Genomic DNA, 72089 nt, shown 5'->3' with positions numbered 1-72089 from the left:
ACGGTGGAAGCTGGCAGTCCCAGGAGCTAGGGGTCCCTTGCCTGGGCCTAAAGCGAAGCCCATGATCGTGGCGCCCCCCGCTGCCACTGCAGGTCTCCGCTGCCCGGGCCGGACGCCTAGGCCAGAGGCGTTAGGCTTGGGCAGGAGCGGAGCCTGCAACCACGGGGAGCTGGGGGTCCCCTGCCTAGGCCTGACACCTCTGCCGGAGGCCTCAGGCCTGGTCAAGGGGCCGATCCGGTGATTGGTGATTGGAGGGTGATGAGGGTCAACTCCTCTGGCCGAGGCATCAGGCCTGGGTGGGGGGCAGAGCCAGGGATTGGGGTGATATGATGGTCCCCTTGCCCAGGCCTGAAGCCTGGGTCAGCGGCGTCAGGCTTGGGTGGGGGGTGGAGCAAGCGATCAGAGGGAGATGGGGGTCCCCTGCCCAGGCATGATTCCTGGGCCAGAGGCCTCAGTCCTGGGCGGGGGCCAGAGCCAGTGATCGGGGGGGAGATGGGGGTCCCCTGTCCAAGCCTGACACCTCTGGCGGAGGCGTCAGGCCTGGGCAAGGGGCCGATCAGACGATCGGAGGGCGATGGGGGTCTACGCCTGAGGGCTCCCAGTATGTGAGAGGGGGCAGGCTGGGCTGAGGGACTCCCCCCCCCCCCACCCAGTGCACGAATTTCGTGCACCGGGCCTCTAGTGTATATATATATATATATATATATATAAAGCCACCAAGTGAAGTTCATCTGGAGAGCTTATGATGTCTGGGGCTCACTGTTTTGTATGCTGATTTCAGGCCTCCTGGGAGGCACTTTTGTGTCAGCCAATATCAGGAGCTGTCCAAGTTTGGCTCTCCTTGTCCTTTTGTAGCTGGCTGGTCTGAGGCTCTCTGCAGACCACCTCTACCTGTCAGCCACTCCACCTCCCCCTGTAGTTACTTGCTCTTTCTCCAGTGTCTTCAGAAGAGGGTCTTTAGGAAGAAGGCAGATTAGTATGGTCAGGGCTAGCAGGCCACTTAGAGATTTTTCCACCAGATGCTCACTGAGGGGAAATTAATCTCTGTTTCAAAGCCAACTCCTCATTTCTACCATGCCCTCCTACTCTTGTTCCCCCTTAAATGGCCTGATGTCAGTTCAGACTGGATACAGCCTGTTGCCTTTTCTGTATGGGCAGTTTCAGCTGCCCTGGGCTCAGTGTGATTGATCAAAAGAGTCTCCTGTGAGCGCGTTGCCTGCCCCGACCCAAAGAGAGGTGTTAAGCATTTATTCCTGGTCCCAAACAACAGTTCCTGAGAGTCTTATTCTTGGAATATCCTCTTCTGAGCTGCTCTCCCCTCCTCCACTGAACTGTGCCCAGTGGGGATATCTGGGGCTTCAGAGAACTGATCCAACCCCTTTCTTGTGGGGGAGGTGCTCCTAGCCTACAGGAGAGGTAGACATACTCCACTCCTTTTCCAGTTCTGCCTGGCTGAACTCTCAGGGCACTCAGGTCAGCCTCTCCACAATGCAGACACAAAGCCCACTCTCACTGGTCTGTCTTCCCGATATAAACTTTCCTGATGGATGCCACGGGATGTCGTCCAAAAAATCAAAGACATGTAGAGGAACAAACAAGCAGAAAACCGGCTTTGTGAGGACCTGGCATCTTTGCACCGCTGGTCCAAGCAGGAGGGATCACAAAGTCAGCCCTCAGGTCTCCCACACAGCAGATCTTAGTAAATCTGGGGCCCAGATTCCCAGCTCTGCTTGAGATCCCAACTCTCTTCACTGCGGGTCAAAAATCCCTGCCCTGCCAGCAGCTCCCGTCTCTCTCTGGTGGCTGGAGGGCCCGCTTCCCCTTCCTTGTGCCATGCAGTTTAGATGCTTTCTGGAGCTCTGTACAATTTCACCTCCTTCAATATTAATTCATAATACAAATAACCCTTGATGGATTAGGAAACTAATATTATCTTCTGGCCAACTGGCTTCTGTATCCTAAAAGAGTCAATAGCAATCACAGCTCCCTGGGCTCCTGGCTTCTACTTTGCACAGTTGCCTGCAGTGGTATTGCCCCTTTATCTTAACACCTGCATTCTTTTAGTCAAGTGGGATTGCCTGGTATTTAGGCAAACGTTGCATCAAGCAGTGTTTATTTTCTCCCCAGAAAGAGAAAAGAATGCCTCTCTCCCAGAACATGGGATTAGATCTTTATTTGAAGGAAGTCAACAGACAAATATGTAGCAAGATCTTTGAACCCATTTGACACCATCTGAAAGACAAACTCAGCTGAAAGTTTCTTGGAAAAAGAATTAAAAATTAAGTTTGGTACTAACTAAATTTGACTGTTACCCATGACAACCATGAATTTAGCAAAACAGAAGACCCTCAAAGAGGTGCCTGTCAATATCTAAGCATGTGACTCCTAGAAGGGTGTTAGACAGAAATGTGATTCAACGTGTTAGACAGAAATGTGGGCTGATATTTCCTGACCTTGCACTCTAGCATTCAGGTAAAAACACAGATCCACAATCTGGTAAATTTCTTCTCTTAAATTCAAGCCACATGTAGTGACTTATTAAATAAGCATCTGTTATAACATATTTAGGTAATTATTGGGCAAGCTAAAAAGTTAGCAAAAGATTTTAAAAATTACTCAGTTGTCCAGTAAGGCAACGCAACTTTTTGATAACGCTGTGACTTGGTCATTTCTTTAAGCCCTTGATGTAACAGCTATAGGACTAATGAAGACTGAAAAAGTTGCTCTTCCTTTTTTTTTTGTTTTAAGCTCTTAAAGCCAGAATTTATTTTTATTTAAAAATGCTCAAGAGACTTTAAAAAGTTCCAAAGATTCAATGATGTCCAGGGTTAGGATAATACTGAGGTGGTGTCTGTCGGTTTCTCCATTACTAAGGTATCCACTTGATCCTTGTTAATGAAACACCCTGATAATTCTTCTAGATGGGTCATTGTGATTTCCTTGGACTTCCGGTATCTTTCATAAATGGCCATCAGCCTACGAATGATGAAAAATGTAATACCAGAAATAATCATGAAAGACCTGCAGATTCTACTTGAGTATTCTTTCTGCATTATTTTTCAAAATCAGGTCCAATTGTTATCAATTTGAGTAGCAAAGATCATGATGAGTGTCATCTGCAAAGACTGGTATTAAATGTAGCTCTTTCAGGACAGAAATCAGCAAACACCTTTCAAGATGAACCACCAAAAGTTGCTCTTCTTACATGAGCAGGGTGAAGTGGGGGTCTGGAGATCAAGCCAGAGATGTGTGTCTGCACTGCATCTAAGGAGAATGAAACCCAGCCAACTCCTACCCTTTGCACCAGATTTGTTGGAGTGATGGCTTCAAAGCCGGACTTCTCATCCAGGCAACTGGGTGTCAACTCCTTACCTCTCAGCTGTTATGAGGGGCACATTGGAAGGCTGCTGGATTAATTGGGAGCTGGTTCTTGGAATCTTTTGTCTTTCCTTTATTCCATGTTTTATAGGGTAGTCATTTATACATGATAAAAAAAATGCCAAATATCTCCCAAGTGTAACCAGACAATCAGTAGATCCATGCTACCTGTCACTACTTGAGCCAATTAAGCAGAGACAGGGCTGAATAATATATGAGTGTTTATTCCAGTACTGCTGGCAGTACGGGAGAGCAGCAGGTCATCCACAAAAATTTTCCACCTGTTTATATTGGGTAGAAGGACAAAGATTACATGGGGAAGTAGCCAAAGGGTATGCCAAAAAGGCAGTTAACAAGTAAGTAGAGGGCTGGGGATTTGCAATGCCTGCCGATATGCAAAGGACTGAGGGCTCTGGTGTCTAGCTCTGGTTTCTGCAACAAGATTGTTAAACTTTCCATGATAATAGGCAGTTCCAAATGGGGAGGATGGGCTGCATTTCCAAGTGAGATCCCAGGTCTCGTGTGTTTTCTTTAATCAGAACAAAACAATCATGGTTAACATAGCATGACTAACATTTCTTACAATTAGCTGGTCCCCAATATTCTATTTCTGTCCCTATCACAAACACATTACCTATCCCTGATCTGGTGTCATAGCAGCCAGGAAATAGAAAAGTATTTATTGAATACAGAAGCATTTATTTGGATTTGCAAGTTGTTTAGAACTCTTCCTGTTTTTTCTGTGATTATAGTGGCTGCTCAAGATAATAGATCTATCTGCCCCAAAATCAACAGGCCTAAATTCTAATCTCATCTCTAGAGCTAATGCTATAGCCTCTTACTGTATGCATGCATGTTATGGCAGGAAGAGATTAGGGGAGTGATGTCCTGAAACCCTGGGAAGAATAGCATTCCAAAGAGGAGAAATTGTCAGCTTTCTCAATACTATAGATAAATATAGGTATATGCAAGGGACTTTTAAAAAGAACTTCATTTCTTTAATATGACTTTTCCTGCCCTGGCCAAAGTGGTTTAGTTGGTTGAGTATCATCCTGTGCACCGCTTCAATTCCCTGTCAGGGCACATACCTGGGTTGTTGTTTCAAACCCTGGTTGGTACGGAAGGCAACTGATTAATATTTCTTTCTCACATTGATCTCTCTCTCTCTCTCTCTCTCTCTCTCTCTCTCTCTCTCTTTCTCTCCCCTCCTCTATCTAAGCATGTCCTCAGGTGAGGATTAAAAAAAACACACCAAAAGAATATGACTTTTCCCTTAATTCCAGCTAGCTTTGTCCAGTCTAATAGCACCATCCTTTCAACCAGATCCTTCCACACCTGCACATGTTGCACTTTCATTCCCTTAATCAGTAAGCCCTTAGGTCCACAGTGATGGCGAACCTATGACACTCATTTCTTTGGTTGATTTTTCTTTGTTAAATGGCGTTTAAATATATAAAATAAATATCAAAAATATAAGTCTTTGTTTTACTATGGTTGCAAATATCAAAAAATTTCTATATGTGACACGGCACCGGAGTTAAGTTAGGGTTTTTCAAAATGCTGACATGCCGAGCTCAAAAGGTTCGCCATCACTGCCTTAGGACATCTGGTTCTGGTCAGTTCAAAGGTCTTAAAAATAAAGCCTTAAGTCAATTGGTCAAGGGAACAGAGTTCCCTGCAAACTAAGATAACATCTTGTTGTGTTTCACCCCAGGTTCTTAGAAGCTGAAGGACCCTACTGACCACACCATCATGAAACCTGACAGAATGACAACATGGCTGATGCCAGGACCTGATACAATAATCAACCACTCTCTACCCATGACCCTGACTTTCTTAGTCACCATGACCAATAATTTTTCCCCTATATAGTGTATTCCCTAGAGATTGACCACTGATACATGCAGGCAAACAAACTCCTTTAGTTTGGTAACAGTTTATTGAGGTATAATTTACGTACAATAAGCTACACATATTAAAAGCATATATAGTTTGATAAGTTTTGGCATTGGTACATAGCCTAAAACCATCACCACAATCAAAATAATAAACCCATCTATTACCCAAATAGTGTCCTCCTGCTCTTTTGTAACCCCTCCTCACCATCTTTCTTATTCCTTTCTTCCTAGGTAACCACTGATTCATACCCATAGATTAGTTTGAATTTGTTAGAATTATATATAAATGAAACCATATAGCATGTTTAACTTTTTAAGAAACTTCTGGAATTTTCTGGTTAAGGTGGTAGAGTAGGTAAACTCTGAGCTTGCCTCCTCCCACAACCACATCAAAAATGCAATCAAACTACAAAATAATTGTCATTGAGAACTGCCTGATATGTAGCTGAACAGAAGTCCTATAATGAAGAATATATAGAAGAAGCCACCGGGAGCCTGGTAAGAGGGTGGAAATGTGGAATCCACATGTGGTAGTTAAACAGAAACCATCCCCATTTTTTCCATATGCGCTGAAATATCAATGACTTTAAGTTACCATAATTTTCTTTACAAACCCAGAGATGTCACTAACAAGTCTGATTTTAAAATTGGGTGACCAGAGTTGATATGTGAGGTTTGCGGCTATAGACGTTTATGGCATACAAAAGGTTAAAAATAGGGAGGAAACTTTGGTTATGGAGATCTCCCCTGAGGGTTGCAGGATTGCAGCCCAATACCAGGTTCCCCAGCCCAGGGTTCCAGTGTCAGGAAGAGAAGTTTTATAACTTCTGGCTGTGGAAACCAGTGGGGATGGTGGCTGAGTGAGACTGAGGGCTGCTGGAGTCTCACCCAGACATTCTTCTTGAAGAGTCGTGGTGCATGGATTTACTTGCTGATGGATTCACTTGCTCTGAGCTTTTGTACTGGGGCAGAAGCTCAAAGAGCACCAGGAACATATGGGGAGGAATTAAATGTCTGGCTTCAGGGAGAAGACTGCAGTGGCAGCTTTCTCACAGACTAAAGTGCTTGCAGAAGTCATTGTTCCTTTGCTTAGCCCTCTCCCTACAGGTGCAGATGCCATATTTGAGTCTCCATCAACCTGGCTAACACCATTCACCCCACCCTGGTGATTCCCAGAGGATCCATCCCACCCAATTGGCAGGCCCACCCAAATTGCTTTTAGTGGCTTTTCCATACAGATGACTTTCATAAAAATCTATCAAAGGCTCACAAACCACAAATAAACAGCATCTGTCCCCAGTGTGGCCTGTATCTCTTGCTAAGCAGTCTCAAGCCAGACACTAGTAGTAGTCAGTCACAGTTCACAGCTTAGCTTCTCCCAGGCACTTCACAGCATAGCACACGTGGCAATCATCTACAGATCACTTATAACTCATAAGAGGTGGCTTGGGACTGGGCACAGGTAGCAGCTAACCTGAGCCAGCACCAGAGACCCTCCCAAGAGGCCTCAGAACCAACATACCTATTAGCCAGCTCAGACTACAACAAAGCACCACACAACCATCTTAATAAACAACACACCCAAAGAACAGACTCTGCAGGGACCAGAGGCCTAGAAAACAAATCCTGCTCCATATGGTCACCTCCAGCACAACAGCTCCTCCACTGTAGTCATAGCCAGTTGTCACTACCAATAAACCTGAAGGTCAATCTTTTCCATTGAAGTGCCAAAAGCAATCAAGGCTCAACTACAATAGAAGCAGCAGTTCTCAATCTGTGGGTCACGAACAATGCAAATACATCCTGCATATCAGATATTTACATTACGATTCATAACAGTAGCAAAATTACAGTTATGAAGTAGCAACGAAAATAATTTTATGGTTGGGGTAACCACACATGAGGAACTGTATTAAAGGGTCGCAGCATTAGGAAGGTTGAGAACCACTGATAGAAGGGAACATGCATCCCACACAAGAAACAAACCTGGAGCATCCAACTCAAGTGATAAGGGACACTGTGTCATTGGGCCCCACAGGACACCTACTACATTAAGCCACTCTATAAGACTGGGAGACATGACATCTCTAGCTGATACATAGAAACAAAGGAGGACAGTCAAAATGAGGATACAAAGAAACATGTCCAAAATGAAAGAATGAGACAAAACTCCAAGAAAAAGAATTAAACAAAATAGAGACTAACAATCAACCAGATGCAGAGTTCAGAACACTGGATATAAGGATGCTGAATGATCTCAGAACATCGACAAAGAGATAGAAAACATAAAAAAGAACCAGTCAGAAATGAAAAATATAAGAACTGAAATGAATAATACAGTACAGGGAATCAACAGTAAATTATATAAAGCAGAGAATCAAATCAATGATTTGGAAGTTAAGGTAGCAGAAAATACCCAATAAGAACAGCCAAAAGAAAAAAGAATAAAGAAAATGAGGACAGTTTAAGGGACCCCTGAGACAATATCATATGTACTAACTTTCACATCAAAGGAGTAGCAGAAGGAGAAAAGAGAGAACTGAAAAGAAATAATAACCAAAAACTTTCCTAACCTGATGAAGGAAATAGACACACAAGTCCAGGAAGCAAAAAAGATGAACCCAAAGAGGCCACACCAAACCTCGCAATTAAAATGCAAAAGCTTAGACAGCCCTGGCTGGTGTGGTTCAATAGTTGGAGTGTCCACTGCTTGTGCACAGAAGAGTCGTGGGTTCAATTCCCAGTCAAAGGCACATACCTGTGTTTCAGGTTCATCTCCATCCCTGGTCAGGAGGCTTGCAGGAAGCAACCAATTGATGTGTTGCTCTCACATTGATGTTCCTCTCTCTCTCTCTCTTTCTCTCTCCCACTCCCTCCCTCCCTCCCCTCCACTCTCTCTAAAAATCAATGAAAAAAAAATCCTCAGGTGAGGATTAACAAAAAAATTACAGTAAAGGAGATACTTAATAAAAAATTTAAAAGGCTAAAGACAAAGAGAGAATTGTAAAGCATCAAGAAAAAGACAGTTGTCTACAAGGAAGCTCCCATAAGACTCAGTCGATTTCTCAACAGAAACTGTGTAGGCCAGAAAGAATTGGCACAAGATATTCAAAGTGATGAAAAACAAGGACCTACACCCAAGACTACTCTACCTAGCAAAGCTATAATTGAGAATCAAAGGATAGGTAAAGAGCTTCCCAGACAAGAAAAAAAAAATCTAAATCTAAATTTTATCACCACCAAACCAGTATTATGAGAAATGTTAAAGGGACTTCTTTAATAATAATAATAAAAGCAACATATGAATAATAAAATGGCAACAACTATGTATCCATCAACAATTACTTTAAATGAAAATACTTTAAATGCTCCAATAAAAAGACAGAAATTGGGTGAGTGAATAAGAAAACAAGACCCTAATATATGCTGCCTACAAGACTCTCACTTCAGAAATAAAGACACACACATATAAAATAAAGGGATAGGAAAAGATAGTTCATGAAAATGAAAACAAACAAAAAATGCTGGGACAGCAATACTTACATTAAACAAAATAGATTTTAAAACAAAGGCTATATCAAGAGACAAAGAAGGGCCTCGAAAATCCACTTCTGGGTATTTATCCAAAGAAACCTAAACACTAATTCTTTATTTTAACTTTATTTTTTAATTCAATTGGGGTGACACTGGTTTAAAAAACGATAAAGGTTTCAAGTATACAACTCAATAAAACATCATCTTCTGGAAGGTATCCATTGTCTACACTATTATGAAAGTGTAAACAGGGAATCCAGAAGGCTGATGGACCTTGAACTTTGGTAAGGGCTAAAAGCTATGCACCAATTGTTCTGTAGAGACAATGGTGGCTCAAGCAATTTCCTGACCTAATAGTCTCAAAGTGAATCTTTACTAATATTTACTGACCTTTAAGATTGTCTGCTACCTGAATTGCCTGCCTAACTAAGGGCAAGATGTATATTCTAATATTGAAAAAAGCTAACAGGGCCTGGGCCCCAGTGAAGCCTTTCCACTAGAGAAAGACTCTGCCTGGCCCCCCATGATTTCCAAATTCATATTTTTTGTCTAGTGTATTCATTTGTGCATGGCCCTTCTCCGGGTCCTGAACCCTAGCCATGCAGGTTGCGGCTTTCACAATCATCTGCACATTGCATTGTGCAAGCAAAGCCTCTGTCCATCCCATTTTCCATCAATTTGCCCACCCTCCTTAGCCAGCACCCCCCCCTTTCCTCAGACTATCACCACATTGTTGTCTGTGTGTTCTGTATATAAGTTATTTGGCTAATGCCTTTGTCATCTTTCATCCAGTCCCACAGCCCACCTCCCAACTGGAAGCTGTCAATCTGATCCATGTATCTATGACTCTGTTACTATTTTGTTCATCAGTTTATTTTGTTCATTAAATTCCACATATAAGTGAGATAATATGCTATTTTTCTTTCTCTGACTGGCTTATTTCACTTAGCTTAATAATCCCCTGGTTCATCCAGGCTCTCACAAGAGGTAAGATTTTCTTCTTTTTTGTGAGGTTTTGGTATTCCACTGAGTAAATGAATATAGTTTTTTGTTTTGTTTTTGTTTTTAATTTTGTTTTATTGCTTAAAGTATTACAAAGAGTATTACATACGTCTCCTTTTTTCCCCCCTTGACATTCCCCAGGCCTCCCCTAGCCCCCAGTGTCTTATGTCCATTGGTTATGATTATATGCATGCATACAAGTCCTTCGATTGATCTTTTACCCCCACCCCCAAATACTCCCTGGGGTTCCGCTGTAGTTTGACAGTCTATTCAGTGCTGCTCTGCCTCTGTATCTATTTTTGTTCATCAGTTTATAGTGGTCTTTATTATCCATAAATAAGTGAGATAATGTGGTATTTTTCTTTCATTGACTGGCTTATTTCACTTAGCATAATGCTTCCCAGTTCCATCCATACTGTTACAAAAGAATTCCTTCTTTTTTACAGCAGCATAGTATTCCATTGTGTAGATGTACCACGGTTTTCTAATCCATTTATCTGCTGATGGGACCTTAGGCTGTTTCCAAATCTTTGCTATGGTAAATTGTGCTGCTATGAACATAGGGATGCATATATCCTTTCTGACTGGTGTTTCTGGTTTCTTGGGATATATTTCTAGAAGTGGGATTACTGGGTTGAATAGGAGTTCCATTTTTAACTTTTTGAGGAAACTCCATACTGTCTTCCATAGTGGCTGCACCAGTCTGCATTCCTACCAGCAGTGCATGAGTGTTCCCTTTTCTCCACATCCTCTCCAGCACTTGTCGTTTGTTGATTTGTTGATGATAGCCATTCTGACAGGTGTGAGATGATACCTCATTGTTGTTTTGATTTGCATCTCTCAGATGATTAGTGACTTTGAGCATGTTTTCATATGTCTCTTGGCTTTCTGAATGTCCTCTTTTTAAAAGTGTCTATTTAGGTCCTTTGCCCATGTTTTGATTGGATTGTTTATCTTTCTTTTCTTAAGTTGTATGATTTCCCTATAAATGGTGGATATTAAACCCTTATTAGTGATAACCTTGGCAAATATGTTCTCCCATGCAGTAGGCTTTCTTGTTGTTTTGTTGATGGTTTCTTTTGCTGTGCAGAAGCTTTTAATTTTGATGTATTTGTTTATTTTATCTTTAGTTTCTATGCCCTAGGAGCTGTATCGGTGAAGAAATTGTTTCGGCATATGTCTGAGATTTAGTTGCCTTTGGATTCCTCTAGTATTTTTATGGCTTCCCATTGTACATTTAAGTCCTTTATCCATTTTGAGTTTATTTTTGTGTATGGTGTAAGTTGGTGGTCTAGTTTCATTTTTCTGCATGTATCTCTCCAATCTTCCCAACACCATTTATTGAAGAGACTGCCTTGACTCCATTGTATGCTCTTGCCTCCTTTGTCAAATATTAATTGAGCATATTGGTTTGGGTCATTTTCTGGGCTCTCTATTCTATTCCATTGATTTATATGTCTATTCTTGTGCCAGTACCAGGCAGTTTTGAGAACAGTGGCTTTGTAATATAGCTTGCTATCTGGTATTGAGATCCCACCTACTTTGTTATTCTTTCTCAGGATTGCGGCAGCTATTCGGTGTTTTTGTTTTTTTTTTCCCAGATGAATTTTTGGAGAGTTCGTTCTAGGTCTGTGAAATATGCCGCTGGTATTTTAATGGGAAGTGAGTGGAATTTATAGATTGCTTTGGGTAGTATGGACATTTTAATGATGTTGATTCTACAAACCCATGAACATGGTATGTTCTTCCATCTGTTTATGTCTTCCTCTATCTCTTTTTTCAATGTCCTTTAGTTTTCTGAGTAGAGGTCTTTTCCCTCTTTAGTTAAGTTTATTCCCAGGTAGCTTAATTTTTTTGGTGTGATGGTAAATGGGATTGCTTTTTTAGTCTCTCTTTCTGTATGTTCACTATTGGTGTATAGAAATGCCATAGATTTCTTGGCGTTAATTTTGTATCCTGGTACATTGCCAAATTCATTTATTAAGTCTAATAGTTTTTTTGATGGAGTCTTTAGGGTTTTTTATGTACAATATCATGTCATCTGCAAATAAGGACAGTTTTACTTTTTCTTTTCCAATTTGGATGCCTTTAATTTCTTCTTCTTGTCTAATTGCAATGGCTAATACTTCCAGTACTATGTTGAACAGGAGTGGTGAGAGTGGGCATCCTTGTCTTGTTCCTGTTCTTAGGGGAAATGGTTTTAGTTTTTGTCCATTGAGTGTGATGTTGGCTGTGGGTTTGTCATATATGGCTTTTATTATGTTGAGGTATGATCCTTCTATTCCCAACGTGCTGAGAGTTTTTATCAAAAATGGGTGTTGGATTTTGTCAAATGCTTTTTCTGCATCAATCAATATGACCATGTGGTTTTTTTCTCTCAATTTGTTTATGTGATGTATCACGTTTATTGATTTGTGGATATTGCGCCATGTTTGCATCCCTGGGATGAATCCTACTTGGTCATGGTGTATGATCTTTATGATGTACTGCTGGATTTGATTTGCTAAGATTTTGTTGAGGATTTTGGCATCTATGTTCATGAGGAATATTGGCCTGTAATTCTCTTTCATTGTGTTGTCTTTATCTGATTTTGGTATTAGGGTGATGCTGGCTTCATAGAATGAGCTTGGAAGTGTTCCTTCCTCTTGAATTTTTTGGAATAGTCTGAGGAGGATAGGTTTTTGTTCTTCCTTGAATGTTTGGTAAAACTTCCCTGTGAAGCCATCTGGCCCCGGGCTTTTGTTTGCTGGAAGCTTTTTGATGACTACTTCAATTTCTTCCATAGTTATTGGCCTGTTGAGGTTTTTAGAATCTTCCTGATTGAGTTTTAGAAAGTTGTATTTTTCTAGGAATTTGTCCATTTCCTCCAGGTTGTCTAGTTTGTTGGAGTAGAGTTGTCCATAGTATTTTTAACAATCATTTGTATTTCTGTGGGGTCTGCTGTTATTTCGCCTCTATCGTTTCTGATTTTGTTTATTTGGGTCCTCTCTCTTTGTTTCTTTGTGAGGCTGTCTAGAGGTCCATAAGACTGTTTATCCTTTCAAAGAACAAGCTCTTGTTTTCATTGATCTTTTGTATTGTTTTTTTGTTCTCTATGTCATTTATTTCTGCTGACTCTGGGCTTTTCTTGTTGCTCTCTTTCTAATTCTTTGAGTTGTAGAGTTAGATGATTTACTACCATTTTTTCTTGTTTTTTGAGGTAGGCCTGTAGAGCTATAAACTTGTCTCTCAGGACTGCTTTCATTGTGTCCCATAGGTTTTGGATTGTTGTGTTTTCATTGTCATTAGTTTCCAGGATGTGTTTAATTTCTTCCTTGATCTCATTGGTAACCCAATCAATATTTAATAACATGCTATTCAGCTTCCAAGTGTTTGAGTATTTTGGGTTGTTTTTATTGTAGCTTATTTCTACTATTATGCCATTGTGGTCTAAGAAGATGCTTGGTATGATTTCAATGTTCTTGAATTTGGGGAGACTTTGTTTGTGACCCAATATGTGGTCTATTTTTGAAAATGTCCCATGTGCACTTGAGATGAACGTATATTCCATGGCTTTGGGGTGAAGTGTTCTGAAGAAGTCAATTAAGTCCATCTGATCTAGTGAGTCTTTTAGGATTGCTGTTTCTTAGCTGATTTTTTGTCTAGAGGATTTATCCAGTGATGCCAGTGGTATATTAAAGTCCTCTACTATGATTGTATTGTTGTCGATCTCTCCCTTGATATCTTTCAGGAGTTTTTTTTTAATGTATTTGGATGCTCCTGCATTGGGTGCATAAATGTTTATCAGGGTTATATCCTCTTGTTGTATCGACCCCTTAAGTATTATGAAGTGGCCTTCCTTATCTCTTGTTATGTCCTTCACTTTGTGGTCTATTTTGTCTGATATAAGTATTGCTACCCCAGCTTTTTTTTCATTTGCATTGCCTGAAAGATATTTTTCCATCCCTTCACTTTCAGTCTGTGTGAGTCCCTTATTCTGAGGTGGGTCTCTTGTAGACAGCAAATATATGGGTCATGTTTTTTTATCCATTCAGCCAATGTCTTTTGATTGGAGCATTTAGTACATTTACATTGAAAGTTATTATTGAAAGGTACTTGTTTGTAGCCATTTTTATTTTTTGTGCCTGTTTTCTTTCTTAGCTTTTTATTTCTTCTTTTTATACCAGTCTCTTTAGCATTTCTTGCATTGCTGGCTTGGTGTTGATAAACTCCCTTAGCCTTTTTGTGTCTGTGAAGCTTCTTATTTCCCCTTCAATTTTGAATGATAGCCGTGCTGGATAGAGTATTCTTGGATTCAGTCCCTTGCTTTGCATCACTTTGTAAATTTCCATCCATTCTCTTCTGGCCTGATGTGTTTCTGTTGAGAAATCATTTGATAATCTAATGGGAGATCCCTTGTATGTAACTTTCCGTCTCTCTCTTGCAGCCTTTAAGATTCTCTCTTTGTCAGCTTCACAGATAAGAAAAAGCTAAAGGAGTTCATTACCACCAAACCAGCATTATATGAAATGCTGAAAGATATTCTTTAAGAAGAGGAAGAAGAAAAAGGAACTCTTACCATCTGACACAACATGGATGGAACTGGAGAGCAGATAAATACCACATGATCTCACTCATTTGTGGAATATAATGAACAACATAAACTGATGAACAAGGAGTGATCCAGAGACGGAGAGGCATTGATTGGACTGTCGGGCCTTGGAGGGAAGGTAGGGGAGGGTGGGGGTAAGGGGGAAAGATCAACCAAAGGACTTATATGCAAGCATGTAGGCCTAACCAATGGACATGGATACCGGGGTGGGGCGGGGTGAGGGCATGAGCGGGGGAGGGGGGGTGGGTTGGGGGTAACGTGGGGATAAGGACACATATGTAATATCTTAATCAATAAAAAATATATTTAAAAAAAAAAGATTCTCTCTTTGTCCTGAACATTTGCCATGGTAATTATGATGTGTCTTGGTGTGGGTCTTTTTGGGTTCATCTTGTTTGGGACTCTCTGTGCTTGTGTGACTTTTTTCTTCCCCACCTCAGGGAAGTTTTCTGACATTATTTCTTCAAATAGGTTTTCTAACCCTTGTTCCTCTTCCTGTCATTCTGGCATCCTTATTATTGGTATGTTCCTTCATTTCATGTTGTCCCATAGATCCCTTAGACTCTCCTCCTGTCTTTTAATTTTTTTCTCCAATTGCAGTTCAGTTTGGATGTGTTTTGCTTCCCTGTCTTTTAATTCGCTAATTCGGCCCTCTGCTTCTCCTAGTCTACTGTTGAAACTCTCCATGGTGCTTTTTCTTGAAGCTATATCACTCTTTATTTCTTCTTGATTCTTACATGTTATTGATTTTTTTCATCCATTTCTTCTTGATTCTTACATAAGTTGTTGATTTTTTCCTCCATCCGGTTTATGCACTCTAGGACCCTTATTCTGAATTCTTTTTCTGACATATTGCATGCCTCTGTTTCACTTAGCTGATGTTCTGGCAACTCCTCCTTTTCTTTCCTTTGGGGGTTTCTTTGTCTACCCATGTTTGATCTCACCAACAGATCTAGATGTTGAGTCATTCAGGGGCTGCTCCTTGGGTGGCTGTGGTTTCTCGGGCTCTAGTTGCTCCTCAAGTGGTCGCAGTTTTGGCTGCTCCTCAGTTGGCAGTGGCTCCTCTTGTGGGTGCTGTTCGCAGCAGTGGTGTCTCCTCTGGCTGGTAGGTGAGGCTGCTCGCACAGCCGCTGTTCCTTGGACAGGGGTGGGCTGATCACGGGGCTGCTGCTCTTCAGGTGGGGGTGGGCTGAGCGCGGCTGCTGCTCCTTGGACTGGAGCGGGCTGTTCACGTGGCTTCTGCTCCTCAGATGGGCACGGACTGCTCACGTGGCTGCTGCTCCTTGGATCGGGGCTAGCTGCACACTGCTGCTGTTCCTCAGATGGGGCGGGCTGCTCATGAGGCTGCTGCTCTTTGGACAGGGGCAGGTTGCTTGCAGGGCTACTGCTCCTCGTACGGGTGTGGGCTGCTCCTCAGATGGGGGATGGGCTGCCTGTGTGGCTGCTGCTACTTGGGCAGGAGTGAGCTGCACGTGTGGCTGCTGCTTCTTGGATGGGGGCGGGATGCTCACCCAGCTGCTGCTCGTTGGACAGGTGCAGACTGCATGTGGCTGCTGCTCCTTGAACCAGTGTGGGCAATGCAGGGCTGCCGCTCCTCAGATGTGGTCGGTCTGTCTGTGTGGCTGCTGCTCCTTGGGCAGGGGTGAGCTGCTCGGGTGGCTGCTGCTCCTCAGACTGGAGTGAGCTGCATGTGCAGCTGCTGTTCTTCATACGGGGGCTGTCTGCTTGTGTGGCTGCTTCTCTTCAGGTGGGAGCAAGCTGCATGTATGTCTGCTGTTCCTCAGATGGGGGCAGGACACTCACCCAGCTGCTGCTCGTCAGACAGGTGCAGGGTGCATGTGTCTGCTGCTCCTGGACCAGTGTGGACTGCACAGGGCTGCTGCTCCTCTGACGTGGGCTGTCTGCTTGTGTGCCTGCTGCTGCTCGGACTAGGGCAGGCTGCTCATGGGGCTACTGCTCCTTGAATTGGAGCGGGCTGCTCACGGTGATGCTGTTCCTCTTACGGGTATGGGCTGCTCACACCGCTGCTGCTCCTCATATGGGGGCAGGCTTCTCGTGCAACTGCTGCTCCTTGGATGGCGGCAGGTTTCTCGCACACCTACTGCTCCTCAGACAGGAGGAGGGTGTGGGCTGCGCAGCTGCTTCTCTTCGGATGGGGGCGGGCTGTGTGGGGCTGCCACTCCTCAATTGTGGGCAGGCTGCTTGTGGGGCTGCTGCTCTTCAGACGTGGCAGGCTGCTCACGTGGTTGCTGCTCTTTGGCCGAGGGAACGGGCTGCTCACACAGCTGACAGCTGCTGCTCGTTGGACAGGGGCAGGCCACATGAGGCTTCTGCTCTTAGGCCTGGGGCAGGCTACTTGTGGGGCTGCTGCTCCTTGTACACAAGTGGGCTGCTCACGTGTCTGCTGCTTGTGTGGTTGCAGTGCCCTGGGCTAAGGTGTTGGGCCAGTCATAGGGGAGCATGCTTCAGAACACCCTGCGCTCAGGGTGGCTGGAGACTCATTGACCATGCTACCACAGCCGAGGTAGCAGGTCCCTGGCAGGGTTGTCTGTAGAGTCTCAAGTGATATCTGAGGGCACCCTGGGTTGGGGGAAGGCCTGGATCCCAGTTACAGCAGCTCTCCCCTTAAAAATGCTAGGCTTCTGAGGACAAGCTGGCCTCCTGGAACTGCTTACAATGGTAGCAGAGGCTGCCTAATTAGGCGAGCCCATTTAGCCTGACCCCGAAGGTCCTGTGGAATCTATCTGTGCCTCACTCACATACACACACACACACACGCATATCCCACATGACCACACACTCTTCTTTTGGTCCCTCACTGACTCACGCTCTCTCCCTCACTGCTGCGTTTTTCCTGCCTCTGTAGTTGGGTCTGGGGTGTTATTGACCCGTTTGTGGATGGAGTTTCCTCTCCAGGTGTCTGGATATGAGGCTCACTCTCTAGCACCTGGCCAGACAGGATAAAATTCACCTCGACAATACACAACACAAAGGGACCAAAGCACAAATGTACTCACAACAATAATAACCCCACTATAAGTGATCACCTTATAAAAGAATTAGGGGCGAGAAAAGAGAGCATAAATGATATTGAAGAGAGAAAAAAAGATGAGAGAAAAGAAAAAGGAAGAAAAAGGAGATTATATATAAATGGGGGGAAACACCACAGAACCAATAGGTAAATAATCAAACAAAACAACAAACAAAAATAATAATAGTAATAATGATAAAAAATAAAATAAAAAATACAAAAAAAAATATAAACACCAAACCCCCAGCAAAGAGGGTGGGGGCAGATTCTGTAGATGCTGAGCTTATATATAGAAAACAAAGTTAAGAATTGGATGAATATGGGGAGGATCTCAGTTCAGTATAGAGGAAGTAGAAAGGGGATGGGTGGATAAGAGGAAAGAAAAATAATAATAAATTTACAAAAAATTTGATTTAAAATGGTATAAAAATAGCAAATGCAAATAAAACAGAGTCATGGGAAAATAATGTGAAAAGAAATAGAAAATAAAGCAACAAACAAAAACAGGAAAAACAAAGAAAAAAAGGAAAAAAGAGATAACAAAGTAATAAAAAATAAAATAAAAATGAAAAAGTGAAGTGTTCCTTTGGCTGGCTTAAGATTCCAGTCTTCTGTACTATAGTGTTTCTCAGGTTCTGATTGCTGGAACTGAAAGTCCCTCTTTAGTCCAGCCCCTTTGTGCTCTCAGGGACTATTTAGTTGTGTTTTTTTTTTTTTTTTTAATCTTTTTACCGTTCAGAGTGGAATCTGGGTGTGGTTGTATTAGTTGCCTGGATACTGGAGGGAGGGGGCTATCTCTTCAGGGCAAAATGGCTGCCCAGGTCCAAGGCTCAGGTATGACTCAGCACCAAACTTGCTTCCACTTCTCCTGGATCCCCCTCTCTACCCAGATTCCACAATTCCGAACCTTCTCCCCCACTCCAGCCACGGGTAAGTGTCTGTATCCGAAAGGTCCTATGAACTAGGCCAGGGGTGGGCAAACTTTTTGACTCGAGGGCCACAATGGGTTCTTAAACTGGACCGGAGGGCCGGAACAAAAGCATGGATGGAGTGTTTGTGTGAACTAATATAAATTCAAAGTAAACATCATTACATAAAAGGGTACAGTCTTTTATTTCAATAGTTTTATTCATTTCAAATGGGCCGGATCCGGCCCGCGGGCCGTAGTTTGCCCACGGCTGAACTAGGCTCTATGAAGAAAGGCACAAGCCACAGAGGCCAGAAAGGCTGCTCCTCTGCGCACTCCTCTCCTGCTGGCACTCTTCAGCCTTTCCTGATTGTGGACCTAGATCTAGAATGCCCCGCCAACCAGCAGTTCTGTGTACCTTCTTTCCACTGTGCCCTTCCCAAGGGATGCAGCCCAAGCTGGTGCAGTATGGGTTCCCTCTAATCCTCAGGGCTCAGAATTCTGGCCGATTATCCTTCCCAGTGCCTGGACTTTACCTTTCGACAGGAGTCCTCTGCCTTTCCCGGCTGCAGCTGTCTCCCAGCTGAATCTCCTTTGCCAATTCGGGCTGGATGCTACTCGTTTCAGCTGCTCACCCTATCTGCTCTGGGACAAGGCATGGGACACGTCCATCTATACCAATGCCATTTTCTGGATCTTGTTTTGTTTTTTTACCCACTCATCTGCTAATGGGCACTTGGGTTGTTTCCAGATCTTGGCTATTGTAAATGTAATATTGCAATATAATCTTTCAAATTATTGTTGAAGGTTTCTTTGGATATACGCCCAGAAGTGAGAAAGCTGGGTCAAAAGGCAGTTCCATTTTTAATATTTTGAGGAAACTCCATACTGTCTTCCATAGTGGCTGCACAAGTCTGCATTTCTACAAAGAGTGCACAAGTGTTCCCTTTTCTCCACATTTTCAACAACAGTTGTTGTTTGTAGATTTATTGATGATAGCCATTCTGAAAGGTGTGAAATGATATCTTATTGTGGTTTTAACTGATGATCAGTGACAACGAGCATTTTTTCATATTTCTATTTGCCATCTGTATGTCCTCTTTGGAGAAGTGTATATTCAGGTCCTTAGCACATTTTGAAATTGGATTGCTTGTCTTCCTTATGTTGGGTTGCATAATTTCTTTGTATATTTTGGAAATAAATCCCTTATTAGATGTATAATTGTCAAATATGTTTTATTCAATGGGTTCCCTTTTTATTTTGTTCATGGTTTCTTTTGCCATGAAAAAGTTTTTAGTTTGAAGTAGTCCCATATGTTTATGTTTTCTTTTGTCTCCCTTGTTGGAAGAGATATGTTGTCAAAAATATTGCTATGAGAAATGCCTGAGATTTTACTGCCTTTGTTTTCTTCTAGGATTTTTATGATTTTGTGACTTACATTTAAGTCTTTTATCCATTTTGAGTTTATCCTTGTATATGGTGCAAATTGATGGTCTAGTTCCATTTACTTGCATGTATCTGTTCAATTTTCCCAACACCACTTACTGAATAGATCGTCATTACCCCATTGTATGCTTTGCCCCCTTTGTCAAATATTAATTGAGCATAAAGTCATGGATTTATTTTTGGGCTCTCTGTTCTGTTGCATTGATCTATATGCCTGTTTGTATGCCAGTAAAATGCTGTTTTTATTACTATGGTCTTGCAGTGTAGTGTTTGATATCAGGTATTGTAATACCTCCAACTTTGTTCTTCTTTCTCAAGATTGCTGAGACTAATTCAGGGTCTTTTTTGGTTCCATATACATTTTTGGGGTATTTGTTCTAAATCTGAAATATGCCATTGGCATTTTAATAGGAATTCAATTGAATCTATAGATTGTTTTTAGTAGTATGGACATTTTAATGATGTTAATTCTTCTAATCCACAAACATGGTATATGCTTCCACTTATTTGTATCTCAATTTGTTTCTTCAATGCCCTATAATTTTCTGAGCACAGGTCTTTTACCTCCTTGTTTAAATTTATTTCTACATGCCTTTTTTTTTATTGCAATAGTAAATGTGATTATTTTCTTAATTTCTCTATCTAATAGTTTATTATTGGTGTATAAAAATGCCACCAATTTCTGAATATTAATTTTGTATTCTGCTACTTTGTCAAATTCCTGTATTGGATCTAATAATATTTTTTGTGGAGTTTTTAGGATTTTCTATGTACAATATTATATCATCTCTAAATAATAACAGTTTTACTTACTCCTTTTCAATTTGGATGGGTTTTTTTTTCCTTCTTGTCTGATGATTTTGGCTTCTATAATAATAAAAGCCTAATATGCAAATCGACCAAATGACAAAACAGCAGAACCACTGTCTGGGTGACCTTCCAGATGTCCACACTATGACATGCACTGGCACCAGGCCAACCAAAGTGGGTGTGATGCGATTGGTCAGGGGGCCCCACCATCACCCTATGATTGCCCCACAGAGGGAGACCCAGGCCACCCTCTCTCTGCACAGCTATCAGTCACGGAGCCCTGGCCAGGTGGGTGGGGCCTCCCTCTGTGGAGCCATTGGTCATGGAGCCCCCGATGGATTACCCCGCATAGGGAGGCCCAGGCCACCGCCAGCGATGCCCTGGTGGGTGTGCAGGGCCGGCCAGCAATCACCCCACAAGAGGGAGGCCCAGGCCAGCCAAGCGATAGCATCACACAACTGTTGCCTGCAGAGGGAGGCAACTGGTGGCGTTGGGGGTGAGGGGGAGGGATGGCAAGCAGTGGCAGCTGCGGAGGCGGGGCCAGCTGCCGGCAGCTGGGGGAAGGAAAGCCCCCCCCCCCCATAGGCCCTGATCACTGGCCAGGCCTAGGAACCCTACCCAAGGGGTCCCGGATTGTGAGACGGATTGTGAGAGGGCCCAGGTCGGGCTGAGGGACCGCTCCCCCGCTCCCCCCCTCCCCCCCGCCCCCCATGGGCCTCTAGTATTGAATAACAGTGGTGAGAACAGACATCCCTATCTTGTTCCTGATCTTAAGGGAAACGCTTTTAGTTTTTGCACATTGAGTATGATGTTGCCTGTAGGTTTTTCATAAATGGCCTTTATTATGTTGAGATATGATGTCTCTATTCCCAGTTTTCTGAAAGTTCTTATCATGAATGGTAGCTGGATTTTATAAAATATCTTTTTGGCATCTATTGATGTGATCTTATGATTTTTATCCTTCATTTTGTTTATGAGCTGTATCATGATTATTGATTTGTGAATATTGTACTAACCTTGCATCCCTGGAATAAATCCCACTTGATCATGCTATATGATTTTTTAATGTATTGTTGTATCTGGTTTGCTAATATTTTGTTGAGGATTTTAGCATCTATGTTCATCAGAGATATAGACCTATAGTTGTTTTTCTTTGTTGTGTCTTTATCTGGTTTTGGAATTGGGGTAATATTGGACCCATAAAAAGAGCTTGGAAGTTTTCTCTCCATTTAATTTTTTGGAATAGTTTGAGAAGGTTATATGTTAGTTTTTCTTTAAATTTTTGGTAAAATTCACCTGTAAAGCCATCTGGTCCACAACTTTTGTTTGTTGGGAGTTTCTTACTATTGCTTCAATTTCATTAGCTTTACTCAATCTATTCAGGTTTTCTGATTCTTCCTGATTCAGTTTTAGAAGATTATATGTTTCTAGAAATTTATTCATTTTTTCAAGGTTGTCAAATTTGTTGGTATATAGTTGTAAGTAATATTTTCTTACAATCCATTGTATTTCTCTGATGTCAGTTTTTTGCTTTTTGTTTTTTGCCTCTTTCATTCTGTTTTTATGCATTTGGGTTCTCCCTCTTTTTTTCTGGATGAATCTGGTTAAGGATTCATTAATCTTGTTTACCTTGTCAAAGAATAAGCTCTTAGTTTCATTGATTTTTTTATTTTTTATTTTTTTGGTTCTATGTCACTTATTTCTGCTCTGATCTTTATTGTTTCCTTTCTTCTATTTAATCTTGGCTGTGTTTGTTGTTCTCTATTGTGTTAGATGTAGGGTTAGATTATTTATTTGAGATTTTTCTTGCTTCTTGAGGTAGGCCTGTAATGATATGAACATCCCTCTCAGGATTGCCTTTTCTGTGTCTCACAGGTTTGGGGTTGTTGTATATTCATTTTCATTTGTTTCCAGCTAATTTTTTGTTACTTCTTTGATATCATTGGTAACCTATTCATTGTTTAATAACATTCTATTTAGCCTCCATGTGCTTGAATGTGTTTCAGTTTTTCTGTTGTAGTTGATTTCTAATTTTATTCCATTGTGATTGCAGAAGATGCTTGATATGATTTCAATCTTTTTGAATTTGTTAAGACTTACTTTGTGTCCTAACATGTGGTATATCTTTGAGAATGCTTCATGTGCACTAGAGAAGAATATATATTCTGCTGCTTTTAGACAAAATGTTCCATAATTATCAATTAAATCCATTCAATCCAGGGTCATTTAAGGTCTCCATTTCCTTGTTGAATTTTTGTCTGGAAGATCTCTCCATTGATGACAGTGGGGTGTTAAAAACATTCTGCTATGATTGTATTGATCTTTCCCTTAATGTCTACCAAGATTTGCTTTACATTATCAGGTCCTCCTATGTTGGGTGCATAAATGTTTATCAGGGTTATATCCTCTTGTTTGATCATTCCTTTTAGTATTATGTAGTGATCTTCTTTGTTTCCTGTTTTTGCATTTGTTTTGAAGTAATTTTGTCAAATATAATTACTGCTACCCCAGCTATGGTTTGTTTGTTTTAATTTGCATGGAATGGTTTTCCCATCCCTTCACTTTCAATCTGTGTTTATCTTTTGTTCTGAAGTGCATCTCTTATAGACAGAATAATGTATGGGTCACGTTTTTTATCGATTCAACTACCCTATGTGTTTTGTTTTTTTAAAGAGTTTATTTATTTATTTATTTATTAATATATTTTATTGGTTTTTTACAGAGAGGAAGGGAGAGGGATAGAGAGTTAGAAACATCGATGAGAGAGAAACATTGATCAGCTGCCTCCTGCACACTCCCCACTGGGGAGGTGCCTGCAACCAAGGTACATGCCCTTGACCGGAATCGAACCTGGGACCCTTCAGTCCTCAGGCTGACGCTCCATCCACTGAGCCAAACCGGCCAGGGCTACCCTATGTTTTTTTTTATTGGAGCATTTAATCCATTTACATTTAAGGTTTTTATTGATAGGTACTTTTTTATTGCCATTTTATTCTTTATTCCTATGTTCCCTCACTCAATTTTTTCTTCTTAAAGCGGATCTTTTAACATTTCTTACAATACTAATTTGGTAGTAGTGAAAGAAATGCTTTAGCTTTTTTATTATTTGGGAAGCTCTTTATTTTTCCTTCAATTTTAAATGATAGCCTTGCTGGATGGAGTAGTCTCAGTTGTATATCCTTGCTTCTCATCAGTTTGAATATTACATGCCAATTCATTGTGGCCAGCAGTGTCTGTTGAGAAATCAGCTGATAGCCTATGGGAGCTCCCTTATTGGTAACTAACTGTTTTTTTTTCTGGCTGCTTTTAAGATTCTCTCATTATCGTTTCCATTTGCATTTTAATTATGATATATCTTTGTGTGGGTTTCTTTGGGTTCATATTGATTGGAAGTCTATGTGCTTCCTGAACTTGTGTGACTTTTTTCTTCACCAGGTTAGGAAATTTTTCAGCTACTATTTCTTCAAACAGGCTCTCTATCCTTTTCTCACTCTCTTCTCCTTCTGGTACCCCATATGATGTGGATGTTGTTATGCTTTATTTTATCCCAGAGATGTCTTCGACTTCCCTCATGTTTTAAAATTTTCTTTTCTATTTGTTAGTCTGCTTGTGTGCTTACTGTTATCTTGTCCTCTAAATTGCTGATTCAATCCTCTGCTTCATCTAGCCTGCTATTGATTCTTTCTAGTGTATTACTTATTTCAGATAATGTATTCTTCATTTCTGACTGGTTCTTTTTAATAGTTTCTATGTCCTTTTTAATGGTTGCTATCTCTTTGTTTAAAGTCTCACTGAAAAAATCCATTCTTTGCCTAAGGTCCATGTGTATCCTTATAACCATTTTTAAAAAATCCTCATCCAATGACATGTTTTTATTCATTTTTGAAAGTGAGAGAGAGAAACATTGATGTGAGGAAGAAAATCAATTGGTTGCTTCCCATGCCTGACTGGGATCTAACCTGCAACATTTTGGTGCACAGGTTAGATCCCAACCAACTGAGCCACCTGGCCAGGGCATAACCATTGTTTTAAACTCTGCATATGGTATTTTTGTCAATTCTATTTCATTTAATTTTTTCTGGGGATTTCTCTTGTTCTTACATTTGAGGCATATTTTTTTTGTCTCACCATTTTGTCTCTGTGTATTATGTCAATCTGATATAACTCCCAAACTTCTTATTATGGCTTTATGATGAAGGTGTCTTGTTGGGCTCAGTAGCACACACAGTCTTTCAGATCACCTGATCTCCGTGCTCCAGGAATGATTCTTGTGGGTTATGTGTACCCTCCTGTTGCAGTTGAGTCTTGAATGCTGTTGGCCCTTTTGTGGGTGGTGTTAACCCTTCAGCCTGGCTGACTATAAGGGTAAACCTCAATCACTATGTATGAGACACTGTGCAGAAGCTACACCCTGAAGCAGAGCTGTTCCCAGCAAGATCTGGTGCCTGCCAGAATCTCCCTTTGGGTATGCTATTCATGTAGCTAGTTGGGTAAGGCTCTGGTGTGGTCTGAAGTCCAAGACTGGTTATGTTGGTTCTGGGTCCACTTGGGTGGAGTTCAGGTACAGGTCAATGTCAGACATTGTGTGTAACCAGCCTTGGGCTACCTGTTTGGAGCTACCATGCTGTTTACTGTTTGTTGCTGTGTCTACTGGGCCTGGGTGTACATTAGAGGGACCAATCTGTGTATAAGGGTCAACTTCCTCCAGCTTAGAGCTGTGGCAGATCTATAAAAGGGCCAAGGCACCCTGATATTTGCCTCCATCTTCAGCGACTGTGCTTCCCTCTGAGGTTGTCTTGTCTTTCTGAGCCTTCCAAAGAAAAGTATAGAATGCAACCAGGGTTGCTGAGACCTACAGATTCTTTCACAAGTTAGGAGTTCAATTAGGGTGGGGCAACCTGATTCAGCAGGATGGGACCAGTGGGTCCCCTTCTTAGGAATCATGCATTCAGGCAATCAATGAGGGAAATATGACCCATGGCTCCTACTTTAGTGCCAAACTCCTCAGTCTCTGCCAGCATCTCCAACTCTAGTTCCCCCAGGAGGGTGTACCACAGGTTCAGGTTGGGTGCAGCCAGCTATCTCCTCTGCAGGAGCAAGCTCAGCCTGGCAAAGTCATTGGACTTAGGAGAACAGATCAGAAAAGCCTACCATTGTGGGTGATGTGGTCCCAGCCCACAGAAGGTGGCTAAGCACTTTATTCTGGTCCTAGACAATAGCCTCACAGGCACTCACACATTGGATGTCCTGTCTCTGACCTGCCCTCCCTTCCTCTCACAGAACTGAACTTTGTGGGGGGAGGGGGGCGGGGAGCAGGTTCTAGGACTTGACAGGACTGATCCAAACACTATCCCATTTGGGGTGGTGCCCACAAGCCTGTAAAAGGGTGGTAGTCACTTAATCCCCTTCCCAGGATAGTAAGAGTTGAGCTTGCAGGACAGATAGGGTTCCCCTGCCTCAATGTTAACCACCCAACCCAGCACCCACCCATCTGATTCCCAGACAAAAGCTCCCCTGGGAGAAATGTTCAAAAAATCTTACCTCTGCATGGTAAGGCTCCCTGAGATCTGCCTCCACCTTCAGCTACTGTACCACCCCTGAGATTGTCTAGCACCCATGTGGGTCTGAACTCAGCAGTATAGGGCCAGCCAAGTAATTCAAATATATAGTGGGATGCCAGCTGTGTGCTTGAGGTGGGAGATCCTAGTCCCCTTTCCAAAGGCACACACTTTATTTTTTTTAATTTTTAAAATATTTCAAGAAAAAGTATTTTAAATATAATAATATCACATGCCATAAACATTAATATTTCAGAAAAATATTTTAAATATAATATTACCAAAATTGTACTAACATAGTATATCACAAAAGTTGTAGGAAATATTAAAAATCTGCAAATAACAGGATTACTTCTATTATATTCTAAAATATTTTTTTTCCTCTGGCTCTATTTTTGTTCATCAGTTTATGTTGTTCATTATATCCCACAAATGAGTGAGAGCATGTGATACTTATCTTTCTCTGGCTGACTTATTTCGCTTAGCATAATGCTCTCCAGATCCATCCATGTTGTTGTGAATGGCAAGAGTTCTTTTTTTACAGCAGCGTAGTATTCCATTGTATAAATGTACCACAGTTATTTAATCCATTCATATGCTGATGGGCACTTAGGTTGATTCCAAATCTTAGCTATGGTGAATTGTGCTGCTATGAACATAAGGGTGCATTTATCCTTTCTGATTGGTGTTTCTGATTTCTTGGGATGTATTTCTAGAAGTGGGATTACTGAGTCAAATGGACATTCTATTTTTAACTTTTTGAGGAAACTCCATACTGTTTTCCACAGTAGCTGCACCAGTCTGCATTCCCATCAGCAGTGCCCAAGGGTTCTTTTTTCTCCACATTCTCACCAGCACTTGTCATTTGTTGATTTATTGATGATAGCCATTCTGACAGGTGTGAGATCGTACCTCATTGTTGTTTTGATTTGTATCTCTTGGATGATTAGTGACTTTGAGCATGTTTTCATATGTCTCTTGGCCTTCTGTATGTCCTTTTTCGGAAAATATCTATTTACGTCCTTTGCCCACTTTTTGATTGGATTGTTTATCTTCCTTTAGTTAAGTTGTATGAGTTCCCTGTAAATTTTGGAGTTTAAACCCTTATCGGAGATAACATTGGCAAATATGTTCTCCCATGCAGTGGGCTTTTTTGTTGTGTTGCTGATGGTTTCTTTTGCTGTGCAAAAGCTTTTTATTTTGATGTAGTCCCATTTGTTTATTTTCTCCTTAGTTTCCATTGCCCTATGAGCTGTATCAGTAAAGATATTGCTATGACATATGTCTGAAATTTTGCTGCTTACGGATTCTTCTAAGATTTTTATGGTTTCCCATCTTATGTTTAAGTCCTTTGTCCATTTTGAGTTTATTTTTGTGTTATGGTGTAAGTTGGTGGTCTAGTTTCACTTTTTTGCATGCATCTGTCCAGTTTTCCCAGCACCATTTATTGAAGAGGCTCTCTTGACTCCATTGTATGCCCTTGCCTCCTTTGTCAAATATTAATTGAGCATAATGGCTTGGATCAATTTCTGGGCTCTCTTTTCTGTTCCATTGGTATATATGTCTTTTCTTGTGCCAGTACCAGGCAGTTTTGAAAACAGTGGCTTTGTAATATAGCTTGATACCTGGTATTGTGATCCCTCCAACTTTGTTCTTCTTTCTCAGGATTGTTGTGGCTATTCGGGGTCTTTTTTTTTTATTCCATATAAATTTCTGGGGAGTTTGTTCTAGGTCTATGAAATATGCCGTTGGTATTTTAATGAGGAGTGCCTTGAATCTATAAATTGCTTTGGGTTGTATGAACATTTTAATGATGTTGATTCTACCAATTGATGAACACGGTATGTTCTTCCATTTGTTTATGTCTTCCTCTGTCTCTTTTTTCTTTTTTTCTTTTTTTATTAATATTTTTTATTGATTAAGATATTACATATGTGTACCCTCTACCCCCCCTCTCCCCGCTCACCCCCTCACCCCCCTGTTGTCCGTGTCCATTGGTTAGGCCTATATGCTTGCATATAAGTCCTTTGATTGATCTTTCCCCCTTGCCCCCACCCTCCCCTACCTTCCCTCCAAGGCCCGACAGTCCAATCAATGCCTCTCCGTCTCTGGATCAGTCCTTGTTCATCAGTTTATGTTGTTCATTATATTCCACAAATAAGTGAGATCTTGTGGTATTTATCCGCTCTCCAGTTCCATCCATGCTGTGGCAAATGGTAAGAGTTCCTTTTTCTTCTTCCTCTTCTTAAAGAATACCTTTCAGCTTTTCATATAATGCTGGTTTGGTGGTGATGAACTCCTTTAGCTTATTCTTATCCGTGAAGCTCTTTATCTGACCTTCCATTCTGAATGATAGCTTTGCTGGATAAAGTAATCTTGGTTGCAGGTTCTTGCTATTCATCTCTTTGAATATTTCTTGCCACTCTCTTCTGGCCTGCATGGTTTCTGTTGAGAAATCAGCTGACAGTCGTATGGGTACTCCCTTGTAGGTAACTGACTGTCTTTCTCTTGCTGCTTTTAAGATTCTCTCTTTATCTTTTGCTCTTGGCATTTTAATTATGATGTGTCTTGGTGTGGTCCTCTTTGGATTCCTTTTGTTTGGGGTTCTCTGTGCTTCCTGGACTTGTAAGTCCATTTCTTTCACCAGGTGGGGGAAGTTTTCTGTCATTATTTCTTCAAAAAGGTTTTCAATATCTTGCCCTCTCTCTCCTTCTGGTACCCCTATAATTCTGATGTTGGTACGCTTGAAGTTGTCCCAGAGGTTCCTTACACTATCTTCATATTTTTTGAATCTCTTTTCTTTTTTCTTTTTCGGTTGGGTATTTTTTGTTTCTTTGCATTTCAAATCTTTGACTTGATTCTTGGGATCCTCTTGTCTGCTGTTGGAGCTCTGTAAAGTATTCTTTATTTCAGTCAGTGTATGCATAATTTCTAATTGGTCCTTTTTCATGACCTCCATGGTCTCACCATACTCCTTGAGGGATTCATTAAATTTATCGGCGGTTTCCATAAAATTCTTGACAAACCTTATAAACGTGGCCTTGAACTCTATATCCAGTCGTCTGGCCTCCTCCGTTTCTGCCAATTGTGACCTGTTTCTTTGTCTCCGCATTTTGGCTGCTTCCCTGTGTTGATAGAGTGGCCTGCGCGCCAGGTGTCCTGTAGGGCCCAGTGGCTCAGCCTCCCCAGTTACCTGGGGTGGACACTCTTGGTGCACTCTTGGTGCCTCGCTTGTTGTAGGATCACTGGGAGGAATTGACCTCCAGGCCAATTGGCTGTGGGAAGCAGCTGTGTCTGAAGTGGGAGAATGGACCCCCTCTGACCACTGGGTACAGTGGCTCCTGGATCTAAGGAGGTGCTAATTCAGCCCCTGCCTGAGGCCACACAGCAGGAACTACGAAGAGGCTCAGCTGTGAAGCAATGCAAGCCGCTGCGGGGCCTTGGGCCTTCTCTTGGAAGTTCCGGGTCTGGCTGGTCCGGCTGCAGTTAGGTAATTATCAGGTTGCAAAGTTCTGGGGCATTCACATGCAAAAGCCTCTGCCGCAGCCCGGGTGGGGCGGGGTCTCAGGGAGTCAAAGGGCGTAGAAAGAAGCTATGGCTGATTCTCCGCACCCGGAGTCGCGCGTCTCAGTGTCCCGGCAATGGCTGCAAGCACCTCCGAGGGAAATCTGCCCCCAAGTTCGCCCGCTGCCGCCTGAGAGAGCAGCCTCTCCCCGTATGAGACCTGGGTCCCCAGAGACTTCCCGGAACTGGAGATCAGAGCAGTCGGGAGCTTGTGATTCAAAAAGACAGCCGCGTCCTCAGGTGCCACCCCCTTTCCGCGCGCGCGCGAGCCGCCGCGTACCTCTGCACTCAGCCTCCGCAGCTCCTCTGGCTCTCAGCGTGCTTTTCTTTTCTTCTAGTTGTAGAAATTACACTCAGCCAGCCTTCCTGTTGTTTTGGACGATGTTTTCTCCGTCCTTTGGGCTAATTTTCAATTGTTGTGGGAGGCGACTATTTCCTGGTGTTTATCTATGCCGCCATCTTAGTTTCTCCTCTGTCTCTTTTTTCAATGTCTTGTAGTTTTCCGAGTACAGTTTTTTGTTGATTTCACCTCATTAGTTAAGTTTATTCCTAGGTATCTTAATTTTTTTTGTTGCAATGGTAAATGGGATTGTTTTTTTAGTTTCTCTTTCTGTGAGTTCATTATTGGTGTAAAAGCCTTAGATTTCTGGGTGTTAATTTTGTATCCTCCGACATTGCCAAATTCATTTATTAAGTCTAGTAGTTTTTTTATGGAGTCTTTAGGGTTTCTACCATATGTATAATATCATGTCATCTGCGAATAATGACAGTTTTACTTCTTCTTTTCTAATTCAGATACCTTTTATTTCTTCTTGTCTGATCGCTGTGGCTAGCACTTCTAGTACTAGTGGTATGTCGAACAGGAGTGGTGAGTGTGGGCATCCCTGTCTTGTTCCTGTTCTAGGGGAAATGGTTTCAGTTTTTGCCCATTGAGTATCATGTTGGCTGTAGGTTTGTCATATAAGGCTTTTATTACATGAGGTATTATCCCTCTATTCCCACTTTGCTGAGACTTTTTATCAATAAAGGGTGTTGGATTTGTCAAATGCTTTTCCTGCATCAATTGATATAATTACATGATTTTTGTTGCTCAATTTGTTTATGTTATGTATCATATCTATTGATTTTCAGATATTGTACTATCCTTGCATCCCCGGAATAAATCCCACTTGGTCATGGTGTATGATCTTTCTAATGTAATGCTGGATACAATTTGCTAGAATTTTGTTGAGGATTTTAGCATATTGGCCTGTAATTCCCTTTATTTGTAGTGTCTTTATCTGGTTTTTGGAATTAGGGTAATGCTGGTTTCATACAAAGACCTTGGAAGTGTGCCTTCCTCTTGAATTTTTTAGAATAATCTGAGGAGGATAGGTTTTAGTTCTTCTTTGAATGTTTAGTAAAACTGCCTTGTAAAGCCATCCAGATCAGGGCTTTTGTTTGCTGGAAGATTTTTGATTATCGGCCTATTTAGGTTTTTTGATTCTTCCTGATTGAGTTTTGGAAGCTTCTGTTTTCCTAAGAATATGTCCATTTTGTCTAGGTTGTCCAGTTTTTTGGAGTAGAGTTGTTCATAGTATTTCTTTACACTCCTTTGTATTTCTGTGGGGTCTGTTGTTACTTCACTTTTTTCATTTCTGATTTTGTTTATTTGGGTCCTCTCTCTTTGTTTCTTGGTGAGATTGGCTAGAGGTTCATCAATCTTGTTTATCCTTTCAAAGAACAAGCTCTTTGTTGTATTCATATTTTGTATTGTTTTCTGCTAAGTTTCTTATCTCCATTTTCTTAAGCTCCTCTTCTAGAGAAACCTCTTATCCTTTCATTTCAGGCTTGTTTTTTGTCCTCCCATTTTTGTGTTTGTGTTTAATGTATTAGTTATATCTGCTATGCCTCCCAAACTCTAGTGCAGGACAATGGCAGAAGCTGTTTCTGACTGGCCCTGAGTCCCCTGTTTAAAGTTGTCAGCTATCCACATATTGTGGCTGCCTCTGCTGGGGCTGAGTAACTTCGGAAAGGACCAAGATGTCCACCAGGCTCTGCTTTTCCTTGCCTCAGGCCCATAAGGAGATCAGGCAAAGATTCCAATCCTCTAGAGACCTGCCTCTACCTGCAATCTGATTGTTATTATCAGAGTCATAATTTCTCTCAGGCTCTAGACCACAAGGAGGGGTGAGAGATCTTCCAACAGGGTTGGACAACTGCCTTTCCCCCAGGCAAAAACCTCCTAGATAGCATAGGTCTACAGCCTGAGAAATATATCCTCTGCAGCATGAGGGAATGACTCACCACATGAAATGGGGTGACTGCCATCCAAGCTCCAGCCCCAGAGTCCCCAACCCTGGACTCTCCTCACACAGCTCCAGTCCATTCTGCCCTCCCTCTGCTGGAGACTAAGGTAAGTGGCTGCACACAAAATTTTGTGTGTTGGCCCTTTAAGAGGCCTGTATTTCCAGCCTTCTCTTGCTAGCAGACAGTAACCCTGCTGCTTTCCACAGCTCATTGTTCTCTGGGCTCCTTTCTCAGTTCTGGTTCTTTGGGCTGGGGAGCCCAGCTTGGGATTTAGACCCCAGAGTTCTCAGTGGGAATACCCCTCAAGGAAAATTGTGTTTCAATAGAACCTATAACACACAGTTGTGGATATTAAACTATAGTTAATTTAATTATCTGTAGAATATTATTTTTTACCTATGAATTAGACTGGATCCTGAAATTTTCTAGTTTTCTAAAATATTTTGGCTACAACCTCCTAACTTTTATGGAAATGGAAGAAAAATTGACAGTGGGGAATTGTAACCCATACCACCATTCTTTTGACATTATTTCTATAAATGCTGATGCTGACTAATATGTAGCTTATAGATAAACAGCATGTCTATATAAGAATCCTAGGAACTAACTTCTGAAGATGCAGACTCCACCATTCAGTCATCCAGTTCTGGGAGATTTGCTGACTTTCAATTGTAGAACCAAGATAATGTAGATCCAGGATGATGAAGACCAGGATGACACACACCAAACTATCACTTAACAAGTTTTAAGGTTCTTATCAGAATAGACTGTGCTGTCCTGCATGTAAAATCCCCTTGATTTTATTGTTCTGATTTCCGGTTTTCCTCTTATGAAAACCTCTACCTGCACTGAAATGGAGAGATGAGCTCTGGACAAGAGTCCCCCTTCTTCTCAGGTGGCCAACACTTGAATAAACCTCTTTCCTTTTTCACCAGCACCTGTCTCCCAGTTTGGTTTCTGTGGCAGCAGGCAGCCAAACCTGAATTTTAGTTACAACCCCACAGAGCAAGATTTATTTCATTGGGGTACTAGTGCCTGCTGAATCTTCCCCTTTAGAGTGTCCCTTTTGGAGGAGGTTGAGTGGTGCTTTGATGTAGTCTGAAGCTCTCCGCCAGGTGAGCTGGCACTGGGGCCTCCTGGGAAATTCAGGCCAAGGAAAGCTGCCATCTGTGCCCAGCACAGGGCTACCTGAGAGGAGCTACAAAGTGATCTTCAGATAGCTCCTACTTGTGCTGGGTTTGGAGGTACCCAGTAGAGGTCAAGCTGTGAACCAGTGCTGGCTCCCATAAGTGTCAGGCTGGGGATCACATTGCAAGAGGCATGTGGTAGGCCAAGGTCAGATGCTGCTTCTTTTAGAGATTTTAGGAAAGTCCGAATCATGATCCATACAAATAATGACCATGTGTATGGCAAAGCCACTGGAAATGTCTTGGGTTGGGTCGCAAGTTGGGTGGTGCAGGGTCTCAGGGAATCAGGTTAGGGGATAACAGTTTTAGCCATGTTGATAGATACTCAAATATGGTGCTTGCCTGTTGGCTCTTTTGGAGGAGGGCCCAGGAAAGAAGCAATTTTTTCTGCTAGCATGTCTGTCTGAGAAGTTGCCCTCCACCTCTCCTCTTATGCCAGACTCCAGACTAATCAGTTCCTCCTTTTATGTCCTGGTTCTCCAGTACTGGAACTCAGAGTAAGTGAGTTTGAGTAAATCTGTGCTCAAACCTTTTAAGAGGAAAGCCTGAGACTCTAGCAGCCCTTGTCTCACCTAGCCACAATCTGAGCTGTCTGCATCTCCAGCCTTTCTACCATCTCAATGTGGCTTCTTTTTTATATCCTTAGTTGTAGGATTTCTCTTCAGCCATATTTCAGGCAGTTCTGAATGGTGGTTGTTCTGTAGTTTAGTTGTAATTTTTATGTGGTTGAGGGAGCATTAAAGTACTGTATTTACCTATGCCGCCATGTTTACCAGAACTCTGTACTGTTTTTCAAAGTGGTTGTACAATTTTATCTTTCCACTAGCAGTTTTTGAGAATTCCAGTTCTTTCACAAATGTACCAGCACTTTGTGTGTCAGTCTTTTTAACTTTTGCCATTGTAATATGTTGTTTATGAAATCTGGTGATCAGAATGTTTTGATAATCTTTAGAAAGTATTTCCATGTAGTTGTGGGTACACAAGCCAGACTGCAATGAGCAGAAAGGGCAGAAGTTAAGCAGTGGAGTCAATGAGTTTAGGCCAGCCATGGGCAAACTACGGGCCGTGGCCCGTTTGAAATGAATAAAACTAAAAAAAAAAAAAAAAAAAAAAAGACCATACCCTTTTATGTAATGATGTTTACTTTGAATTTATATTAGTTCACACAAACACTGCATCCATGCTTTTGTTCCGGCCCTCTGGTCCAGTTTAAGAACCCATTGTGGCCCTCGAGTCAAAAAGTTTGCCCACCCCTGGTTTAGGCTGTTTTCAGAGACTTTGGGCTATAAGGGAAGGCTCCAAGTTCATGTGAAATTCATGATCATATAATCAAAATAGGTCTACTATACTATACCTGAATTACAACTTTTTAAAGTTTATTATTTGCCCAGTTTACCATGTGAACAGTTAACTGGGGTATTACTGAATAAAACATTTCTTTTGAATTTTACCAGATCACAAGGTAATGCTGGTTCTCAAACAATATCTAAGTGTTAAGGTTAAATAAAAATCAGCTGGAATTTCTCACAGTTCATTAATCAAGCTTTAAATATGTCACAAGTGTCTTTTTCCCTTCCAACAGGAAGACAAATAGAAGACAAAGAAGCTGGAAAACGGAGACAAAGACAGAGTGAGAATTAGATAGGGTGACCATCTGTCCCAGTTTGCTGGGGACTGTCCCAGTTTTATCATAAAATGTCTTGAGTCTGTGAGTGTGTGTCTCACTTTAGTCAGAGCTAGAGAAATTCAAATCAATGAAGCCTGAAGACTTGGGTGGAGGAAATAAGATATCACACAACCTCAAATTGGTTTTGAGAATATTTCTCACTTCTCTCTAACCATGGGAAGTATAACTTCACAAATCAACAATGTGGTATGTGTGGAAGAGTCATACAAAAACGAGGGGTCTGTAAGGTGGAAAATATTTCAGAGCTGCACACTGAAGTGAATAGATCCATTGAAAGCAGGCACAAAGCCAAGATGAATTCAGGACTCCTCCCCCCTGCCCACCTCTTTTTATTCCGTGGCCACCAGCTTCTCCTACCTTTTGGGATGCCGTTGTGTCCCACTCCCTCAAAAAATATATAGAAGTCCTAACCCCAGCTTCCTTTGAATATGACCTATTCAGAGATGGGTCTTTTGATGTCATCAAGTTAAAATAAAATCATACTGGATTAGGGTAGGCCCTAATCCAATGAGTGGTGTCCTAATAAGAAGAGAGAAATTTGGACACAGAAACACATACAAGGGAACAAGTCCATGTGATAATGAAGGCAGAGATTGAAATGATGTATTTATAAGCTCAGGAATACCCAGGATTGCTATCAGCCACCATGAGCTAGGAGAAGGGAAGATTCTCCCTCAGAGCACCTCAAAAGGAACCAACCCTGCCTAACACCTGCATTTGGACTTCTAGCCTCCAGAACTGTGAAATAATAAATTGCTGTTTTGTTAACCCACCCAGTTTATAGTACTTTGTTATGGCAGCCCTGGGACCAATACAGATGCTTCCACATATGTATCCCCAGTGTTCATTTATGTTCTGAATATTTAACAAAAATTTATTGAATAACTATAATGTTCCAGGGCCTGTGTGGGCATTATGAAAGGATGCCAAAGCCTGGCCTCCTCCTTTTCCCGAATTACCTGAGTGTACTTTTAAAATCTCCATGTGATTGATACACTTTCCACAAAGCCTTCCCTTATTATAGCTCCTTAGTTGGATTCCAATGGTTCTGAACCATCTCTCTGGGAATCAAGAATCACCTGAATGGCTTTTAAAACATACTAATGTTCTGCTGAATTGAGATTCCGAGTCCATGAATTTATGGTAGAATGAGGTCATGCTGTAAGTTTCACAGTGATTCTGACATTCAGGGCAGAGACTATCTGGAAGGGTACTTCTCCTCCTCGGAGTTTTCATGGCAGCCTGTGGCTGCTTCAGCCATAGCACCCTCAGTGCACTGTTGAACTGAAACTGATGAGCTTCTTCTTTGTAATCCTCACCCAAAAATATGTTTATTGATCTTAGATAAAGAGGAAGGAAGAGATGAAGGAGAGAGAGAGAGAGAGAGAGAGAGAGAGAGAGAGAGAGAGAGAAGCATTGAATAGTTGCCTCCTGTACATGCCCAACCTGAAACCTGGGTGTGTGTCCTGCTTTCAGAGAATCAAACCCACAAGCTTTTTGGTGTATAGGATGACACTCCATAAACTGAGACACCTCGCTGGGACTGATGTGCTTCTTTTTTTCTACTAGAAGAACCTTTCTCAACTTTGGCTACACAATCAAATCACCTAGGCAGTTAAAATTTCTCATGTACCTGACCCATCCCAGACCAACTGAATCAGAATCTTCCCAAGTGACTACAATTTACATCCAAGTTTGAGAACTACTGTACTAGATCATAAACTCTTTGGGGGCAGAATTCTGAGAAGACACTCACTCTAGGAAAGGCCCACAGTATTGGAGATCCACTGAGGGGAAGGGTGACTAATTAACTCCAGCTCTGCTTTCTCCTAAATTCAAATGTAAGTGCTATTTCCCTCACTACTTAAATTGTATGCTCTCCCTTTTGGCCAAGAACATATAATAAAATCTTATATCCTATATAATAATGAGGTAATATGCAAATTAACCCTCACACCCTCACAAGATGGCTGCCTACGACCAGGCCGGCGGAGGGGAGGGGGGAGGGTTAGTGAGGGACGACCACATGATTGAACAAACAGGCTGTGTGGGGTGACCAGGCCAGCAAGAGGGTTAGTGAGGGATGACCAAACGACTGAACAGCAGGCTGCATGGGGTGACCAGGCCAACGGGGGGGTGGGGTGGGGGGGTGGGGGAGGACAGTTGGGGGCAACAAGGCCAGCAGGGGGGAAGTTGGAGATGACCAGGCCAGCACGGGGGGCAGTTAGGGGCAACTGCCGGCAGGAGTGGGCAGTAAGAGGTGACCAGATTGGCGGGGGTGGGGGAGCAGTTACGGGCGACCAGGCTGGCAGGTGAGCGATTATGAGCCAGCAGTCCAGGATTGTGAGAGGGACGTTCCCCAAGGGGTCCCAGATTGGAGAGGGTGCAGGCTGGGCTGAGGGGACCCCCCCCCCCTCTGCCCCACACGAATTTTGTGCACCGGGCCTCTAGTGTGTATATAATTCCATTCCTCTGTTACAGCAAACAGCTTTGTGAGAGAGAAGAAAAAAAGCTTACTTATTGTGAGATAAAGGATTGCTTTTTGAATGGGAACAGGGTTAGAACTGCTATTGGGGTTAAACAGTCATGGAAACAAAATCATGACTCTCAAAGCAATTTTTTATTTGTGTTATCAATTGTTTTCTTTCAGCCTTCTCCATACATTAGAGTTAATGACTACCAATAATTTAGGACACCTACCTATAGTTTTACTTCTAAACTAAAGGGAATATAAAACTAAAGAAAACATAAAACTTCTTTAAGTTCCAATTTGGAAAACCACAAAGGAATGATTCTGGCTGATCATTTTGGTTTTTTGGGTAGAAGATAGGTGGCATACTGTGGTTGGTAGCCTTCTTCATAGGTAAAGGATTGGAGCAGAGAGAAACAGGCACCAAAAGACAAAGGTGGTCTCCCTGAAAGATCATTAAAGCCTGAATGACACTCATGCAAATAAGTACAAAAGAGAGAAATTCAGCAATTAATTGGGTGAGAATTACTAGAGAAAGGGAGGCCTTAAAAATGACTTGAGAGTTCAAGTTTTGATGACTGGTAAAGCTATAGTGCCATTATGATTAATGGAGGCTCCAAGAGGAGAAACTCGTCTGAGGATAAAGCAAAATGTCTGATTCCAGATTTGCTGTTTGAATTGATGCTCCAGGACACAGATGATGATTTGTGCACTGATGATTGAAATAGGAGGCTAGTGCCCAAGAGAAAAGGGAGGTCTTGATAAACAAGTAGAAATAGACATGATCTTCACAGAAACAGAATAAGGGGGTTGATGTCAACATTAAAAGAGAACTATAGAAAGAAAAAAAGAAAGGCTGAACCTCAAGGGAGCCCCTATATATAAAGAGTCAGAAGGATTTTTTCTTAATCCTTACCTGAGGATATGTTTTACTGATTTTAGATAGAGCTGAAGAGAGAGAGAGAGAGAGAGAGAGAGAGAGAGAGAGAGAGAGAGAGAGAGAATAATTGATGTGAGAGAGAAATACTAGAAGGAACAGTTGAGGGAGAAGGACTGTGTGATGCTGAAATACCTGAAGGTGTGACTGAGTTTTGAACCTTGCCCAGGAGGAGGATGTGGTATGAGTAGATTTCATGAACTTCAAAAGAGAAGCAGGATGATAGATGTTGATGGGGTCCACTTCTTTCTAAGCTCCTCCCAAGCCTTCCCCACCCCTCCCTAGTCCTATTGCTCTTTTCCCAGCCTATGTATTGACAGGTAGCAGCAGGAACCAGCAGATGGTAAAAAGATGGGACACATGTCTTCTAGCCCGTAGATACCTGAGCCTTTGTTATCCTTACTCTGACTTGTTCCTCTGATACTTATTAGCAATATAGCTGAGATCATTGAACATAATCAATTACAACTATACTTAGTGCCAGTCTTCATAAAGATGTAGGCAGCTATTTATTACAGGTAGAATTTCCTGTGATCCTACTTAACTTATAGTGGATGCCTGAATTCCACTATTGAAGTTAAATATTGTTAGCTTTGTTCCTTGTGGGGACACAGATCCCACTGGGGGAACAAACACATGCATCTGCTACCAGTACATGATTCTGTTAGAGTATTTGTTATACTACTTCACAGTTCTTTACTTGATTGTCTGTCTCTTCAACCAGTCCATGCATTAGTCTATGAGGGCATGAACTGTGTTTTATTTACCTCTGAACCCCAGTCCTTAGCCCAGCCAATGATGTGTCAGCTTGCAGCCGTGTGCTCTTCTCTTCCCAGTTCTGTGTTCAATAGCATCACATTAGTAGCTGGATATCACCCATGGTGGGAGTATTTGCACAAAAATTGGTAAATGCTATAAATAGAGCTTTTGGTTTGTTAATTACCACTACACCATTCCCTATCCTTTTATTTTTTCTTAATCCTTACCTGAGGATATGTTTACTGATTTTAGATAGAGTTGAAGAGAGAGAGAGAGAGAGAGAGAGAGAGAGAGAGAGAGAGAGAGAATAATTGATGTGAGAGAGAAATACTGATCACTTGCCTTCTCTACTGGCCCCAACCAGGGATTAAACCAGCAACCTAGGTATATGCCCTGACTAGGAATTGAAACCACAACCTTTTGTGGTGTAGGGGCGATGCTCCAAATGAGAAGGAAAATAGGAGGCAACTTTGGGGACTTACAGCCTAGTTCAATATCTAGTTAAACAGTAATCTTACAAGCCCCATTCTAACTGACTTGAGGGGAGCTCCGAAGCCCACCCTGAGGGGCCTGCCACAAGAAGATATATATACTAGAGGCCCGGTGCACAAAAATTTGTGCACTCGGGGGGAACGAGGGGGGGGGTCCCTCAGCCTGGCCTGTGACCTCTCGCAGTCTGGGACCCCTCGGGAGATAACACCCTGCTGGCTTAGGCCTGCTCCCGGGTGGGAGAGGGCAGGCCCAATCCCTAGGTGAAGCCCCTGGTCGGGCTCAGAGCAGGGCTGATTGGGAAGTTGGGGTGCTGCCCCCTGTCATGCACAGAGCAGGGCAGATCGGGATGTTGCGATGCCACCCCCAGTCACGCCCAGGGGAGGGCTGATTGGGGGGTTGGGGCACCGCCCCCTGTCACACTGAAGGCAGGGTCGATGGGGAGGTTGCGGCACCATCCCCTGTCACCCACAGAGCAGGACCCATCATGGGGGTTGGGGCGCTGCCCCCTGTCACGCACAGAGCAAGGTCGATCAGGGGGTTGGAGAGCTCCCCCCTGTCATGCACAGAGTAGGGCCGATAGGGGAGTTGGGGCACCGCCCCCTGTCACACACAGAGCAGGGTGGATCAGGGGGTTGGGGCACCGCCCTCTATCACCCACAGAGCAGGGCCGATTAGGGGGTTGGGGTGCCGCCACTCTCACACTCAGGGCAGGGCTGATGGGGAGGTTATGGCTCTACCCCATCACACACAGAGCAGGGCCCATGGGGGTGGGGCGCGCCGCACCCTGTCACACACAGAGCAGGGCCGATCAGGGGGTTGGGGCACCACACCCTGTCACACACAGAGACGCAGGGCGATCAGGAGGTTGGGGAGCTCCCCCGTATCAGGCACAGAGCAGGGCTGATCAGGAGGTTGGGGCGCCTTCCCCTGTCACGAACAGAGCAGGGTGGATAGGGGGTTTGGGCGCTGCCCCCTGTCACGCTGATCCCGGTGCCGGGAGGCCTCTCAGCTTCGCTGATCCCAGTGCTGGGAGCCTAGCGGCTCCGCTGATCTCGGTGCTGGGAGGCATATTACTCTTTTACTATATAGGATAGAGGCCTGGTGCATGGATGGGGCTGGCTGGTTTGCCCTGAAGGGTGTCCTGGATCAGGGTGGGGGTCCCCACTGGGGTGCCTGGCCAGCCTGGGTGAGGGGATGATGGCTGTTTGCAGCTGGTCACAGACCCTTCAGGGTGGTGGTCACCACTGGGGTGCCTGGCCAGTCTGGGTGAGGGGCTGAGGGCTGAAGCTCCCAACTGCTCCTTTTTTTCTTTTTTTTTTTTATTCTGGGCCATCTTTAGCTCTGGCTCCAGCTCTGAGGCCTCTGCTGCTGCTGAAAGCAGGTATCTGGTTTGTTTGGGTTCTATAATCGAAACAATGTATAACTCCAGCTCTGAGATCCCGGCTCGCTGAAAGCAGGTTTCTGGGGTTTTGTTTAGCTTCTATATTTGTTACAATGTTTCAAACTGCAGGCTCAGAGGCCGGCAAGGCAGGTGGGGAACGTTGGTTTCCTCCGTCACTGAAGCAAGCAAGCCTCTTGTTAATTTCAAGCTGCCTGGCTGCGGGCCGCCATCTTGGCTGGCAGTTAATTTGCATATCGCCCTGATTAGCCAATGGGAAGGGTAGCGGTCGTACGCTAATTACCATGTTTCTCTTTTATTAGATAGGAAATATATATATATATATCCCCACATTGTCAGTTCAAGCTTTGGAACAGAATCCCCTGGACTAGCAGTGTTGTGTAATAAAGGTTTTACTTTCCTGATTCCTCTGAGTGCTGACTGATCGTTCTCCTGGGCCATTTGAAGACTTGCTGCCACAACTCAACCAACTGAGCCACTTGGCCAAGACTCCCCTGTTTTTTAGACTAGCAGCTGATTTTTCCATTGAACTTGTGGGCCTACAATAGATTGATTATAATTTGTTCTTATTATCCTATCTAATAAAAGAGAAACATGGTAATTGGCGTACGACCGCTACCCTTCCCATTGGCTAATCAGGGCAATATGCAAATTAACTGTCAGCCAAGATGGCGGCCAGCAGCCAGGCAGCTTGAAACTAACATGAGGCTTGCTTGCTTCAGTGACGGAGGACTCCAACGTTTCCCGCCTGCCGCTGCAGGCCTCTGAGCTGCAAGCAACTATGTAACAAACATAGACGCTAAACAAAACCCCAGAAACCTGCCCAGCTTCAGCCAGCAGGATCACAACATTGTAAGCAAAGGCCAAAAACCTATTTTCAGCAGCAGAGGCCTAAGAGCTGGAGCCAAGCCTCAAAGCTAAAGCTGGCCCAGAATAAAAAAAGAAAAAAGAAAAAAAGGAGCTGTTGGGAGCTTCAGTCACCCCCAGCCTGAAAACAGCCCTCAGCTCCTCACCCAGACTGGCCAGGCACCCCAGTGGGGACCCCCACCCTGAAGGATGTGTGACCAGCTGCAAACAGCCATCATCCCCTCACCCAGGCTGGCCAGGCACCCCAGTGGGGACCCCCACCCTGATCCAGGACACCCTTCAGGGCAAACCAACCGGCACCCACCCATGCACCAGGCCTCTACCCTATATAGTAAAAGGGTAATATGCCTCCTAGCACCGGGATCAGCGTGACAGGGGGCAGTGCCCAAACCCCCTGATCACCCTGCGGCTCTGTGTGTGACAGGGTACAGCACCCAACCCCCTGATCGGCCCTGCTCTGTGTGTGACAGGGTGCAGCGCCCCAACCCCCCCCCCACACACACACACACACGGGCCCTGCTCTGTGTGTGACGGGGTAGAGCCATAACCTCCCCATCAGCCCTGCCCTGAGTGTGAGAGTGGCGGCACCCCAACCCCCTGATCGGCCCGGCTCTGTGGGTGATAGAGGGCAGCGCCCCAACCCCCTGATCGACCTTGCTCTGTGCGTGACAGGGTACAGAGCCCCAACCCCCCTGATGGGCCATGCTCTGTGAGTGACAAGGGGTGGTGCTGCAACCTCCCCATCAACCCTGCCTTGAGTGTGACAGGGGATGGTCCCCAATCCCCCAATCGGCCCTACCCTGAGCGTGACTGAGGGTGGAATCACAACTTCCTGATCACCCTGCTCTGTGTATGACAGGGGCGACACCCCAACTCCCCAATTAGCCCTGCTCTGAGCCCGACCAGGGGCTGCACCTAGGGATTGGGCCTGCCCTATGCCACCCGGGAGCAGGCCTAAGCCAGCAGGGCGTTATCTCCCGAGGGATCCCAGACTGCGAGAGGGCACAGGCCTGGCTGAGGGACCCCCCTCCCCTCCGCGCGCACAAATTTTTGTGCACTGGGCCTCTAGTCTATAATAACAAAAGGGTAATATGCTAATTAGACCGGACATCATTCCAGACGTCTTTCCTGATGAACCTAGGGCCAGAGGGAAGCCAGCCCAGGTCCCAGGTGCCAGAGGGAAGCCTGTGCCGGCAGCCTGAGGAAGGAAGACCTACTCTTGCACGAATTTTCGTGCATTGGGCCTCTAGTAAAATAATAATAATATCGCTGACATTTCCATAATATTTTATAGTTAATCTCTAGCTTTCATCATCTGGCCTCTCTAACTCTAAGGTAGGCCAGGAAGATTATTGAATTGTCTGTTTATGTGGGGATCTTGTCAGGAATGTGACAAGCTGAGTCAATTCTCAATGCAAGAGGGGAACTCTCCAGGGTGGCAGGATAGGAAGAACAGGAAAGCATTTCTCCCAGCCTCCCAGAGAGCAGGTCTGGCCATTGAGCTGCAAACATCTTCTTTGCCCCTTTTCTCAAATGTTTTTAGCTTTTAACATCTAAGAGCAAATGTTGGCTTCTGCTTTGGACTAAGTGACACTCCCAGAATGCATACTTGAACAGTTAAGGGATCATTTTGAATATGCAAAAAAGCAGGCCACAGGGTAGACAGGATGTAAGAAATTACCAACCTTATCCTGCATGATTCTATGGCAGTGATGGCGAACCTATGACACGCATGTCAGAGGTGACATGCGAACTCATTTTTTGGTTGATTTTTCTTTGTTAAATGGCATTTAAATATATAAAATAAACATTAAAAATATAAATCTTTGTTTTACTATGGTTGCAAATATCAAAACATTTCTATATGTGACACGGCACCAGAGTTAAGTTAGGGTTTTTCAAAATACTGACACGCCGAGCTCAAAAGGTTCGCCATCACTGTTCTATGGCTTTCAATGATCAGTGTTCCAGAAGGTCTGTCATATCAGATGACTCAAAATTGGCTATTGACAAATACAATGTGTTCCAGACTTCTCTTGTGGCTGAGGCAGTTTCTCTGCATGGTAGGTCTTTGTGCACTACAACCTCAAGACAATTGGAATGAGGCAGCCATCTTAAGCCAGGAAAAGAAAATCCAGTAGCATTCTCTATCTTTGATGTGCTTCAAGTGGTATGTTATTAATCATAGTTAAAGATCCAAACCAGAGATCTGAGGCTTCCTTGGGGAAAAGGCACTTGACTCAGAAAATTGAATCATGTGTTTTAAATGAATAATTTCTGGCTCTGCTGCCTGGCTCTGACTTCTGACATTCCTGGGATCAAACTCCAGGTTGGCTGCACTTAGACTTAGAGTCATGTCCTCTGATGGGTTCTGCCAAGCCTGCACCACTGTGATAACAGGTCAGGTACCTCAGCCCCTAAGGACTGGGCTGTTCCCTGTCTTCCCAGTTTTCCCTGGTCCTGAGCCAAGTCCAACAGCTAGACCTTAATCATAGGCCTCATTTCTGCCTTTTTCTGCTCTTGAGAGCTCCTTTCAGATTGCTGGTAACTCCTCATTTCAAGGTCTTTCTATTTTTCTTTCTCCAGAAGAGCATCTCTCATTATTCTTGAACACCACCCCTCCCCAAGCCACTCTTAATTATGTTGTCTTATTTTCTTGATAATACCATGTGGAATTACCTGCTTCATTGTATAATTACTAATTTATCACCTGTCTCTCCTGCCTCTTCTCTTCCTCCCAGAATGTAAGTTCCAGGAAGATAGGGACTGTTTTGCTTACATTGGATTTCCAATTCCTAGGATAGCATCTGGACCATAGTACCTCTCAATAAGTATTTAAAAGAATGAATCCTTAGACAACTCTGCCCAGTCACTTACTCTGCCACTTCTCACATTACCTTCATTTGGGACTCCAAGTCCTGCTGCCATCACAGTAGGTGTGTGTACTTTTGAGTTCCCATCTGTCTCTCCTTCCCCAGCTCAGTTAAGCCCATGCCAGGAGACTAAACTTCACATGTCGTAAGCTCTAAGTTTCCATTCTGAAAATTTGCCAGTATTCAGAGATGTCTACATTTAAACTTGCCTGCCTTATTTTGACACATAGTCTTGTTCTTACCACCGATAGCTCTGCCTACTTTACCTTTGGCTCCCACTATGACCTCTGGTCCCCCTGGCCTGCACTGTATCTTCCCCCTCCTCTATCTTGCTCCCCAACCTTTTGTTCAGCCCTCCTCATTCCAGCTCCTGTCCTTGCCACCTATTGTCTCAGGACTAACAGGAGAAGCCAGCATCAAGGTCAGTGGCTCTCTCGGCTGCTAATCCTAAACTGAAGGACTTCAGGGATCTTCAAGTGAGAATTTCACTCTGGTACAACCCAGAGTATGCCAGTCACTAAACAGTCAATGATGCTCAAGTCTCATCCTTGAGAAAGTGTTTCTCTTCCTAGGGAAGATTAGTGTATCAATTTTTAAAGTAGTATTTTTTAGAATTGTGAAATAAAACATGCACTCAGAGAAAAAAATGTATAAAATACTTGTACATCGTATAATGAATAATTATATAGCAAACACCTAAATTGCCACCACGCAGATTAGCTTTACCAAGGCATAACCTGTTCCCACTTTAGCTTCTACCCAAGCATAACCTGTTCCCACCTCATTTTCTAGTGGAAACCATGACACTGACTTTTGTGTTTATTTCATTTTTTCTTTGTAGCTGTACAACTTATGAATATATCCCTAAAATATAGGGTTGAGTTTTATCTACTTTGAACTTTATAAGCATGAAAACAAAACATATATATCTTTTTATGTCTACTTCTTTGATGGTGACTTTTTTTTATGATAAAGTTGTTGTTTCTGTTTTTTTGTGTGTGTTTTTTGTTAATCCTCACCCAAGGATATTTTTCAACTGATCTTTTGCAGAGAGTGGAAGAGAGGAAAAGACAGAGAAACATCGATGTGAGAGAAACACATCTACCAGTTGCCCTCTGCATGCCCTGACCAGGGAGGAGCCTGCAACCTCAGTATGTGCCCTTGACCAGAATCCCTTTGGTCTACAGTCCAATGCTCTATCCATTGAGTCAAACTGGCTAGGGCGAGAAAGTTGTTTTTAAAACACATTCTTCTTTTTGGTCATCTTGCCTATACCAGCAGGATGTAGCAAGAATCATTATTGCTAAGTCTACCCTTTTCTCATTCCAGGCTTCCTTGGAACGTGACTTGCAATTTCCAGGCAGGGTTTATGGCTATGTTTTCCAGATTTCTTGGTAGTAAAACCAATTCTGGTGTGCAGACCCTTAGTCACTCCTAGCTACCTACTAGCTTCTCATCAAACAAAGCAGTAAGATGCTTTTTTATCTCTACATTTGCACATTTATGATAGAGATTCAAATGCTCCATGGCTTGCATTGGAGGGTAGTATGTACAAGCTCTTATTCTACAGAAAAATGGAAGGATAATGACTGAGGCCATTGTCCTGAAGTGGGAAAAGAATGTTGAAGAGTTGGCTAATCTTGGATAAAAATAATCAATTTGAAGTAGTTAACCACTAAATCGCTTGTAAAAAGAAACTTTTTATTTAGGGCTTTCAAAGGGGAGCTAACTATATACTTTAAAGTATCCAATTCTACAGTACATTCATATCACTTAAAGAATGTTGCCCAGTTGGCATGGCTCAGTGATTGAGCATCGACCTATGAACGAGGAGGTCATGGTTCCATTCCCAGTCAGGAAACATGCCCAGGTTGCAGACCCAATCCCCAGTGTGGGGCAGGCAAGAGGCAGCCAATCAATGACTCTCTCTCATCATTGATGCTATCTCACTCTCCCTTTCCCTTCCTTTCTGAAATCAATAAAAAATATATATATTTTAAAAAGTTGAGCCTGACCAGTGTGACTCAGTGGTTGAATGTCAACCTATGAATCAGGAGGTCATGGTTCAATTCCCGGTCAGGGTCATGTGCTTGGGTTGCGGGCTCAAGGCAGCCAATCAATGATGCTCTCTCATCATTGATGTTTCTATCTCTCTCTCCCTCTCCCTTCTCCTCTGGGGGGGGGGGGGAATATATATATATTTATATATTTTAAAATATATGTATTTATATATTTTAAAATATATATATATATTTATATATTTAAAATATATATATATATATATATATATATATATATATATATACATATACACACCAATCCTGATGCCATGATTGCCCCTCAGGAGCAGAAGGGGTGGAGAACCCTCAGAGGTGATCAGGGCTGGCAGCTACCGCTCACACCACTGATGGCACTGAGTGATCAGGACTGGCATCAGGCACCGGCAGCGGGTGCAAGTGCCAGGTGGTACTGTGGTGTATGGGAGCAAAGAATTTTCAGTAACCACCAGAGGCTCGCCCCAATGACAGCGATCGGTGCCACCCCCTTGGTCTGGTGCCCCCGTTCACCTGTTCCACCATCCCGCTGCGGCCAAGGCCCACCATGTTCTGCATATGCCCCCTGGTGGTCAGTGCACATCATAGTGACCAATTGTTTGGTTGTTCAGTTGTTCGGTTGTTCCGGTTATTCTGCCATTTCGTCTATTTGCATATTAGCCTTTTATTATATAGGATATATACACACACACACACACACACACACACACACACACACACACACACACACATACTAGAGGCCCGGTGCACAAAATTTATGCACTGGGGGGTGGGGTTCCCTCAGCACAGCCTGCCCCTCAGTCTGGGATCCCTCAGTGGATGTCCTACTGAAGGCCACAGTCTGGCAGCAGAGGCTCAGAGCAGGCATCCCGTGTGTGTGTGTGTGTGTGTGCGTGTGTCCCTGCTGGGGGTCTGCCTCCAGACACATTGGAGGCTCAGAGTAGGCACTGTGTGTGTGTGTGTGTGTGTGTGTGTGTGTGTCTGCTGGGGGCCTGCCCCCAGCCACACCATGGAGGCTTGGAGCAGGCGCCCCTCTCTGTTGATCTCTCAGGCTCCTGGCCTCCATTGCGTGTTGTACTCTCCCTTGAGCTGTGGCCAGGGTGGGGTGCTGCCTTCAGGCCACCCTTTCCTGCTCTGGGATTGCTGCGATGACCCAGCATCAGGTGCACACAGGGGGGCTGCCTGCAAGCTACCCTTTCTTGCTCTGGGTGACCCAGGAGCAGGCCTTGCTGGGTGCTGCCTACAGGCCGCACTTTCCTGCTCACCGATGGCTGGATCACCAGGGTACCCAGGGTCAGGCCCTGCTGGGTGCTGCCTATGGGCAGCACTTTCCCATTCTCTAATCGCCATGGGGTCCCGGATGGGGGCGGGGCTTAGGCGGTCCAGGGCTTAGGCAGCACATGGGGGTCCCAAATGGGGGTGGGGCTTAGGTGGCCCCAGGCTTAGGCAGCACACGGGGGGTCCTGGATGGGGGCAGGGCTTAGGCGGCACATGGGGGTCCTGGCTGGGGGAGGGGTTGCACACAGGGTCAGGATGGCAGCTCGTGCTGTCCCGCCCTGCCTGCAGTATGCAAATTAGCCGCCATCTTTGTTGGTGGCTAATTTGCATATCGTGCTGATTAGCTAAGGGAAGGTGTAGCAAAGGTATGGTCAATTACCATCTTTGTCTATTATTAGATAGGATATATATATATATATATATATATATATATATATATATATATATATACTTAAAAAGAATGTTGAGATCATCTAATTCTAGAATACAGCATTTAAAAAAATAGTGGTATGAGTGAGTCTTTTGATTCAAAATAAAATTTTTGGTAAGCCTATTTGTGCAATTGTGTTTATGTTACACCATTTTGTAAATAAGGCCTGAATGTATTCTCTGAGTTAAAATGAATCATGAAATTTATGCCTCTTATTGTTGTTCCAAAGTAGTTTTTAAATCAGTGGTGTCACCAGAACTGACTTATATGTTGACAGTGGTCACGCAGAGGCAAAGAATGAGAGAAAAAAATTTCATTCTGGCAATCAAGTCAGAAGCTCCCATTGTGGTTCTGAGAATCTGCATAAATCCACTCGCTGTTCTGAGCTCATTCATACTGTGCGCTAAGGTAGTTTGGCCCACTGTGGAGTAATTACAAAGGGCTGTGTCAGCAGGTTCTATTTCTTACCCATGCTCTCAGCTACTAAAGTGTGTGTCTGTGTGTGTGTGTGTAACAAAAAGGAACTTCACTGGTACATTTTGATGGGGAATCTTAACAAAATACTCTCTTACTCTCAGGAATAAGTCCCTGAAGCCCAGAACCCTCAGGTGTACCCACACACCCCAGTTGCCTCTGTGTTTTTAGCCCTGGAACAAATATTCTCTTACCAATAGAGGAAGAAGGAAAGTATGAGATTAGCTTTCACATGACGATCTCAGGGATATCAAATACAGGAAAAAGAAGGAAATAAAATGCGAAGTTTATGATGGCCGCTTGGTGCTCAGGCCACACTTCCTTAGTCCCAGGACCTCTCCTCCTAGATTTCTCTTGTCATTGGGTCGCTCCATACTGAGGGAGATTGGGTGACTGCAAAACAGCGCTGAAAATTGTCTGGAGCACCCACAGAGAGAAAAGGTCCCATGGCTGCTGGAAAGCCACAAAGAGTAGAATTCAGTGTGAAAATACCCTTCAAAGAGTCTGTGCAGGGAGTTCAATTTTGGAGATGATTTTCCTGTGCAATTCAGGAACATACCCAAGTGGGGCTGAAAGGGTGTTCTCTGTCCTCTCCCTGGCTACCATCATACTGAAAAAGAAAAGTCCTATTATAATGTTAAGTGATTAGATGTCCTACCTCACTCCTTCTTGCCTTCTTCTCACCCCTCTCCCAAACGAAATTTCACTTCATTTCCATTTGCCCTCCTTAAAATCAGTCCACAAACATCCACACCCCACCAGAAGGTAGTGTGGCTTGGTACACTACTTCTTTTCAGTGCATTGGATAAATATTGAGATTCTTATAGTTATTAGTATTTTATAGTCAATTATTTTTACCCTCAACCCCTCCATTAATAACATGGATCTTGAGACTAGCATTGAGCAGAAGGCCCCTCAGAAACCCATCTCCAGAGGGCCCAGTGGTGCTCACAGCTGGGATGGCAGGGTATAAGGGGTGGCATAGACCAGTGAGTGTAGTCGGCTCAGGGTGAACTTGTACAATGCCAGTAAAACATTTTTCATAGAAGAAAATCAGTTGACACCTCATCTTTGAAAATAAAAAACAGAGGGGGATGTTTAAGATTTATGAGAAGAGTTTATATTTAAATTAGTGTGACTATCCCTTTTATTTAACTGTAAATATAGCTCTCCTCTCAAATTAGATTTTATTTTTCTACAACTCAGACTGGCCAAGGGGAACAGCAATACATGGTAGGAGTTTAGTTTATCAAATGAAAAAATAATTTATTCACCACCAGGACTTTTACTTCTTTAGTATTCTCTGGGAATATGTGAGTAAAAAACTAAATATAAGGCTCTAAGTAAAAACTTAGCAAGTATTAATTTCCTTTGGCAAACATATCAGTCACTATATGACCCCCTTCAGCCAAACTTTAGAGATCATGACAGAAAGAAACTCAAAATTCTTATTTGCTGTCATTTCTTACGTATCTACATTGCAGGTATAAAACTCTAAGGTATTCTTTCATCTCTAACTGTATAAATAGAGCTTGGCCCACCCTTTGCATAAAAAGAGTAAACTATACCCCAGGAAGAAATATATATTAGACACTACTATAGATGCAATTTTTTCTTTCTATAAGATGGAACCCTGTGGTGGAAAGATAATTTTATCATTTGAAGCAGTGAGTGTTACTTAAATAAATTAAATAAATCATGGTTCATTCATATAATCGACTGTCACACAGTCACTTAAAATCAACGTTTTTGAAAGATACTTCAAAACTTATAGAAATGCTGATGCTATAATGTGATTGTAAGAATAATGTTATTTATTTATTTTAAAATATATTTTTATTGATTTCAGAGAGGAAGGGAGAGGGAGAGAGAGATAGAAACATAAATGAGAGAGAATTATTGGTCGGCTGCCTCCTGCACCCCCCCCCCCCCCCCCCCCGGGGATTGAGCTCGCAACCAGGGCATATGCCGTTGCCCAGAATCGAACCTGGGAACCTTCAGTTCACAGGCTGATGTTCTATCCACTGAGCCAAACTTGCCAGTGCAATAATGTTATTTTTAAAAGCCAGATAATACTGAAAATTTAGAATATTTTTCCATTCCACCTAGTCTACAATGAATATATTTTATTTAACATCAGAAAAAAATTCCACATTTTAAATATTTTTAAGAATTATAACTCCCAAAGTATCTAAACTATTTTCTGGTAACTACATTGGGCAAATAGGACAACTTTCTTTCTTATGATTTGGATATTTTAAAGAGATAACCAGTTGTTTAAAGAAAGAACAGGACTGCATTCAATATCCATATTATCTATTTTAATTTTCATAACCACTCAGACTGAGGATCTATAAAGACCTTAAATATTGTGTCCAAGGTTAAATAAACACATAATTTATACTCCACTGCTTCATGTTATTGACATACACACATGTGGAAGGGGAGAAATTTATTGAGTAAATTATTATATTTAGCTGCTTGAACAAATGCCTCTTGTTAAAAAAAGAAACTTTTATTGGGACACATTACCACATTACCAAGTTACTCATAAATCTAAATATGAAAGTCTGTCAGAAAAGGATGATATCTGATTCACTGAAAGGAAAATGACCTGAGAGCTGATGGATTAAGACAAAGACTGTAGAGAGCACCTGGAAGAGCACCTGAGCAAAGGTCATCAGCTGAATCCATCTGCCTCAGCAGAGCCATTTCCTGGAAACACCTCACCAAGGCAGGAATGTTGTGAGTCCCGACCTTTAGCTCAGGTGCCAAGGGGTGGGTGCCATTATCTAGGTCCAGCCAGGCCTGACAATTATGTGAAGCCACAAGAATGAAGAATGTAGACTGATCGTTAAGCATGATTTAACATAATTTCCTTTGTCTTAAACTCTAGTAAAAGTTCCTGGTATCATGCTGTATATAATAAACACACAGCACTAGCTCTGAGTCATTGTCTCTCCATCCAAGAACAGTGTTCCACCTGGTCCCAGCTTTACTTACTGTCTCTGTGTGTCTGTCTCTTTCTTTTTCTCAATCCCCAGTCACCCTTACTCAGGACATGGTTAAAACCCATAAAGACCAGTTGGGCTTTAGGGCAATTAGTGGAGGAGAGAGAACAACACTATAAGTGATTTTTTATGCTTCAGATTATATAGCTTATAATTTCCATTTGCATTAGAAAAAAGAAATCAATGGACCCAGGATAAATAGCATATCCCCCCTTTCCTACCTCACCAAGTAGAATTTTAGTTAAAGAAAAGGATACATTAAAAATAACACTCACTTTTACCTGTCCAATAAGTTTGATTGTGCAAACCTCTATGGCTGAACCTGAACCTTTCAGAAGACCTGAAGCACTGCACAGGTTCATGAAAGAATGTATAGATTTTTCTCCTTATTTAATAGTATCAATGCTGGCCAAGGGAAATCATGCATGTACGAGTGTGTGTATGTGTGTGTGCATGTTTGTGTGTGTTTGTGTGTGTGTAGGGCTAATGAAGCAAACAACTTACAGACATTTGTTCATAAAACCAAATTTATTAAGTTCTTACTATGTATCAGAAATTGTACCACACATATTTTAAAATATATCTCATTTAATCTTCATAAAAACCTATATAATATGTACTATTATCCTCTTTTATAGGTAGAAAAATTAAGTTATAATGATATTATCAGCATTATTAATAAATAATGTTTTGAGTGCTTATTATAGGACAGGCTATACTATATATTCACATTATCTATTTTAATCTTCATAATCACCATATTGAAATAGATACTCTTATCAAGCAGCATACTATACAAATAAGCAAACTGAGGCTTAGAGACCATAAATATCTTGTCTAATGTCAAATAACATACATAATTTATACTATCTATTGCTTTGTGTCCTTGACAAAGTATAAAAATTAGTCCTAAGCATTCTCAGAGAAACATATACCAATACCAGATAGACAAATTTTGGAAAGTTATTTTTTCATTTATGATAATTGGTGAAAGGCTGGGATAAAGAAGGTTTTATGTCTTCAAACTTGCATCTCAGTATATTAAGGGTGCCTATTTTTCCTTAGTTTCCATAAAAATGTGATGTACACAGGTATTTGGGACACTAGGAAGCTTAGATGCTGGGAGTCAAGAAGAGTTTGATTGACCATAGAAGAATTTGAGGGTTGATCCTTAAGAAACATAAATATAAGGCAAAAAGTAGAGTGCAGTTCTGCTGTATGAGAGCCATGATCTTCATACAAATAGTTAACTTCGTGCCAGACCCTGTGCTAAGATCTGGATGTCTAACCCCATGTGCTGGATGTTATTAGTATTATGTCCATTTTATAAAAAAGGTAACTAAGACTCAGAGAGAAGTATCTTGCCCAGGGCATGTAGCTAGTAAGTGGCAAAAGGAGGATAGAAACCTCCAGAGCTACAGCACTAAACCTCAGCTCTCCTGCATTTCAGAAAACTAAACTGAGGGAAGGCTGCTGGTTGAAAAAGAGAGACTGGATTTTTAAACCAATCTTTTTCCAGTTTGTTCTCATTGTTAATTTTGAAAAGGGGGAAACCAAAAACACTAAGAGGAAGATGACCTATGGAAGAAATCAAAATGGGTAAATAGTATAAAGAAGAATCATGGTGTCATGAAAATTCCAGAAATTATCTACCTTATTATCCTCTTTTCTGATAGTATAATCTAATGTATAATTGCCCAAATGATGGCCTTAAGTTTGATGGTGAATGGCCTGCTGAAAAAGGTTTGAAAAAGACATCAGTGCTATAGCTGGGATGGTCACATGATTCAAAATAATGCTGAAAACTTCATTATGAACTGAATACACTTAGCAGCCGGTTTTTGTTTTATCCTATTGCTTTTTAGGGAGGATTCTAAAAATGATTTCAGGTACTTTCCCAATAATATTTTTGCCATAGACATCTTTGCTGCAAATATTTTCACCACACAACTCATTGGCCATGAGGCCATTTTGCCATAAAAAGGATGAAATAACTGGTTGACAGTTTGGATTTTTTTTTTTGTTTGTTTGGTTGGTTTCATTTCTCCACTGATAAATTAACCAACCACCATAAAAAAAAATTAAAAACTGGTTGACAGTTTTTCATTTTTTTTGTTTTTTGTTTGGTTTCATTTCTCCATTGACAATCAACCACGTTGACTGACTTAATATATTTAAGTTAGTTGTCAGTTTGGTTTCATTTCTATATTGATGAAATTCTCACAGTAACTCTAATTTTTGTGTGATATATAAATCTTAGCTACTCCTCATAATAGTCTATATACAAAGTGACGAATAGACTAGTGGTGGTGATGATGGTTTTAAAACAATTAGCCTTCCTTCTAGATTATAAGGATTTACCCCAAGAGTTGGTTTATTATCTTGAAACACATTACATGGAAAGAGAAGGAAAAAGAGATCCTCATTGAAAGCACAGAGTTGAACCCACATTTTCCGTAGAATGAAGACAGGTGCTTAGGTACAATCCACAAAATAAAATCAGTTATTTGTTTAGTACTGCCATGAAGCTAAAGCACAAATATTTTTTTTCTTTCTCTTTATTTATTTATTTATTTCCCCATCAGCATTTATGCTCCATATACCCTCTTCCACCTCCACACTTTCCTTCCTCTCCAATCACCACACTGTTTTCCATGTCCATGAGTTCTGCTTCTTGCCATAATTCTATTTTCATAACAGGGAATAGAAGTTCATCAAAATCATATCCTCTTCCTTCTCATCATCATCACCACCTCATGATAGCTATGGTGTGTTCAGCATCTACCATCTGCAAGGCACTATTCTAAGTGCTTTACACGAGTTTCTTTACTTAACTCTCTCAACCTCTCTATAAAGCTTGTAATCCTATATAATAAAAGGCTAATATGCAAATAGACCGAACAACAGAACGACTGGTCACTATGACATGCACTGACCACCAGGGGGCAGATGCTCAACGCAGGAGCTGGCCCATGGTGGTCAGTGTACTTCCCTGCTCAGCCAGAAGCCAGGCTCATTGCTGGCGAGAGCAGCAGTGGTGGCAGGAGCCTCTCCCACCTCCGGGGCAGCACTAAGGGTGTCCGACTGCCAGACATCCCTCAAGGGCTCTCAGACTGTGAGAGGGGACAGGCCGGGCTGAGGGCCCCCCGCCTCGAGGGCACGAATTTCATGCACCAGGCCTCTAGTATGATAATAATAGCTACCATAAATACTAATATCTAACAAAATAAACTTTAAAACAAAGGCTATCATAAGAGACAAAGAAGGACACTACATAATGATAAACGGGCAACCCAACAACAAGACATAACTCTTGTAAAAATTTATGTACCCAACATAAGAATACCTAAATATGTAAAGTAATATCTTGATGGATATCAAGGGAGAGACTGACAGTAATACAATCATAGTAGGAGATTTTAACACTCTATTGACATGAATGAATAGATCTTTAAGACAGAAAATCAACAAGCATATGGCAGCCTTAAATGACATATTAGATCAAATGGATTTAATTGATATCTTCAGAGCATTTCACCTCAAAGCAGCAGAATAAACATTCTTTTCAAGTGCTCATGGAATGTTTTCTAGGATAGACCACATGTTAGTATACAAAACAAGTCTCAATACATTTAAGAATGTTGAAATCATATCAAGCATCTTCTCTGACCATAATGCTATGAAACTTAAAATCAATCACAAGAAGAGAACTGGAAAACTCACAAAGACATGGAGGCTAAATAACATGTTACTAAACAATGAATAGGTTAACAATGAGATCAAGGAAGGTATCAAAAGATACCTTGAAACAAATGAAAATGAGAGCCTAACAACACAAAATCTGTGGTACACAGAGAAAGTAGTCCTAAGAGGGAAATTAATAGTATTACAGGCCTATCATAAAAAAAGAAACAAGAAAAAACTCAAATAAACAATCTAACCTTACATTTAAAAGAACTTGAAAAAGAACAACCAAAGACCAGAGTGAGTAGAAGGAAGGAAATAATAAACACCAAAGCAGAAACAGACTGTAAAAAAAAAAAAAAAATACAAATAAAGTAGAGTGTAAAAAACAAATACAAAAGATCAATGGATCCAAGAGCTGGTTTTTTAAAAAGATAAACAAGATTGACAAATCTTTAACCAGGCTCATCAAGAAAAAAAGAGAGAGGACCCAACTAGGTAAAATCAGGAATGAAAGAGGCAAAGTAACAACTGACACCACAGAAATACAAAGGATTGTAAGAAAATATTATGAACAACTATATGCCAACAAATTGGACAATCTGGAAGAAATGGACAAATTCCTAGAAACATAATCAGGAAGAATCAGAAAATCTAAATAGACACATTACAAATAGTGAAATTGAGGCTGTAATAAAAACAACTCCCAAACACAAATGCCCTCAACCAGATAGTTTTACGGGTGACTTTTATCAAACTTTGAAAGAAGAACTAACAACCTATCCTTCTCAGACTATTCCAAAAAATTCAAGAGGAGGGAAAACTCCTAGGCTCATTTTCTGAGGCCAGCATTATCCTAATTCTAAAACCAGATAAAGAAACAACAAAGAAAGAAAATTATAGGCCAATATCCCTGATGAACATAGATACTAAAAATATATTAGCAAACCAAATCTAGCAATACATTTATGTGTGTGTGTTTTTATGAATTGCATTTTTCATTTATTCAGTACTGTTAATTTTCAGTGTTTTGTTTTGTTTTTAATCCTCACCTAAGAATATATTTCCATTGATTTTTAGAGAGAGTGGAAAAGAGAGGGAAAGATGGAGAGAAATATTGGTGTGAGAGAAACACATTGATTGGTTGCCTCCTGCACATGCCCCACCAGGCCGGGAAGGAGCCTGCAATGGAGGTACGTGCCCTTGACTATAATAGAACCTGGGACCTTTCGATCCACAGGCTGACACTCATTCCACTGAGCCAGACCAGCTAGGGCTCCAGCAATATATTTAAAAGATAATACACCATGATCAAGTGGGATTTATTCTAGAGATGCAAGGTTGGTACAATATCTGCAAAACAATAAACATGATACATCACATAAACAAAATGAAGGATAAAAAAATCACATAATCATATCAATAGATGCAGAAAAAGCATTTATAAAATTCAGCATCCATTTATGATGATAAAAACTCTCAGCAAATAGGAATAGTGGAAACATACCTCAATGTAGTAAAGGACATATGACAAACCCACAGCCAACTCATATGCAATTGGTAAAAACTACAAGCAGATGGGGAGAAAGACAGAGATATCTGCTTTCACCACTCTATTCAACATAGTGCCTGAAGACCTAGCCACAGAAATCAGACAAGAAGAAGAAATAAAAGGCATCCAAACTGGGAAGGAAGAAGGAAAACTGTCATTATTTGCAGATGACATTATACTGTATATAGAGAACCCTAAAGATTCCACCAAAAACTACTAGAGCTGATAAATGAATTCAGTAAAGTAGCAGGATACAAAACAAATACCCAGAACTCAGTTGCATTTTTAAAAAAATATATTTTATTGATCTTTTACAGAGAGGAAGGGAGAGAGATAGAGAGTTAGAAACATCGATGAGAGAGAAACATCGATCAGCTGCCTCCTGCACATCTCCTACTGGGGACGTGTCCGCAACCCAGGTACATGCCCTTGACCGGAATCGAACCTGGGACCTCTCAGTCCGCAGGCCGACGCTCTATCCACTGAGCCAAACTGGTTTCGGCTCAGTTGCATTTTTATACACCAATAATGAACCATATAACGGGAAACTAAAAAAACAATCCCATTCACAATTGCTTCAAAAAGAATAAAATACCTAGGAATAAATTTAACCAAGGATGTAAAAGTCCTGTAGTCAGAAAATTATAAGACTGAAGGAAGAAATTGAAGAAGATACCAATAAGTGGAAGCATATACCATGTTCATAGATAGAAATAATTAACATAATTAAAATGCCCAAATTGCCCAAAGCAATCTGCAGATTCAATGCAATTCCTATCAAAATACCATTGGTGGCCCTGACTGGTTTGGCTCAGTGGAGAGTGTTGGCCTGTGGACTGAAGGGTCCAGGTTTGATTCCGGTCAAGGGCATATACCTTGGTTGCAGGCACATCCCCAGTAGGAAGTGTGCAGGAGGCAGCTGATGGATGTTTCTCTCTCATCGATGTTTCTAGCTCTCTATCCCTCTCCATTCCTCTCTGTGAAAAATCAATAAAATATATATTTTTTAAAAATACCATTGGTGTGTTCAACAGAACTAGAGGAAATATTCCATAAACTTATATGGAATCACAAAATACCCCAAATAGCAACAGTGATCTTGAGAAAGAAAAACAAGGTAGAGGAATCATGTTACCTGATATCAAACTATACTACAAAGGCATAGTAACCAAAGCAGCATGGTACTGGCATAAAAACAGGCATATAGATCAATGGAACAGAATAGAAAGCTCATAAATAAACCTATGCCTTTATAGTCAATTAATATTGGACAAAGGAGGCAAAAATATACAACAGGTGTATGATAGCCTATTCTATAAATGGTGTTAGAGAAATTGGACATATGTGTGTAAAAAATGTAACTAGACCACTTTTTTTTTTTTTTTAACAACGCACACAAGAATAAATTCAAGCCCTGGCTGGTTTTGCTCAGTGGATAGAGCGTCGGCCTCTGGACTGAAGTGTCCTGGGTTTGATTCACAGTCAGGACACATGCCTGGGTTGTGGGTTCAATCCCCAGTAGGGGCATGCAGAAGGCTCATTCACAATTGCTTCAAAAAGAATAAAATAGCCGAAACCGGTTTGGCTCAGTGGATAGAGCGTCGGCCTGCGGACTGAAGGGTCCCAGGTTCGATTCCGGTCAAGGGCATGTACCTGGGTTGCAGACACGTCCCCAGTAGGAGATGTGCAGGAGGCAGCTGATCGATGTTTCTCTCTCATCGATGTTTCTAACTATCTCTCTCCCTTCCTCTCTGTAAAAAAATCAATAAAATATATTTTTTAAAAAAGAATAAAATACATAGGAATAAATAAATAAATTTAAGCAATGATTCTCTATCGTCATTGATGTTTCTATCTCTCTCTCCCTCTCCCTTCCTCTCTGAAATCAATAAAAATATATTTAAAAAAAATAAACTCAAAATGGATTAATGATTTAAGACTTGAAACCATAAAAATCCTAGAAGAAGATATAGACAATAAAACCTTAGTCATTTCTTATAGAAATATTTTTTCTGATATATCTCCTCAGGCAAGAGAAAATAAAGAAAAAAATAAACAAATTGGACTACATCAAACTAAAATGTTTTTGCAATCGCCCTAGCTAGCTGATTTGGCTCAGTGGATAGAGCATCGGCCTATGGACTACAGGGTCCCGGGTTTGATTCTGGGCCTTGGTTATGGGCTCAATCCCCAGTAGCAGGCATGCAGGAGGCAGCCAATCTATGATTCTCTCTCATCATTGATGTTTCTATCTCTCTCTTCCTCTCTGAAATCAATAAAAATATATTTTAAATAAATAAAATGTTTTTGCAATCAAAGAAAACCATCCACAAAATAAAAAAAAACCAACCAACTGAATGGGAGAATATATTCACCAATACATCTGATATGGGGTTAATATCCAAAATTTATAAACAACCTATAAAACTCAACACCAGGACAACAAACCATCTAATTAAAAAAAAAATGGGCAAAGGCTTGGCCAGCATGGCTCAGTGGTTGAGCGTCAACCTATGAACCAGGAGGTCACGGTTTGATTCCTAGTCAGGGTACATTCCCCGGTTGTGGGCTTGATCCCCAGTGGGGGTTGTGCAGGAGGCAGCCAATCAATGATCTCTCATCGTTGATGTTCTCTCTCTCTCTCTCTCTCTCTCTCTCTCTCTCTTTCCTCTCTCCTTTCTCCTCTCTCCTCTCTCTTCCTTTCTGAAATCAATAAAAAAAAGGGCAAAGGACCTAAATAGAGACTTCTCCAAATAAGACATAAAGATGGCAAATAGACATATGAAAAGATGTTCAACGTCACTAATCATCAGAGGAATGGAAATTAAAACCACAATGATATATCACCTCACATCTGTCATAATGACTATCATCAATAAATCAACAAACAACAAATGTTGGCAGGGATGTGGAGAAAAGGGAACCCTTGTACACTGTTGGTGGGAATGCTGATTGGTGTAGCCATTTGGAAAGCAGTATGGAGATACCTCAAAAAGTTAAAAATGGAACTGCCTTATGACCCAGCAATTCCGCTTTTGGGAATTTATCTGAAGAAACTCAAAACACTATTTTGAAAGAATATGTGCACCCCTATTGTCAGAATTATTTACAATATTCAAGATTTGGAAGCAGCCCATGTATCCATCAGTAGATGAGTGGATAAACAGCTATGGTAGAATTATACAATGGAATACTACTTGACCATAAAAAGGACAAAAATTGTACCATTTGTGACAGCATGGATGGACCTGGAGAGCATTATTATGCTAAGTGAAATAAGTCAGTCAAAGAAAGACAAATACCATATGATTTCACTCATATATAGAATTTATTGAACAAACTGAACTAACAAGCATAATAGAGACAGAGTCATAGATAGAAAACAGGCAGACAGCTCTGGCAAGGAGGGAGGTGTTGGAGGCATGGAGGAATTGAGCAAAAAAAAGATAAAGAACTCATGGACATAGAGAAGAGTGTGGTTGTGAGAGGGAGGGTGGCAGTGGAGGTGGATGGGGTATAGGGGTGATAAATAGTGATGGAAAAATAGAATAAAGATAATGATAGCTACCATTTACTGGATACTTCCTGTGTGCTAGACACTGTGCTAAGTACTTAACATTTATTATTTCATTTATACTATACAATGGTGTATTATATATGCTATATTGACAAAACAAAGTCTAGAAGAATCCTGTGTCTTCCTGCAACATCAGTTTAAAGGAACCTAATTTATTGATTTGCAACCTTCCTTCACATCCTCTCCTGGGAGCTTGTTGCAGCATCCAGGGGCTCCAGCTGAGAACTACTGGATCAGAATCCGCATTTTATCAAGGTTTACAATGATTCTTATGCACTTTAAAGTTTGAGAACTTAAGAAATACTAATTGTGCCGTGCCAGCACAGCCAAGGGTTTGGTGAGCCTGAAGTGGGGTGGCGAAGGATTAAAGAAAAGACAGCCAAAGAGAATATGGCTGGGGCTCAGTAGATCAACTGTGCCTGGATGAGGCCACAGAGAAGGATCCAGACAGCAAGCTGAGGCTTTATTTTATAGTCAGAGAAAAACAAGGTAGTGGTCAACATCGTTACAATGTTCTTGTGAGTTTCACTTGTTTTGGCAGCACTTGCTGCATCTCCCACAGCCCATTAGCTACCTAGGAAGGATCTAGGGGGCAGCCATAAGGTCAAGCTTAATTATGCTAAGAGGGCTCTGCCCTCTAAGCTGGGACTTGTTCGTGGCTCTGCCATAGGTCAATCAGAGGCTTAACTCTAGAGCTGTTTCCTACACTAATCATCAAGAAAGAGACATACAAACATTAGTAGGCTCCAAATTTGATCATGTCCAACTGTTCAGAACCCTTCAGTAGCTACCACTGCCCTCAAAATAAGGCTCCAACTCCTTAATACAGCTTTAGACTCTCATGGCTAGCCTCCTCTCCTTATGCTTCTTCCCTCTCATATTCCAGTCAAATGCAACTTAGAGCAGCTAACATTCCAGCCAGGCTTTCTTTTTGTTCTTTGTGTTGCACATATTTTTGCTGACTGAAATAGGACTGTTTTAAAGCTAAAGAAATACATCATTTGTTAGGAATAGTGAGCATTTAACAAAAAAAAAGGTGTCATGGCCCACAAGGCCCAGTGAATGTGGCTGGGTCAGTGCATCAGCTCTGCTCACAGCTAGCTCAGTTGGAGAGGCACATCTTTTCCCAAGAGGGTTTTTAAGTCAGCAACTCTCAACCAATGCCGTGTTTCAAGGGACCTTTTTATTTACACTTGGTTTGACTCTCTGACAGCAGCTCCAAAACTACAGAATGACAATGGGACCCTTGGGAGGCCTTCTGAGCTGACCAAATGTTGTAATGATTCATTTAAATGTTCTACTTGTCTTTCCTTATTCAAATGTGCCTAGTGGTTAGTGTTGTACATGATATGGGTGTCAGCTGTGTTTGCAAGAATGTCACAAGCCAGACTAAAGAGCTTCTGATCCCCTCAGAATAGAAATGAAGCTTCCTCTTCTATGAGGAAGTACTTACTGGCCGTAAATACTATATGCTAAGACTAGGCATTGACTTTTAAACTAAATCTACATTTTCCCTGTAAGTAAAAAAGAGAGCCAGGTATTAGCATCACAATTTCTCTGCTACTTTAAGTCCATATAATTTAACTACCAATTTCTTGATAGTAAAGACATTCATTCACAACTAGTTAGAGAGAGAGAGATGGTTAATACTTAAAGTTTTTAGACTACAAAAAATATACCAGTCATGCTCACAGTCTGTATATTTTTCCAAAACTCATTTATTCAATATATATATTTTAAGAGCGTATATTATGTTCCAAGCATTTTGATGATTAGAAAGAGAAAAAACTGAGATATTTCCAAGGGATTCCAGGAAGCCAATTGGCAGAGATACTACATTGCAGTTCCAGGAACTACATTTCATCAGTGCATTCTCCTGGGATTTGTACTAGTTTTCCATTGCTATAATAGCAATAGTTCCTTACTATATAACTCTAACTAGAGCCCAGGTGCATGAAATGCGTGCATGAGGTGGGGTCTCCTCAGCCCAGCCTGCACCCTCTCTAATCCCAGACCCTTTGGGGGATGTCCAATTCCTGGTTTAGGCCTGATCCCAGGATTGGGCCTAAACCGGCAGTCAGACATCCTTCTCACAATCCTGGGCCACTGTCTCCTAATCACTCACCTGCCTGCCTGCCTGGTCGCCCCTAACTGCCGCCCCTTCCCCTGCCGACCTGATCACCCCTCACTGCCTCTGCATGCTGACCCGATCGCTCCAACTGCCCCCTCTCTGCCAGCCTGGTTGCTCCTAACTACCTCCCCCACTGGCCTGGTCACCCCTTACTGCCCCTCCTGCTGGCCTGGTCGCCACCAACTGCCCCCCTCTGCCGGCCTGGTTGCCCCTAACTGCTCCCCCCTGATGGCCTGGTTACCCCCAACTGCCCCCCCCCCGCTGGCCTAGTCACCCCCAACTACTCCTCCTGCTGGCCTGGTCACCCCTCACAGCCCCCACACCGGCCTAGTCGCCCCACACAGCCTGCTTGTTCAGTCATTTGGTCATCCCCCACTAACCCCCCTGCTGACCTGGTTGCCCCACACAGCCTGCTTGTTCAGTCGTTTGGTTGTCCCTCACTAACCCCCTTGCCAGCCTGATTGTAGGCAGCCATCTTTGTGAGGGTGTGAGGGCTAATTTGCATATTACCTCTTTAATATATAGGATGGATTCCTATTGCTGTTTCATATTACTTACTATGAATTTGGTGGCTTAAAGCAGTACAGATTTATTATATAGTTCTGGAGGTCATAAATCAGAAATGGCTCTCACTAGCTAAAATCAAGGTGTCAGCAAGGCTGTGTTCCTTTTGGGGGCTCTAGGAAAGAAACTAATTCTTTATTTGTTCCAACTTCTAGAGGTGCCTGCATTCTTTGGCCCATGGCCTCCTTTCATCTTCAAAGCTAGAGATGATGGCTGCTAGAATCACTCACATGGCATCACTGACTCTCCTATCTCCTTCTTTCACTTATAAAAACCCCTGTGATCACACTGGTTCCATGTGGATCATTGAGGAGAATCTCATCTCAGTGTCAGTTGATTAGAAACCTTAAGTCTATCTGCAAACTAAATTCCCCATTGCCAGTAATGACATAGTTATAGGTTCTGGGGATTAGGATGTGGACATCTTTGGGGACTCATTATTCTCACAGGATCTGATTTACTCTGACCAAACTTACTGGAAATTAATATATAATGTATAAGCAAGTATAATAATTCATTACTCTTTTTTTAAAATATATTTTTATTGATTTCAGAAAGGAAGGGAGAGGGAGAGAGAGATAGAAACATCAATGACGAGAGAGAATCATTGATTGACTGCCTCCTGCCCACCCCCAACTGGGGATCGAGCCCGCAACCCAGGCATGTGCCCTTGATCGGAATCGAACATGGGATCCTTTGGTCTGCAGTCTGACGCTCTATCCACTGAGCCAAACAAGGTATGGCTTATTACTCTTTACCATGAAAAATATAACTTTGGGGGAGTAGAGTATGTGGAAATATCCTTGTTGGCTGGTCAGCACCTTCTTTTTCCTTAAGCAAATTGATACAGAAAATCTATTTTTAAATAGAAGATATCTTGGAGAGCATGAAATCAGAGCATAAAATCAAGCTGAATGCCTGTAAAGGCTGGTGAATTGAATCAGTGAGAGAAAAGCTGGCCCGAACTGGTTTAGCTCAGTGGATAGAGCATCGGCCTGCGGACTCAAGGGTCCCAGGTTCGATTCTGGTCAAGGGCATGTATCTTGGTTGCGGGCACATCCCCAGTAGGAGGTGTGCAGGAGGCAGCTGATTGATGTTTCTTTCTCATTGATGTTTCTAACTCTCTATCCCTTTCCCTTCTACTCTGTAAAAAATCAATAAGAGAGATGGCGGCATAGGTAAACACCGGAAATTGCTGCCTCCCACAACAAATTCAAAAATGCAACTAAAAGACAAAACGGACATCATCCAGAACCACAGGAAGGCTGGCTGAGTGGAAATTCTACAACTAGAAGGAAAGAAAAAAGCACACTGAGAATCAGAGGAGGTGCGGAAGTGCAGAGGTATGGAGGCGCATGCGGCAAGGACTGGCAACTGAGGACGTGGCTGTCTTTTTGAATCGGGAGGGAGACAAAAGCCCCTGACTGCTCTGAACTCCAGTTCCAGGTGAGTCTCTGGGGACCAGACTCATAAAGGGAGAAACTGGACTGTCTGGCAGCGGGCAGAACTCAGAACTCGAGGGCGGCTTTCTCTCGGGGGTGCTTGCAGCGATTACCAGGACACTGAGACGCGGGGCCCCTTAGGACAGGGCTGAGGATCAGCCATAGCTGATCTGCCCTGTTGATTCCCTGAGACCCCACCCCAACCAAGCTGTGCTCAGAAGCTTTTGCATATGAATGCCCTGGCCCTTTGCAATCTGAAAATTACCTAAAAAACTGCAGCTGGGCCAGACAGACCAAGAACTTCCAAGAGAAGGCCCAAGGCCCCACAACAGCTTGCATTGCTTCACAGTTGGGCCTCATGTGGGCACCTTCAAACCCAAACAAGGAAGGGGAATCTGCAGATCTCTGCGTAGCTCCTGCTGGGTAGCCTCAGGAAGAGGCTAAATTAGCACCTCCTTAGATCCAAGAACCAGTGTACCCAGTGATCAGAGTGGGACCATCCAATTACAACACCTCAGATCCATAAGGGACACACTCAGGGGCAGACTCAGTGAGCACCAAAGCCCCACTGAAGGAAGTCTTGCCCCAGAAGTGTGTCTCCAGCACAGAAGTTCTCCCACCATAGACACAGCTGACTCTCACGGCCAATTGGCCTGGAGGTCAACTCCTCCCTGTGATACCTACAACAATCAAGGCTTAACTACAACAAGACTGTGCACAAAGCCCACAAAGGGGTGTACCAAGAGTGTCTACCTCAGGTAACTGGGGAGGCTGGGCCACTGGGCCCTATAGGACACCTAGCACACAAAGCCACTCTACCAACACAGGGAAGCAGCCAAAATGTGGAGACAAAGAAACAGGTCACAAATGACAGAAAAGGAGGAAAGCAAACTACTGGATATAGAGTTCAAAACCACACTTTTAAGGTTTTTCAAGAACTTTCTAGAAACCGCCGATAAATTTTGTAAGACCCTTGAAAAGTCTGGTGAGACCGCCGATAAATGTAGTGAGACCCGCAAGGAATCTAGTGAGACCCTCGAGGTTATGAAAAAGGACCAACTAGAAATTAAGCATACACTGACTGAAATAAAGGATATTATGCAGAGTTCCAACAGCAGACTAGAGGATCGCAAGAATCAGGCCAAAGATTTGAAATACGAAGAAGCAAAAAACACCCAACCCGAAAAGCAAAATGAAAAAAGAATCCAAAAATACAAAGATAGTGTAAGGAGCCTCTGGGACAGCTTCAAGCGTACCAACATCAGAATTATAGGGATACCAGAAGAAGAGAGAGAGCAAGATATTGAAAACCTATTTGAAGAAATAATGACAGAAAACTTCCCCTACCTGGTCAAAGAAATAGACTTACAAGTCCAGGAAGTGCAGAGAACCCCAAACAAAAGGAATCCAAAGAGGACCACACCAAGACACATCATAATTAAAATGCCAAGGGCAAAAGACAAAGAGAGAATCTTAAAAGCAGCAAGAGAAAGACAGTCAGTTACCTACAAGGGAGTACCCATATGACTGTCAGCTGATTTCTCAACAGAAACCATGCAGGCCAGAAGAGAGTGGCAAGAAATATTCAAAGTGATGAATAGCAAGAACCTACAACCAAGATTACTTTATCCAGCAAAGCTATCATTCAGAATTGAAGGTCAGATAAAGAGCTTCACAGATAAGGGAAAGCTAAAGGAGTTCATCACCACCAAACCAGTAAGTATATGAAATGCTGAAAGGTATCCATTAAGAAGAGGAAGAAGAAGGTAAAGATACAAATTATGAACGACGAATACACATCTATCAACAAGTGAATCTAAGAATCAAGTGAATAAATAATCTGATGAACAGAATAAACTGGTGATTATAATAGAATCAGGGGCAAGGAAAGGGAGTGGACTGACTATCTTGCGTGGGAAAGGGGTGTGGGGGATGTGGGAAGAGAATGGACAAAAATCGTGCACCTATGGATGAGGACAGTGGGCGGGTGGGGGGGGGGTGAGGGCGGAGGTTGGGGTGGGAACTGGGTAGAGGGGAGCTATGGGGGGGGAAAGGAACAACTGTAATAATCTGAACAATAAAGATTTAATTAAAAAATAAATAAATAAATAAATAAATAATCAATAAGATATTTAAAAAAAAAAAAAAGCTGATGGTTGGACCTATTGGTGATATAATTTCTATTGTGACAGGAGACCAGTATCTGTTGGTATTCATTTTATTGGTGCATTAAAAAATTTTAACTTATTGTAGCAAAAAATTTATTGACAAATTCATTTGTTTCTTGTTGCTGATTATTTATTAAGTCATTTATTTTGTTTTTATTGCTTTGTAGATGAATTTGAATAAATGAAAGCATTTTTCTCTCACCTCCCTGAGGAGGGCTAGCAGGATTTTGAGTTCCTTAGGACAGAGCTGAGATTTTTGTATTTAACTAAATTGTAGTTCTGTGGCATTGTAAGCAAAAAGGCAGAAGTTACCAGAGTGGAAAGTACTTTCTTCAAGTAGGAGCTAAGAAAAGGGGATTTTTTTCTTATGGAAAGGGTGAAGAGGGTCTGTGAGAAAGGGGTAGACTCTCTGAAAGGGCAGCATTTGGATGCTGAGTGACTGAACATAAGAACCAGGTGAAGGATGCCTGTACCCACACTTGGCATAGACTGATAGAACTATCCACATTAATAGACTTCATAAATGAGAATCTCAGCAGTGACCATGATGGAACAAAGACCAGAAATATTTCCTCAGATGTTATATAAACACATGGGGAGTGGGGAAGGCTCTTCAACACATGACAGATGATTTTTTTTTCTTGTCACTTATTCAAGTACGGACACCAGGTCAATTTAATTTGATTTTGAAAAAATTTAGAAAAATAAGGCAATATTTTTGGCACCAGAGTTGCAGAGGAAATTTCATACTAGCCACACAGGAGTTTATCTAGGTGTTTCAACTTTTCCTTACTAAGCAGTCCAGGTGGAAATGACTGGGGAAATTGTTTAAACTGGGCTAGAAGTCTACTGCAAAAACTAATGAAATGTAGACATGAAATGCTGAAGCACCAGGAAAGATGTAAAAAATGTATATAAGACAGTGATGATGAACCTTTTGAGCTCGGCGTGTCAGTATTTTGAAAAACCCTAACTTAACTCTGGTGCCGTGTCACATATAGAAATTTTTTGATATTTGCAACCATAGTAAAACAAAGACTTATATTTTTGATATTTATTTTATATATTTAAATGCCGTTTAACAAAGAAAAATCAACCAAAAAAATGAGTTACCCACAGGGGAAGAAAAGACAGCCATGTGTCATAGGTTCGCCATCATTGATATAAGATGTAGTCAATGGCATAAAGGTATAAAGGTAGGAAATGTGAAGAATGTTCCAAGAGCAATTGGTGAGCCATTGTGTGTTTTAGGGTAAATGAGGCAGGAGTGAAAGAAAAAAATGAAAATTGGGTTGAGATTATAGTAATGAATACTTTATCTGTGAAGCTCCTGATTTCACCTTCAATTTTGAATGATAGCCTTGCTGGGTATAGTATTATTGGATTCAGTCCTTTGCTTTGCATCACTTTATATATTTCATTCCATTTCTTTCTGGCCTAATGTGTTTCTGTTGAGAAATCAGTGGATAGTCTAATGGGAGATCCCCTGTGGGTAACTTTCTGTCTCTCTCTGGCAGCCTTTAAGATTCTTACTTTGTCATTGATGTTTGCCAATTTAATTATGATGTGTCTTGATGTGGGTCTTTTTGGATTCATCTTGTTTGGGACTCTATGTGCTTCTTGGACTTGTGTGGCTTTTTTCTTTCCAACATCAGGGAAGATTTCTGTCATTATTTCTTCAAACAGGTTTTCTATTCCTTGCTTAGCTTCCTCCCCTTCTTGCACCCCTATTATGTAGATGTTGTTTCGTTTCATGTTGTCCCAGAGCTCCCTTAGGCTCTCCTGCTTTTTAAGTTTTTTTTTTTGTTTGTTTGTTTTTCCAGTTGCTGCTCTGCTTGGGTGTTTTTCTACCTTGTCTTCTAACTCGCTGATGTGGTCCTCAGCTTCGTCTAGTCTACTGTTGAAGCCTTCCATTGTGTTCTTTATTGCAGCTATGTCATTCTTCATTTCCTCTTGATTCCTTTTCATGTTGATGACATTCTCATTCAGTTTTTTATAATTCTCATTGAGTTGTGTGTATTTGTCATCCAGAGGTTTGAGCATCCTTATAACCATTACTCTGAATTCTTTCTCTGACAAGTTACTTGTCTTCATTTAATTCCTTTTCTGGTGATGCCTCTTTTTCTTTCCTTTGGGGATTGTTTTTGTTTGTTTGTTTGTTTTGTTTTGTTTTTTTTGTAACTTTTTTTGGTAACGTTTTGTTTCTATGTCTTAAATCCAACTGCTTTGCTACCCTGGTTCTTTTGGGGGGTGGTCCTATGTAGATGGTGATTTTTGGGACCCAGTCATGCAGTCTCTCAGATGTCCTGAGCTTGGTAATCTAGTGGAGCCCTCTACTTGAGCTATTTGGCTTCTGTTGATGTAGTTGGGTCTTGAATGTTAGTGTCTCATTTGTGGATAAAGTCTCACCATGGATTGTCTGGCAATGTGACTCACTCCCAGCCTTGTTGTGCATGCTTTGTGGATTTGATCATGGTTCTGGCTCTTGTGGAAAGGGTTGCCTGAGGTCTCTCTGGTATGTGCTCACTATGAGATACCAGAGTTCACAGCCTGGGAGGAATGGGTCTTGGGGCCTTGAGGCTCAGGAACTATGACTGTGGCCAGTGTTGTGAGACTCTTGCTGAGGTAGTGTCACTCTACAACTCACTATTAGGGTCCTGGAGCCCGTGATGGTGGGAGGCATCTGTCCCATAGTCTGCGGTTGAGGCAGTGGGACTCTCGACAGAGTGCTATCCCTCTGCGAATCATGAGGGGGTCCAGAAGCCAGCAGCTGGGGATATGGGAATCTCAGAGTGTGTGGCTGAAACAGCATGACCTTGCCCAGGGAGGCGAGTCCTCAGTAACTCACCAGGGTGTCCAGGAACAGGCAGCCAGAAGGGGAGATGTCATGGATACTGCTGAGGGAGCTATGCGCCCTTGGCTGAAGAGGCACGTGCCCAGTGGCAGCTCACAGAGGGGCCCAGGAGCCGTCTGCTGGGGCTGTGAGCTCACAGGGCCCACATGCTGGAGCAGTGCCACTGTGGTATCTAGAAGCCTGCCAATAGGGAGGGGGAAGTCCCAGTTTCTGCTTTGGGAGCTGTGCATCCTTGGTTGGGTACACTCGCTCCTTACAGCGGCTCACAGAGGCACCCATGAAATGCCTGCAGGAACATATGGCTCGGGGCCCCAGTTGCTGGATTGGCATGACTGCGGTGTCTGGAGGTCAGCAGATGGGGAGGGGGAAGTCTCAGTTTCTGCTTTGGTAGCCATGCACCCTTGGAGGTGGACATCCTGGGGTCTGAGGTGAGGCAGCACAACTTGGGCTGGTGTGGCTGCAGGGTCCCAGGCAATGTCCAAGCCAGTCTGGGTGGTGGTGATGATGGGTTCCTAGAGGAGGCCGCTCTCCCCTTCAAGATGGCGTGGGCTCTGTTCCCAAGTCCCGCAGCCCAGGGAGTACCCACAGTGGTGGCAGGGGCTCCATATCCAGGAGAGCCTGGTTTGCCAGCCCCTGATACTCCTGCAGAATCTAACTGTCCTTCACTCACACACACACCACACACGTCCACATACACCCTTACTCACTCATACTCTCTCCCTCACCTTTATCCTGCCAGATGCCATCTTCAGATCCTACAGTAATGAAACTAAATGCTAGATTGAAAAACTGAGCTTTGTATACATTCACTGTTTCCAAACATGTAATAAGCTTAATGTCTTCCTCTTTGTAGGATGGATTCAAATCACCCCAAAGCCATGTGAGCAATTAAAAATTGTATGAAACACCTGGAACATGTAAAGTACAGGGTTAGATCCTGGGGCAGGGAGTTGTAGGGGAAGGAATTCAGAAATGAATAAGTTCCTCCTAGATCCACAATGTAGAGGGCAAGACAGAATACAAACAACTTGCTATTTGAACTTATTCATTCAACTATCAGATTACTGTTTACCATTGCACTCATGCAAGATCCCAAATTTGTATGTATGCCATCTTGCTGATCATGAAAATAGACCACAGAACAGGTGCAGCTTCTGATTTCTACTAATCCAGCTAAAGTCATCTTCAAAGAGAAAATGTGGGAACTGTGTAATAAGAGAGAGGAAGGGAACTAAGGACAAGGTTTACTTATCTGTCAGACGAAAGGCGCATGCTCCTGGCCCTATCATCTCTATGAGAAAGGCTGACCTTGGGATCAGCATTTACCTGAAGCCATGGGGTTGTATCTCTGGCATTCCTGGATGGTTGGAGTAAACAGTATTTTTGCCTAGGTCCACAATCCTTTTGGGTTAACTTTATCTTTTCAAGGTAAAGAGCCTCTTTCAGAGCATGGCATCTCTGATATGCCCCATACACCGCAAACTACCTATCACCAGCAGAAGCAAATAGTAAAATGGCAGAACTATTCTTCCTTGTGAATGGGGGAGTGCACCAACCCAAAAACGGGCTCATACATCCCTAAAGGAAGGCAAAATAGGGCAAAATTTGTTAATATTCAAGGAAAGAATTTTTCTTTCCTATTCTCCAAAGAAGTATTACATCATTAAAATGCATATATATTATTATAGTAATATATATCTATATATTTATATATGTACATATAAACAATTTTACTATTTTAACCCTTTTTAAGCATACAATTCAATGGCATTAAGTATATCACCCAGGACTTTCTCATTGCAACAGACACTCTGTGCCCATAAAACAATAACTCCCACTCGTCCAGTGTGGCTCAGTGTTTGAGCCTTGACCTATAAACCAGGAGGTCATATTTCAATTCCTGGTCAGGGCACAAGCCTGGGTTGTGGGCTCAATCCCCAGTAGGGGGTGTGCAGGAAGCAGCAGATCCATGATTCTCATCATTGATGTTTCTCTCTCCCTCTCCCTCTCCCTTCCTCTCTGGAAAAAAAACAAATATATATATATATATATATTCAAAAAACAAAAAACCCAGTAACTTCTCATTTTCCCTCCCCCAGCCCTTGGTAACTATCCTATTTTCTGTCTCTATGCATTTGCCTATTCTAGGTTCCTCATGTAAGTGGAATTCAATTAGTCCTTTTGTGGACAA

Source organism: Myotis nattereri (genome assembly GCF_964212035.1).
Source record: "Myotis nattereri genome assembly, chromosome: 2".
NCBI classification, from domain to species: Eukaryota; Metazoa; Chordata; class Mammalia; order Chiroptera; family Vespertilionidae; genus Myotis; species Myotis nattereri.
This window is presented reverse-complemented; position numbering follows the sequence as displayed.